The 70,910-nt window shown below is 37.9% G+C and overlaps 5 protein-coding genes across 8 annotated transcripts in view; 3 read left to right on the forward strand and 2 right to left on the reverse strand.

Annotated features, from left to right (window-relative positions):
- Positions 1-223: 223 nt before the first annotated feature.
- LOC121636286 (LIM domain and actin-binding protein 1-like) lies at positions 224-16,175 on the forward strand. Of its 2 annotated transcripts, XM_041979675.1 has the most exons (10): positions 224-369; positions 4,015-4,157; positions 6,020-6,065; positions 9,267-9,701; positions 11,774-11,822; positions 11,919-12,016; positions 12,931-13,009; positions 13,649-13,680; positions 13,871-14,004; positions 14,135-16,175. In XM_041979675.1, the coding sequence occupies exons 2-10, from the start codon at positions 4,036-4,038 to the stop codon at positions 15,219-15,221; spliced, it is 2,082 nt and encodes a 693-aa protein (XP_041835609.1). In that variant the 5' UTR covers positions 224-369; positions 4,015-4,035; the 3' UTR covers positions 15,222-16,175. The 2 variants fall into 2 exon arrangements, with proteins under 2 accessions (XP_041835609.1, XP_041835608.1); XM_041979674.1 differs by lacking the exons at positions 224-369; positions 4,015-4,157; positions 6,020-6,065 and adding an exon at positions 7,957-8,205.
- A 924-nt stretch (positions 16,176-17,099) lies between these two features.
- Positions 17,100-35,195, reverse strand: spryd3 (SPRY domain containing 3). The gene is made up of 11 exons (XM_041979676.1): positions 35,091-35,195; positions 33,716-33,868; positions 33,510-33,585; positions 28,849-28,973; positions 28,328-28,460; positions 28,028-28,219; positions 23,428-23,577; positions 21,834-21,891; positions 20,123-20,242; positions 19,913-20,037; positions 17,100-19,810 (listed from the first exon to the last, which is right to left on the reverse strand). Exons 2-11 carry the CDS (start codon positions 33,847-33,849, stop codon positions 19,676-19,678), a joined length of 1,248 nt encoding a protein of 415 aa, XP_041835610.1. The 5' UTR covers positions 33,850-33,868; positions 35,091-35,195; the 3' UTR covers positions 17,100-19,675.
- Positions 35,196-36,839: 1,644 nt separating this feature from the next.
- On the forward strand, positions 36,840-38,406 carry LOC121637111 (insulin-like growth factor-binding protein 3). Its single transcript, XM_041981039.1, has 5 exons — positions 36,840-37,222; positions 37,487-37,492; positions 37,702-37,730; positions 37,815-37,934; positions 38,047-38,406. The coding sequence occupies exons 1-5, from the start codon at positions 36,913-36,915 to the stop codon at positions 38,149-38,151; spliced, it is 570 nt and encodes a 189-aa protein (XP_041836973.1). The 5' UTR covers positions 36,840-36,912; the 3' UTR covers positions 38,152-38,406.
- Positions 38,407-42,039: 3,633 nt separating this feature from the next.
- Positions 42,040-49,010, forward strand: LOC121635169 (phosphatidylinositol 5-phosphate 4-kinase type-2 gamma-like). Its single transcript, XM_041978256.1, has 10 exons — positions 42,040-42,339; positions 42,445-42,542; positions 43,284-43,380; positions 43,877-44,026; positions 45,356-45,502; positions 45,836-45,874; positions 47,142-47,255; positions 47,333-47,582; positions 47,736-47,839; positions 47,953-49,010. The coding sequence occupies exons 1-10, from the start codon at positions 42,190-42,192 to the stop codon at positions 48,031-48,033; spliced, it is 1,230 nt and encodes a 409-aa protein (XP_041834190.1). The 5' UTR covers positions 42,040-42,189; the 3' UTR covers positions 48,034-49,010.
- Positions 49,011-52,689: 3,679 nt separating this feature from the next.
- LOC121636697 (arf-GAP with GTPase, ANK repeat and PH domain-containing protein 2-like) overlaps positions 52,690-70,910 on the reverse strand; it is a 27,011-nt gene continuing 8,790 nt past the window's right edge. For 2 of the 3 annotated variants that reach the window (XM_041980441.1, XM_041980439.1), the window contains exons 3-20: positions 66,806-66,864; positions 66,620-66,707; positions 66,353-66,438; positions 66,121-66,262; positions 65,899-66,033; positions 65,652-65,773; positions 65,312-65,470; positions 59,646-59,729; positions 59,269-59,373; positions 59,028-59,175; positions 57,921-58,037; positions 57,695-57,832; positions 57,388-57,447; positions 56,892-57,043; positions 55,895-55,985; positions 54,916-55,138; positions 54,435-54,738; positions 52,690-54,010 (exon numbers count right to left, since the gene is read on the reverse strand). In XM_041980441.1, the coding sequence (XP_041836375.1) occupies positions 53,729-54,010; positions 54,435-54,738; positions 54,916-55,138; positions 55,895-55,985; positions 56,892-57,043; positions 57,388-57,447; positions 57,695-57,832; positions 57,921-58,037; positions 59,028-59,175; positions 59,269-59,373; positions 59,646-59,729; positions 65,312-65,470; positions 65,652-65,773; positions 65,899-66,033; positions 66,121-66,262; positions 66,353-66,438; positions 66,620-66,707; positions 66,806-66,835 (2,466 nt within the window). In that variant the 5' untranslated portion in view covers positions 66,836-66,864 and the 3' untranslated portion in view covers positions 52,690-53,728. The remainder of the gene's footprint in view (positions 54,011-54,434; positions 54,739-54,915; positions 55,139-55,894; positions 55,986-56,891; positions 57,044-57,387; positions 57,448-57,694; positions 57,833-57,920; positions 58,038-59,027; positions 59,176-59,268; positions 59,374-59,645; positions 59,730-65,311; positions 65,471-65,651; positions 65,774-65,898; positions 66,034-66,120; positions 66,263-66,352; positions 66,439-66,619; positions 66,708-66,805; positions 66,865-70,910) is intronic. The other variant, XM_041980440.1, reaches the window with a different exon arrangement.

Consider the following 70,910-nt stretch of genomic DNA (forward strand, 5'->3'; position numbering starts at 1 on the left):
CTTTTTCCAATGAAAAGTGGGCAAACCCTGTCTGTTCTAAGGAAAAGTGGTGTGCGTGGGATAATGCAAGCACGCACGCGCGCACGCTTTCTCTCTCTCTCTCTCTCTCTCTCTCTCTCTCTCTCTCTCTCTCTCTCTCTCTCTCTCTCTCTCTCTCTTTCACACACACACACACACAAATGTACCAGGTAAGGGTAATGTAATGTCTAAGGTCATTGGTGCATAAAAATCACATGACCTAGCTACAGGACACCTTCGCGCTCTCTCCGCCTCCGTGCAGTCCGCACCGGGAGGTGACGCAGCGGCAGCAGAAGTGTCAGGTGTCCCGCAGGTTTCACAAAAGAAGCGACTCAACGGAAATCCCCACAGGTAGGGCAAAAAATTCGCAGCAAGGTTATGGAAACAGAAATAATTGATTTAATTAATGTCACATATGTTTTTAAACTCGAAGTGAGTGTTTGATTGATTGTGAATCAGAAGGAGTTGTTATAAACGCACGTGCGCACGCTCAGTTCTGTTCTCAGAGGACCCACTGCCTTCCAGGTAATCGGTGCCAGGTCTGTCCAGCTGCGCCGCTATCGTTCTCAGTCAGAAATTAACTTGTCTACGATTAAATTTATATCTGATTACAGCTTACATGTGTTATGTAAAGTAAAGGGTATACTTTTTATATTGTTTTTTTTTTTCTCCACGAGTCAGGTCATAAGCTACCAATTCCAAACGCCCACTGATAGACCTGTAATTAAAGTTCTTCAGAAGACATTTTGACCTCTGGGCTGGCTGCCAGTCTTCCAATAATGTTTCCCCATTGCATACCTCAGTACTGACTCCTCAGCTCAGGCCAAGTTCCCCTGAACAGCTGATATGGCTCTTATGTACTTGACATGGAATTTCACCATTTGCCATATATGTTCCATTTAATACTGATTCCTCTTTTTTCTTATGACTCACACTGTATCAAAGTGCGTTGCTTTCTCATATGGTAAGGTTTTGAGGACTAAATGATAGATCAGCATTTCACATACAATATGTATTAGCCAAACCTAAATTATAGCATTGAGATAATCAAATTATAAAAGTTTGTAGCCCATTTTTAATGCTTTTCCTAGTGTGTGACCGATTCCCAGCTTAAACAGTGTCGCCACTGGCGTTTAAAATTTGTAACCTATGATACTGCTGATTCAGCCAGTTCTTTTGTTGAGAGTTTGCACTCAGAGAAGTAATGGTGAGAATTGTGAGAATGAAAGCTATGACTCTTGCATGAAATCCAGAGCCACTTGTGAAATGTTATAGTACTTGGTGTCAGATTCATCAAAGATAACATTTAACGAGTGGCAGCAGCTTCTTACATGCTATACTGTGAAAACAGATGTATTTATTTAAATTTGTGGTTTCCAAAGTCATGCAGCAGTTAGTACCGTAACCTTTAAAGCTGTTTTTCCATAACTAAAAAGTATCCTGAAACCCACACAATGCTTTTTTCTGCTGTCTTTTAATGTGCAGATAGCAGCTGATCTTCTTGTAGCAAGAAGGACAGGTTTGATTCACAAGTCTTTTTAGCTTATTTAGCAAGTCTTTATGTTCTACTTGTTTTCGTCTGCGGCTGTGGATTCTTTTAGCCATGTAAGATTTAAACGCATGTAGAAGACTCTAAACTTGGTCAACCAGCGTAACCTCAGAGGACGTTTGACTTGTCCAGGGTGTGTCTCTTTCTTTGCATGTAAGAATGGATTATAGCCTCAGCATCCACCAAATAGCCCTACAGTTTATAAAAAGAAAGAAACTGAAATAAAACGACTTCTCAGCACACCTGTCTAATAACTTGCAGCTAACTGGTTGATAAAGTAAAAAAAAAACTGGTCTGTTGGGTCTAAACCCTTGTAGCAGTAATAAATGGCCTCAATGAACAAGCCTAGTTTAACTTCTGAGGAATGGATTGTCACAACACTGTTGTGTTTCAACTTATTTTGTTCTTTGAGTTTGGTTAATATTTATATCCACTATTATAGAAATCCCAGTTATATCCTAAGACAAAATGTAAGTAATAACAAGTCAATACATATTGTAATACATTAATAATGCAGTTTAACATTGTATTTATCTAAAATGCTCATATTTGAGATGAAGGGCATACTTGTATTTGGCTGTTATTGCAATGTTTTGAGCCAGCTGTTGAAGTTCAGTCCAAAGTCCTGATTCTTGTCACCAGGACTGCTTTGCGTCTGAGTGATGATGTAATCCTGTAGGTGTGCCTGATGGAAGAGGGCCAGATCTCAAGATGAGTGGCCATTACTGAACCATCCAGACAGGAGAGATATAGGTAATGCCCTGACAAGGACTGTCCTCTCAGACATGGCAAATTATTAGATGTTTAGTGCCCAGTAAAGAAGTGATTTGTGACAGTATATAACTAAATGGAAGGTGTGTTCTTATGATTGTTTTCATCCTCTATGAAACGTTGCCATTGGTGACTTTGGGTATATTATCGTTTACAAGGGACATTCTTGTTGATTTTAGTTTGCATTTCCAATTGTGCAGTCATGCGACACAAGTTGTCGTACGAGTTTGAACGTGTTGACTTGTCTGTTTGCACACGCAACTGTATGAGCACATATGTGTGAGTTCACTGTGTGGAATGTGTGTCAGGTGATGGAAGTGAAAGAAGATTTAAGTGACAGATAGCATGATATAAATTTGCAGATCAATGATCGCAGACAGAAGACAGATCCTTTACATGTGCCAACATGAGCCTGATGTCAAGATAAGTTTCAGACTTGTTTTTTTTTTCATTTCAACAAGGGATCTGTTGTCTGTGTAAATCTTGTATGACGTTTTTATGTTGGAGTTTCAATGTGGTGGACTAAAGGAACTTTTTCTGAGGAAAAACCGGCTGATAAACTAACAGATGCAGGCAAGAGGAGGGGGAGGTCATTAAACAAGAACTTGTTCTGGAAATCTTTTTTTTTTTGTTTGTTTTGATTTGCATATGATATAGGACAGTGTTCTCCAATTCCAGGCCTCAGGAGCCATTACCCTGCAGGTTTTTAATGTTTCCCTGCTCCAACACACCAGATTCAAAGGTAGTGGATCTCCTCAATTGTTTGTCCTGAGCTTGTTGGGGAACATCTAAAACCTGCAAAGCAGTAGCCTCCCTCCAAAAACCAGTAGCAGAGAACGTTGCCACAGGATCCAAGATCAAGAGAGGGCTTGTTTTTAGTCTGTTTACAAAAAAATTAAATAAATTACAATAAATAAACAAACAAATGAAATACAGCATGTGGAATATACACACTACTCACAGAGGTATATGGTCAACTTTAGGGTAAAACAGAAAAAGTTCATGCTACACTGATATTATATCATGAATGTTGGACATTTCAGTAGAATCATGCAACGGCAGTTCATCGCCAATAATTGAAATTGTTGGCTTATTGAGACAAAAGCCAACAACAGTGGTGGGTATACCACAGCATAAAATGTCAATGTCTCAATAACGTCTCATGTGTTAGGTCTCAACTTAGTCTGCTGATTTCAAAATGTGAACAGTAAAATTAAGAGGATTGTTTAAATACAAGCTGTTCAATTTGTAGTTCAGACTTTTCTTTTGGATTTTTTTAAGTGGTTAACCTTGTTAGAGAACAGCATGTTGCGCAATAAGAACTTACACTGAACAGTAGTAAATGTTATACTGCATCCTGACATCATACACAAAGCTGAATATCCCTAACTTTTTGTGAGCAGTCTATATGCTAGTGCAGATGTTTGATTTCGCTTTTTGTCTCTTTCTAAATAGAAGTATTTGGGAGCATTATAAATATCACCTGCTTACTTCAGCTATGTTGCCAGCTGATAACTGAATACTTCCATTTTGCCATGATGCTTCAGTTTGGTAGGGATAATTTGATTGCTGTAGATCAATCAACAGTACTGAAGTAAGTGTTTGGGGAAAAAGTGTATTTTCACTAAATCTCTTCTAATACATTTGTTTTAATACTGGACATGTTTGTGCTTTAGATCTGCAGGTAGCTGACAAAGATGGAAAGTGGTTCATTCAGTCGAAGGTCCTGGGTGACCCAGTCCTTGCGTATCACGGCCAAGGAGCTCTCGCTGGTTGGTGGGCGAGGGACATCCAATGCTATTGCAGATCGCTTCTCCAGGTGAGTAACAGCTGGTTTTCTGTAATGCGTGCTGTTAAATTTTAAAAGGACCTTAAATCCTGGTAGAAGTTTAAACAGATATTATTATATGAAACTGTAGAGGTTATGTAAATGTAATTTATATTGATACCATTCTGTATAGAGTGGTGCTTGAAAGTTTGTAAACTCTTTTACTATTGTCTGTATTTCTATGAAAACAAAACAAAGTATTTTCAGCTTTTCAAGCCCAAGTAGGAAAAGTTTGTGAATCACTTGGAATAGCACCAAACTGTCAAGGATGGGAGGTGGAGGTGAGGACCCAAATGCAGGCTGATGAGGCAGAAGGCAGAACTTGTAGCAGGGATTAAAGTTTTAATAACAAAAAACTAACCTTACAAAAACAAAACACAACGGAGGCAAGACTATGACATGGAGACTACAAAATAAGAAAGAAAACAGAAGTAAACATGACAAGACAAAAACCTAAACCAAAACCCACAGATCATGACACTAAACGTTAAGAGTTGGATATTTTTAATCAATCCAATAGGGCTCTATTAAATCTGAACACTTTATTAAGCATTGCATTAACAAAGGAGATTTTATAAAACCACTTAAAATAGTTGTGGATGTTCATCTAGTTAGAAAAGGTTGTCTCTGAACAGTTTAAAATGCCACCAATCCAAAGAGAAAAGTATGAGATAGATTGCAAAGGAGCAACTTCTAAGCAGCTAATTACCACTTTAAATTCACAAATGTAGACATTCATGACTCCACAATCAGGGGAACACATACCAACACTGGTATACATTCTTCAGCTCTGGTCCTTGAGGGCCTGCAAGGTTTTAGTTGTTTTACCTGCTTCAGCACAACTGATTTAAATAAAGCAGATCTCAGCAACTCGTTTTCAGCTTCTGCACAAACCTGTTAACGAGCCATTAATTTGGGGCGGGTGAGTGCAAGCAGGGAAACAGATCAATCTGCAGGACAGTGGACCTTGAGGAGCAGAGTTGAAGAACATGGGTGCATATAGACCAGGGCTATTCAATTCGGTCCTACGAGGGCCGCAATCCAGCAGGTTTTCTATGTATCCCTGCTTCAACACACCTGACTCAAATTAATTAGTCATTGTTCAGAACTTGATTGGCTGTTAGATCCATTTAATTTGAGTCAGGTGTGTTGAAGCACGGATACATGGAAAACCTGCTGGACTGCGGCCCTCATAGGACCGAATTGAATAGCTCTGATATAGACAGAAGAAGCCAAAATAACACATTTTGGTTTAAATAAGAAATTAAAAAACGAAAAGAGGCGAATGCTTCATTTCATCATAAAATCTTTATCCCATCTTCGGAGCATGGTGGAAGTAGTCTCATGGTCTGGACCTGTTGACAACTTGCCTTAATTATGAAACCAAGAATTAAGGATGATGTTGTGAAATCTGTCTGTGCACTAATTAATCAATTGATGAATTCTTTAATGTAAATAACTACTTGCAGGCAAGACAATATTGAATATTTTCCTTAAGAAATAACAAGAATGATATCCTTTTAATCTTCTTTATTGATTCTCTGACCACTTCTAGAATATTTTTAAATGATGATGTTTTAAGTTATTCTAATACATGTTTTTAAAACTGTCAACCACTTGTATGTTTTCCAGTTATAATGTAGAAAATGTATCATACATCAAATTCAGTAATATCTGTAGAAGCTGAAAGCTACTGTACAATGTGGACTATAATGTCAAGATGACTTGCTAAAAGAATTTTACTATTTCCTTTCATAGTTTATAATTTTAAACATCATCCAAAATACTAGAGAAAATTGAATGAGAAATGTAAGCATGTCACCAGAGGGCAGTGTCGTTTTCTTACCCTGCAGGTACCAGAAAGCTGCTGAAGAGTCAAGTGTAGAGAAGAAGAAAGGAGTAAGTATTTCTCTTAAAGATTTTAAATGAAGGTATGGGGGATACTTTTCATTTTCCAGTAACATTTGTTTAAAGATAACTGTAGCCTAAAGTTAATAAAACCAGTGTTCTGTTGGCCCTGAAGACAAATCCAGGTTAAGGGCTTTTACTCAGAGATAAATATTCCTAGTAGATTAATTAGTAATTTAAATATTTCTGTCTTGTTTTAAACCTCTCAACTCAAACTGCCTGATTAAATGAAGTGTGTATGTGCTGCATGTCTTTGTCAATTTGTTCAGTAGCTACGCTCACTGGTAAACTAATTAGGGCTTGTCGAGCTGAGGAATAAACACACACACACCCTGACTCACCACGCCAACTTGCTGTCTGGGCCAAATGTCTTGTCCTGGCTGACCTCTCATTGGCTACTTGTTGCGACAGGCACGTTATCAAAGCCATAATCCTGCTTCACTGTAATCCCCCTTGTAATGCTTATTGAGGTTCCAACTGCAGGTTAGCTGCTTTGTCAGTGTGAAAGACTGATAATAAAACCTGGACTGAGATCAAATGAGTAACCGATCAGCTAATGCCATGAGGAAACACAAGGTAATGTTGCTGCGGGTGTGTGTAACCTGGTGACTGTTTGTCAGCATGTGTGTTGTGTTTGCTAAGCTTGTTAGTGGCTTCAGCCTTTGTTTAATGACCACACTCATAATGACATTTACATTAGCCTGTCTCCCCGCTCCTATACAAACGTCATATGAATGTATATGAAGATGAATTTCCTGTGCGGCTTTTATGTAATTATAGTGAGAGGAGCTTAATTTATGCCAAACACTGCAAGTATAAGTTGTCATGTTTACTATTATATGTATGTATTAATCTTGTGGTCTGATCCATAGTAATTAATTTGTTCCCTGGTTTAAAATCTGGAAACCAGTCCTATGTAAAAATATGAAGTAGTGTCCGATACAGCTGGAATCAGAGGACGAGTTTAAGTATTTGTGAATATAATTTATGTTCTATTGTGCTTGGCCCTAGTTTGAATGAGCAGTGTGAAAGACCATCTGCTTGTGTGTGTGTGTCTGTGTGAGGGGTGCTGGGGAGGGGGAGCATTAGTGGCATGTGCATCAGAGGATTATCCCATTGAATAAATTGCATAATTAATGGCAGACATTAATTAAAGAAAATGGACTGTGAGCTCTGGTAACTTGTAATGCTCATCATCGTCTCACATTATGAGTGATTTTTATTAAATGTCCTCTCCCCTTTAACTACTGACAAGAGTTCCAAGTTATGTCAATTAGCTGCAGTGTTTGCTGAACAGGATCATTTGCTGCAAAACTGCTGATACTGAATGTTTCACAGAAATCAAAGTGATATCAATGCATATTGTAATTTGTAATTCCTAAATGTAATATATTAATAGTATAATTCCTCTCAGGGATTAATATTTGTATATTTTTAATTTAATCTGATAAGGGAATTGCCACAAATTTGACTAAATTTAGCTTGAGTTTGAATTTGCACATACTTAAAGAATAACACCTCAATTAGCAAATACTTTTAAATATCAGAAATGGTCATAAGTCAGTAGTTTCTGTGTAAAAATGTAGTCTTATTCTTGGTCATTGTTGGTCTAGCCTGTCATAGAGTTTGAAAAGAAGTTTGTTTCTTTTGACTTTTTAAAATTCTGTATTACACAGTGCTACTATTTAACCTACATCTAATAATTTTGATGTTTAACGCTTCTTGTTTTGCACCTTCAGTTTTGCTTGTGGGTCTATATTTTTGTGCAATATCTATAACACAGAATTCTGTTAAAATATTCTCTAGATAAAGTTTTTAGTGATATTATGCTCAGAAATCCTGTTAGTGAAGGCAACCTTTAGTCCACACAGTGAACAAAGAGTTAACTTTCCCCTGAATGTATCATTTCCTGCTCTGGTTTCCTGGGTATTCTGACTCTGTCTTCCACTTTCCTGGTGTTAAAGGGGTTGGACCAGCTCTCGCAAGTAGATTTAGTCTTGCTGCTATCATCAGGGAGAGCTCGACCTTTCGCTGTCTCTCACGCTTACAGGACGACCAACAGCAGGACTCGCTTTCCTCGCTGTCTCATTGTGGTTACATCTTGTTTGGCCATTTCATCGCATCTCCAAAGGTTTCTGTTTTTCTGTTTGCTTGAAAATGGGGAACAATCTTGTCACTATCCAGGTTTTTTTCCATTCACCCTAGACTTGCTTCACAAAGACAGTGTTTGTGCTTCTGTTTTTTTTTTCTCTTGGTAGCGTTATTCACTATTGTTTAAACCTTTTTCTATAAATTCTTATTTTCTTTGGCTCACTCTCTCCAAGTTTATTATCTATTTATCTACCATTTTGATAGTTTTATATTTAAGGTTGAGGTTGTAAAGTCTTTTGGTTGCTTATTGTGTTTTTTATGGTCAAATTTAATTAATTCTAATTTATGATTGTGTTAGATTAATAGTTTGGTCTTTTGAGAAGCAGTGGTTCTAATAAAAGTATATGGGTTTTTATTTGTTTGTCATTGCAGACCAGATTTTGGTCAGGAAGCTTTGACACAAAAACTCATCATCTATGATTTTAAAGTTGATTTTATTCTTGTGTCCACATTCTTTTTCTTCTACGTGTCTGTCTTCTAATATGTAATTAAGGAAGTTCGCTTTGGCAGCAGTGTGTTGTCTTCTGTTGATTTTGTTCCTCAGTTAACTTTTTTTCTGTAACTGAAGGTAACAAATGAGGGTGAACGGAGCCATCTTCAGTGTTTTTCTTTGGGAAAAGTGAAATTGTCATGGGGAAAGGAATGCAGCTGAAAAATCTGCTTGCATGCTCAGCCCTGTTATCGTTGTCATGAGCCAGACTTTAAGACTTCAGCAGTCATGGTATCTACTGCTGGACCAACTTTGAACAGCTGTTTGCCTAATCTATCAGTGAAGCCAAGTTCGGATTCAGGCATTTCCTTTTTTCCAGTGAACGGAACTGAGGTTAAAGCTCTCTGGAAATACTTGAATTTTATAACCATACATACTGTATGTGTGTGCATGGACTGAAGGGATTTTTTTTTTTTTTTACTTTTCATTGCCACTGTTTCAAATTTATTGTTATCATGAAAATTCCCTCTGGGATAAATAAAGTATTTTTTTTTATTTTATTTAATGTTAATTCAAATTTAGAATTCTTTTTTATCTTTTCTTCCTCATAGTCCTTTGAAGGTGCTCCTTCCTCCTTACGCTCTGGCACTCTGAATGCTCTGAAGAAACGCTGGGAGCAAGCAGGAAATCTAAATCAGGACAAGGCTTCTTCTGTTCCACCTCCAAGCCAGTCCAGCTTTCGCCGCAGGCCTCTTCCCCTGACCAGGCCTACTTCTGTCAGTGAGGACTGCCCTCCAGTTAAGAGTCCTGCCCCACTGACCGATCACAGAGATCAACCCACAGCCAGCCGAGTCCAGCAGTCGTCTGCAGCTCCAGAGGATAAAGACCAGAGAGGGATGGACAGGGATGAGCTGACACACAGCAGAAGAGCTGAAAAGCATGAAGAGCAGGTTCCAACCAGCCCCTGTGCCATATATGAAAAGCCCAGAGTGCCTCTGAACAACCTGAAGATGAAGTTTGAGAAGGGAGAAGACTCCATGACTAAGGTAAATTTGTTGCTCTTGCCTCAGTAATCATGCTATGGTGAACATTAAAAAAAAAAGACACAAGAAGAAGAAAGAAAAATCCAAAATCACTTTCTGTTTGTGGAGCATCCTCTTGATCATTTGATAGAATATACAAAGATCTCAGGTACTAGAATATCTTCATTCAAGCGTCAATTTTCTTAATTGTAAAGGAACTATCAATTTTTTCGCTTGCGTACAATTCCAACAAAAAGACCATTCATCCAGCAGTTGTTTGGTGAAATACTTCATTTATGCTGCACATCTTGTCTCTGTGAGCCCCTTGACAGCTGTGTTTTTTGTGCAGTTAGCCAAGTTTCTCAGAACACAGCTGTAAGTACAATGCTGATGGTGGGATTTAAAATGTGGAAGCTGGTCAGCCTTATAAAACTCCTCTTAAGTACAAGGTACAATATTTCTCTTTTCTAGCTTTAGACTGAGATCACTGTAGTGATATTTAAGTCTGGATACCACATCAGTCTTGGATGTTAAACTAAATTGGAACCAACTAATAAAATTATTTTGATTGTGGATTTTTTGTATAATTTGAACATAATTTTAACAGATGCTAAGAGTGTTTCCAGATGTGTAGGAATACGGTGCTTAGCATTAATATATAAAAGGTTTTTATATCACCTCATACTTCTACTCAGCTATATTCTCCGTTATTATCAGAAGAAGTCTTTTTTTTTTTTTTAGCCCGTGTTTAGTCATGTCCCTCCCCCCTCATCTATATCCTTCTTTGCTGTTCTTTCTCTGTCCCTTTCTCCATCTTAGCCCACAAGAAGCGCTCCAGTTCTCAGCTTCTGTAGCAGAGGAATGCAGGGACATTCCTGGCCAAGGCCTGTCTCATTCTTCATAAGTTCACCTTTAAGCAGCTACTGCCTTTATCTAACTTTCTTTAGCTGTGGTGTGCATGGCCCAGTCCTGGAATTCAATTTTTTTTTTTTTTTTTTCTGTTTCAAATCAGAGGAAAGTCTGACTTTATTTATACCCTCACACCTCGATGGGCTCTTTAGTTGTACAGTTTTGTAAGATTCTTTTTCTTTAAAAAGATTAAATTACTTCACCAGTGGGAAGAAGATTGGGGCGGGGGGGGGGTTTCTGGGTTGGATTGAGAGTTTTATATGATAGTCCGTCCTGTTTGAAAAGCTTGACCACTGCTCTGTAATGTTGAATAGTTTATGCACCATTGCCCTCGTCTAGTTTTATCTTTCAGTGTTTTATTCCTCCAGTTGGTGTCTCAGTTTACGTAGTCGATGAAAACTGTGGCGCTAAGGAACTTCTTGCAAAGCAGCCTATAGGAGTGGACTGTTTTAATGGGCCCAATCTCTCTTCCATTCATGTGTGTGCAGGATAACTGCTGAGGGAAACGCCTGGTTTATTCATTAGTGTTGGTGGCATGGAGAACATGGAGGCACCCACAACCACACAGCCTTCTCTCTCACTCTTTATGATACCAGGCTTCCTGAACATTGTGAGGTCATAAATGAATGACTAGGAAATAAATCAACTAACTTTTGCCTTGGTAATCTCTGTCAAACTCTCGATTTAAGGTGCTTATTTATTGAAGAGCACTCTGGACTTTACTGCAGTGTTGCTGAGACTGAATCTGTCAGATTTTTAGGAAGTGTGGTCCAAAGATATGCTCCTGAGGTCCCTGTATGATCAGACAAGGCAGAACATAGGGCCAGGATTTGGTTCCTAGTTTAGTTAGGAGTAAGAAGGGGTCCCTGAATAATTTAATTCAAACATGATCAACTGAAAATTCATCCTCAAACAGTGGATGTGTTGCATTAATTTATATAATATGTCAGTCAGGTTCTGGATATGAATTTCAGTGTAATGCTGACCTCTGGGTGATGCTTGACTCACATCAATATACCTTAATTCTGGACCGTGATATATGTAAACAGAATACCAGATACAGAAATTGATTTTAAGTCCTGCTCAAAGAGCAGAGAGGAAGAAAAAAACAGGGTTGGGCTGTACAGAAGTTGATGGCCTTGATTTCATAATCTGGCTCTCTGATTTCCGCCCTTTTACTCTTGCAGAATGGCAGGACAGTATTGCGCAGTACTTCATCAGAGGATCAACCAATCAGTAAGCAAATATATGCTGGTTTAGTTAAATACAGCAGCATCTAATGAATTACAACCACAGACAACAACTTTACTTAAGCCTTCTCTTCTGATTCAGGTCCGACTGTGTCAGACAGAGCGCTGGAGTCTTCATCTCTGAAGGAGAAGATGGCCAAATACCAGGCTGCTCTTCATAAAGAAGGGACCACCCGTTCTGTGAGTCCAGTAAACGATTCATTTAAAATGTTTTGATGCACTGACATTTAAAGGATAAGGAGGTGGAGCCCCACAATGTAGACTTGGAAGCAGAAACCAGATTTATTTTGTGTATATTGCAAATGGATGTATCAGAACTGAGGCAAAAGCTATCAGAGCTGGGAACCAGTTCGGGCCAATCTGGACTATATAGCAGTATCCATAAAATAAAAAGTGAGTGCTGGCAGGATGTCAGGTCCTTGGGAAGGGCATGAAAATACAGATTAGACTAGGGCAGGTTTATAGACATGGAGAACTTGGAGGTTATAATGTGATTAGTTTAGTCTAGAATGTGGAGATGAGTTAAGACTGAAGGGCACTATGAACATGAGCGTGCTTTGGAGATGGGAAGTAAGTGGTGTCAGATGTCAGCACAACAGAGCTGCATCTGTAGTTGGAAAAAAAAATGGAAAGAACCCTTGTTAGGATAGAGAGGAAGTATTTTACCTGCCAAATTTAACCTCCATATTTTGGTTAAAAATGTAAACAAAACAGAGAACAAATCATGAAGTGTAAGTCCTTTAACAAGTTACTTATTTACAGTTTTGGAATAATAATGAAGTCTTAAATAAAAGATTTAACCTTAGCCAAAATGCCATTTGAATTATTTCTATTAGAGATAACTGTGAATTGTATTTCTTTTTACTGTTGTACTAGTTTACATAAAAAGCTGAAAGACGACATAACAATTTGCATGAACCTCATTTAAATGATTGATATAAAAAGAAACATTTTATGACGTTTTTTAAACATTTAGTGTAATTTTTATTCATGCTTTATAGTTCTTTAAGTTCCACTTTCCCCCCTTTACAATAAAATCTGGGAAATCCAAAATGACCTATCTATAAATGTCTTAATTTCTGTGTTTCTTCCAGGGTCTGGCTTCAGAGATGCCTGCTCCAAAAACATCAGCTCCTGTACATGAGAAACGCACACCCAACGATGAGTGCAATGGTAAGTTTTTATCAGACATTAAAAAAATATAGTCAGTTAGTTTAGACAGTAAAAAAAAACATAATTATTTGCAATTTAAAATTCAAAAACTGATTTTTAAATGCACATTTACATGTTAGTCTGACCAAAATTGTACAAAATTGAAGCTTTTGAAAATGGACAACACACCAAGCTAATGTGGTTAATGCAGAACTCGAATAACTTCTGCATGTACTATGCTATACTCAAAAGAGCCTTGGCGTTCCACATAAACTCCAAAGTTCCATCTTTTTGTTTTTTTATTAATGGTTAAATGTGTCAAACTGTAACTAAAAAGCAGCCCACTAAGACTCATTGTCAACATAAGGTTAATTTAAGAGCTTTTCCAGATTGTTGCTCTATTTTAATAAACTCCTGATTTTATTATTGCAGCATCATCTAACAAAAATCCTCATTCAAATAAATGAAATGCATGGTCTGTGAATTCAACTGAACTTAACTGTATAATGTCTCACAGAGAAAGATAGAAGCAGCATCATGTTCTGAACATTTTCTTCTACACAGTCCACAGCATCTTGCATACGTCTGCCAATAACCTGAATATCTGACCGGAACTGATCGAGCAGCTGCAGAGTTAATCCGGTGTTTTTTCTGTTTCAGGGGGGAGCACAGAGCAGCTGAGGGCACCCAGGGTGAGTTGTACAGGCAGACAGTAGACCTACATGAGTATTTTTTAATTCATATATATGTGTGTGTATATATATATATATATATATATATATATATATATATATATATATATATATATATATATATAGTGTGTGTGTGTATAAACACTCTTTCAATCATTAAGAATTAAAGTGACTGCATACATTGTTGCAGATGTTTTGTCCACCAGTGAGGGAGACGTGCATTGCTTGTCTGAAGACAGTGTACCCACTGGAGAGACTTGTGGCTTATCAGCAAGTTTATCACAAAAGCTGCTTCCAATGTTTTCACTGCAGCACAAAGCTTAGGTAAGCCTCTACTTTGCGTATCTCTTTTACTCATACTAGAAGTAATTTTTCTATTTTCTTTGATGCAAAAAATAAAAATTGTTACAGAAGCCAGTCCTATGCTAAAGTAACATTACTGCTTTGTTTCTAGTCTGGGGAACTATGCTTCTCTGCATGGTAACATTTACTGCAAGGCCCATTTCAACCAGTTGTTCAAAACCAAAGGCAACTATGATGAAGGCTTCGGCCATCGTCCTCATAAAGAGCTGTGGGAACCACGAGCTGATGGAGATGAAAGTGAGGAAGTAGCAAAGCCAAAAGACCAGGAGCAACCAGCAATTGTTAAACCTCCAGTGGAAAGCATCTCTGACGTGCAACCAGCTGCAAATGAGGAAACATCTCCACAGGTTAAGGTGACAGACCTTGCTGCCTTATTGGAGACCCGTGTGCAGACTCATGGTAGCTCTGGAGAGAAACATCAGTCTTCAGACAAGCCAGCTGAGACTCGCAAGCTAAGGGTCGCTTGGCCTCCTCAGGCTAGCGATGGCCACAGTGGGACAGAAGCACTGAGTCCCGTCACAGAGGGGGCTCCTTCAAGCCGTCACCGTAGAGCCAAGTGGCCTCCAGAGGATGAGGTAGCATGTTCTTTCCAGAGCACAGAGCGGGCTGAACTAAAGAACCTGAGGAGGAGCGCATCTCTAAAGGAGCGCAGTCGGCCTTTTACAATTGCAGCTAAACCCAGTCCTGCAAGCAATCAGGGTCCCAGGGAACTTCGTCGCCCTCTTAAGTCACTTCTGGAGTGGAGAGCATCATTTGAAGAAAAAAATTCAACTGGAGAAGGACCCAAAGGAAGCAATGGAGAGGTCCAGCAGGAGAAACAGCAGAAAGAGGAGCAGAAGATGCCTAAAACACCAAGTGAAGATAAAGCAATCACAAGCAAGACCATCTTGGATAACTTGGAGAGTCCACCTGAGCAACAGAAGAGAAAATGTGAAAAAGCACAAAATGGAGATGGAGGAGACAAGATGGCCATGGAGGAGGGCTCTTTGAGAAGCCTTTCTCTTGACATGTCACCTTCCCCTTCTCCCTCTTTACAGCCAAAAGAGAACCACACCTCCCAGGTTGTTAGCTGGGAAGAAGACAAAGAGAGAAGTGTTGTTGAGGAGCTGAGTCCAGAGGATATAATCAAGAAGAACCGCTGTTATGATGATGAAGAGGAGGATGACTGTGAGGTTTAGCAGCACCTTACAATCTTACTGTCACATTCCTAAAACACGTAACTTCATTTTCTAAGTTTATAGATGATCATAAAATTTGCTTTTCTAACAGGTTTCTATATAAAAACAAATATCAATGGTTAAAGTGCAAATGTCTTGCTTTTTTTTCCCTCGTTTTTAGTTACGTTTTGTAAAATCTTCTTAAACCTTTGAATTGATTTTACTGGAAGATTGACCTTTTGATTGAATATTTGCTTCTTTGTACCTTAATCTTTGGATGACAGGCAGTTTTTTTTTGCCCTTTTCTATTATGCATAGGAGATATAAAAATCTATATTAATGTTTTTGGCTGGATATTAGCAAATTTCCAAACAACTTAGTAAAATCTTGTCCTCTCAGGAATGAAAAAAGGGTCCTTTTCTGTGGTTACCCCCACATGAAAATGCTTTTGTACTCTCCTGAAACTTACTACTTTTCAAATGTGCTAAACTTGGATATATTGAAAGTATTTAATATCTGCATTCTTTAAAAAAAGATGTTTGCCTGACTGTGTAAAGCATCATTGGTTCTTTATATAAACAAACACGTCAGTAAATTGGAACATCCTGAGGACTCTCTTGTTGTGTAAATATACACTCAGCACTGTAATGCCCAGGTCTAAAGGGATTACCTGGTGCATCCTGAATATGCCTTTATATATTATGAATTCCACTGTGGCATTATGTTCACAAAATCTGCAACCTTTGTAAAGGGATCTCTAAAAATGTAATCAACATTCCTACAATGAATAAGAAACCAAAGTTTCATTGTGATAATTTATATCATCTCCTGGGGCCTTCTGTGTCTGCCATTTGTAATACATTTTGTAATGTAATCAGTACTGTATATAAAACTCTTTTACTGTATTTTGTGGTATTGACTATATGTTTGCACATCATTTTTGTAGAACCAGTCTAATGAAAGAATTAAAATGCATCACTGAGGTCCTTCAAATACTTTTTCAATTTTTATAATTAACAGCAAATATGGGCGAAATTACCAGTTGATGAAGAACATCGTGGTTCAGGTTCCAAAACCTTCACATTGAATTCAATAAAATAAGAATATCCCAACTACAAAGCTGCCAGCTGTGCTTCGTTTGTGTACAGCCATTTTTTAATTTGTCCTCTTATTTATTTTTTACAATAGAATATTTTTTTTTAATTTCTACGGTAGTAAGGGTCACAACTCATAATAAGGTAAAGAAAAATCTAACTAATGGAATGCTAAATGTCTCCATTACGTCTACGAATTTGACAAAAATACAGTAGGAAATTTTGATAAAGCACTCCTTCAATTGAACCTGCTGTCAACACACACTTCTCAGTTGGGGATATTTAACTTTTTGTATGCCACATTGTACCTAAAATGCAATATAGCCTGTACAGGTAAACTTAATTTGACCTTGAATTTTTTTTATACAAATGTACAACTAATCAGTGTTATAGTAGTTTCTCACAACATGATTAACCACAAAAATTAAACTAAAAGAAGTGTTTGAACCATGACTGGACCATTAAATGTTCTGGTTCAATGACGGCTTGTATTCAAACAATCCTCTTCATCACATGGTTCACATTTTTACACCAAGACAACACCTACCACGTCTTTATTGACACATATACATTTTTAAGTTGTGGTACACCCACCACCGTTTTCTTTCAATAAATTCTAATTAAATGCCCTTCATTCATGCTATATCAATGTAGCATGAACTTTTGACTTTTTCTGTACATTACTAAGCTGAATGATAACTTGTGTGTTTCTGTGGACAGTCGTGTTTGCAATAAGACCTGCTTGGTCAACTTACGTGTTCTGGTTTAGTAACATCTTTAGGGGAGAAGATATGACAAAAAGAAGCAAGTTTAAATATTTATTAACATTTTTGGCATGATTGCTTAAAGTGTAGAGAGATAAGTCAAGATGAAAGAAAAACATACAAGGAAGGATGCATTTGCAGGCAGGATATGGATGTTGCAAAATGACAGCAGAAGACCTCGCTTACCTCATGAGATGTATAATCACCAAAACTATGACAGAAAACTGAAAAACCAACCATAAATACACATTCTACAGTACAGGCTGTGACTTTATGCCCAGTATGGTTCTTGGTACATAGCAGCAACTCGGCTTAAAATGAAGCAGAGTTTAACAAACAGGGGATATAGATAAATCTTCCAACATAGCTTGGAGTCCAACACGGATCCAGTCATGTTTCTTTTAATCTTCCAGATGGAACATTTTAAGTCCAATATGTATTTCCAAATGTTTTATTTTATAAAAGGTCCAGAGTGGACGTTTCACACTGAACTTTGCTTGTTATATCTTCTGTTAACAAGCAGTCCAGCTCTTTAAGACATCTGTATTCTCATTTAAAGTGTACTTATTACACTAACGTGCATTTTAGCATTTTGCATTATAGATGATAAAAAATAATATACAGTACAGGAAATAACAGTTACAAGCCTTTAAATGCAGTTGGCATTAGAACTTAACACCTACTGCCATATTCTTATAGATAACATAAAAAACTGCACAGAGAAAATCTGCTAGAAGTGATGAATGAACGCCTGATGCATAGAGCAGACCCATTAACTTTTACATTCTAGTAAAAGGTAGGGGGGATAAAATCTGGTGTCATTTTACTTTTACAAACCATCCACAAGTTTACTAAGATTTTTAGAGGGTCAGGGGGTTTGCAAATTTGTGAGAGTAAAAAATAGTGGTGAACATAAAATAAATTAATAGAATTAAGAAACAAAACAGTTTGTGGCAAACAATAACTGAATACACAAAAAATACACAAAATTACCTAACCACAGAGAAGGCCAATACTTCTGATCTTCAAATATACCTGAGAGCAGCAAGCAATCATTATAGTATGGCTTCAGTTTCAACATCCAGATCTTCAACCAAATATTCAAATATATATATGTATATATATTAAAAAAACACCCCCCCCCCACCCCAAAAAACAAACAAACAAAAAAAAAAAAAGTAAAAATCAGTAATTGTTTAGAATTTTTCAGGTTCATAGTTTGCATGTAATGTGTATGGAGAACAAAAATATCTCTATAATGGAAAACAATTTTAAAGCCCAGATAATAATCATAATAGCTCAGACTGTTACCTCAGTATTGAAGGTTTAAAGTTAGTTTTTTTTTCTTCCTTTGACATGATTTAAAAGGTGAATTCCATTAGAACTGGGAAGACAGAATTCCTTGTGATTTCAAACCAGATATTTAAGTAACGAAGTTGAACGGCCATTCATTCAAACCACAAAAACCACACAATTGCATTAAATGTGGTCAAAGCTTTAGTATTTTACAGCTCATTTGCACCTATTTAATTTGAGTCTAGTAAAATCATTTGCATTTATGGTATTGTCCAAACTGTTACAAACTAGTCTGAGAAAATCCCACTAACTTCACAACTTGGTAACTGGATTAGAATCAACTCGGGTGGTACATCGTTCCAAGCTTTAACATCTGACTTCTGAGTGTCAATGGAATGCAAATGGTTTGTGTCGCATCTTTTAGACTCACCCCACATATCTTGTGGTTATAACCTGCAGGTTTTGACAAATTAAATCACACCAGATCTAAAGCACAACTGTTTCACCTACATTTAAAATCAAACCTTCATTTGGATTTTTGCTTTTCATAACTGTTTATGGCAAATAAAAAGTAGCTGCCATAAAAATAATATTCATTTCAACAAATGATTAAGCTTAACCCCATAATTTCCCGTGTATGTGGCTGGAACCATTTCTGCAAAATATGCTTTGACAACTTTACGAAGTGACTTCATGTCAGCGAGCAGCCACGTTCACTGAACCACAGCAGTAAAGCAGACAGTTAAACTGACTTGGCCTCAGACTAAACTCGCTGTCCTTTGGAAGACTGAGCTTTCTCACCACTGAGTGTCAGTAATACACCATCAGTAGGAGTTCAGAGTGCAGAATGGCTGCAGGCTGTGAAAATTACACCAACATCAGCCGATTCATACAACTGCTGATGTAGAATAAGGTCCATTTGCTAGCTGAAGTCTGCTCTATTTGGATTTTTACATTCATTACTCAAATGAGACCTCTTTTTTGGCATTTTATTAACATATTTTGAGCAAAAAAAAAAAAAAAAAAAAAGTATTTTACCCTTAAAAGTCTTTGATTGGTTCAACCGATTCTTTACAGTATAAAATCATTCATAGTAAAGCACATTATTTAGGCACAAATGTAATATTAACATATTATGCTGATCAGTCTTAATAAAACATTTTGCCAGCATCTTAAGTGATTCTTACACCATGAAGGAGACATCATCCACCCCTAAAATAGAGCGACATTTTAGAGCTTGTTGACACGGAGGGATCATTTATTGCCTGATCTCCAAAATATACCAGAGCACAATCAATTGTCCTTGCTCTGATTTCACCAGTCAGCCACTGAGGGGGTGCAGGTCCACCCTGACTTTTTCTCCAGTGCTCATCATACCAATAGTGGGATAAAAACCTCCAACTGGTAAAGCCACTTCCTTCTTGCCCACCACCTTTCCATTTCGGGTGAAAAACACCTGTTCCAACACAACAGCAGAAAGGAGACAACATTAATATTAGTACTAATGGTCTAGGAGTTCCTGTCATATTGCCTTCTGTACATTGCAATAGAATCTTACCATGACCTTCCTCCCCTCTATATCCTCTCCCTCGTCCTCCTCGTCATCTTCGTTGTTTGCATACAATTCATTTTGAACCTCACTGGGCTTAGAAACCACACCAAGTTCCCAGTCATCTGCGTCATCTGAAACAGCCCGATCAGAAAGGTTAGGCACATGCTGAGATGCTAACTTTAAAAGAAAAAGCGGTAGCAGCATAAGAAAATTCACCTGCACCATCAAGGTTAAAGTCACGAGGAAACATGATACCGCAGCCCATAATGTCGCCTTCAAAGCAGCGGGGTCCAAACGGGTCCCCAACCCCGCTGCCGTTGAATAACTTTCCATCATCTGCAAACAACAAGAAGGCTGTTTAAAGCATTTTTCCATTAGTGTGAATACAAATGTCAGATGTGGTGATGTAAACATATCAAATGCATGCTGTCAGATATCAAATGAAGTGACAAAATGTCAGTAAAAAAAATGAGTTATATCTCAAATCTGAGGGAATTTAATCTTACAATACATAGTGGGAACACTGGACACAACAAGCTAATGCACCCTGGTTAGACATTTGAGAGAATCCTTAATAAGTAAACTGCTGTTCCAACAGCTGTTCTTGGCTACAGAAATGACCCCGAACCCCACTGTTGCCATCAACGCTTTGGGCAAATATGAACCAGAGTGAGAAAAAATGTGGATGAACTGCTGTGCAATAATGAGGACATCCCGGGTGTACTGCACCGCTAACTGTGAGGCCAAGTTCACACAACGTACAAGGAGATTTATTAGTCCCTCTTGGTTATTATTTACATCCTTCACGCTGCCAACCAGACAACCATATGATGTCATCTAGGGATGCTCCGATCAGATTTTTTTGTTGCCGATTCCGATACCAATTACCCATGAGTGCCGATCACTGCCGATCACCGATAATCACATGGATTGGCTGTAATTTTCTTATAAGCACTGTCGACTATTTGATGTGGAAAAAGGAACCATAAAATCCCCCTAATTTAGACAATAACATGTACATAGTACAATGCGCTATCTTTCAGTAATCAGTAGTACTATATTTTAACAGACTGAAAACACATTAAGGCTCTCATCAGGCTAAATAAGAAAGTAAAACAAATTCTTAATATTGCCAAAAAAAAAAAAAAAAAAAAAAAGCCAAGTAAAATAGGCGTCCTCCACCACTGAGAACGGTTGGTCGTCAAGGCCCATTAACTTAATTATTTTTGTGGTTATTTGCTTGACTGTCACGCTCATATGGACGAGTGTTGGTAATCGTTGGCTGCGTTAGCTGCGCTCTGGCTGCACCAGGTGTCTTCCTTTCATTCTGTGCAGTGAGCCTCGAAAATTCAGCGTACTCCGTCAAGTGTTTGTTCTTTAAATGCCGTATTAGATTCGTTGTATTGAAGGATTTTGACGTACTGCCCCCGCGAGGTACTTTTGCGTTGCACGTGTTGCAGGATGCAAACTTTACATCACTCTCACACACAGTGTAAAACTTCCACACGGCAGACATGTTTGCTTTGGATTTGCAACATTGCATATTGTGGAGGAAAGCAGGAGCTCCATGACACTGCACGCAGCGCTTCTGCAGGTTGCAGAGTATGAAATATAGGTGGTCAGATTTTGTGATCGGCAACAAAAGGCATTGATCGGCGAACACCGATCACATACTTTTTTACGGATATCGGCCGATAATGATCGGCGTCCGATCGATCGGAACACCACTAATGTCATCCACTCTGTCGCCACAACAAACCAAACTCTGCATCCAAGTGCTTTTTGTTCTCCCGTTGTGTAAGGGTTTTCCTATGCACTTTCATACATTTCAATATTGAGTAAGTGTTATAAAGTAATTAGCGTTTGGGTGTTATTAAAAGCTGTTCTTAAGGTTAAGGTCTAAAGATCATGACCAGACATGACTCACCTGCATGATAAGCTATAGATCCTCTGCTCCAACCCGGATGTCTATTTTTTGGGTAGTCCTAAAAATCAAAAGAGGAATTAGCTGATGATGAAAATAACATAAAAAATACTGTAATGACTTAAGTAATGAAATTGTTAGTAGTTCATGATTTCTGGAAGCATTTGCAACTCTCAAAACTTAATTTTCAATATGAAGCTTTAGTTAGTGAGGGGTTGTTTGGATCCATTTTCTGTGTCATGCATATGTAAGAGTGACGTGTTTAGTCTAATTTTTTATGCTCAAAACATCCATAAAAATCACCAGAGCACGAAGGTAATTTTGGGAACAGCAGCAGGTAGCAAAACTGGCCACTGGTAGAAGGACAACAATAGATGGTAAAAATTAAGAAACACAAAAGAATTAAAGAGATATGGTGTCCGATGTGCAGAACACAAGACTTTTCCCGTAAGGAACAAAAGGGAAAAGGAATGCACCATAAACAATTGTTCCTGTATCCAATATAAGCAACCACTGAGCAGACACTAACTGCTAATCATGTGAGGGTGAGAGAGAGGAGCCATTGTTTTGATGTTTTTTGTAGCAAGAGGTAATGCTTCCCATCAGCAGACTGATGTGCCTTGCAGGAGAAGTCAGAGAATGGAGCAAAACCTCAGGAATGGCTGTGTGATTGATTTATAATGCTCCATCAAACCGCAGACATACTGAGAAAAACAATTCCTGGAAAACAATCAGCAAAATGACAGAGCCCTATTCTCCACACCATCTGACCCAGGGGCACAACATGCCCACACAAAGTAAATAATAGAAGATGAGTCAGGGGGAGTTTAACGTCAAAGGTGTCTACAGCTATAATCCATCATTTGTCAGATTGTAAGAGCAATCCCAGCAGGCACAGCAGCAGCGTTACTCTGATAAGTGATGCTCAATCAATTAGAGCCCAATAAATGAGGAAAATTATGCAAGTTTAGAATAATATCAGATCATTTCATAACTCTTATCGAGATGATACAATAATTGCAATCTCAGCAATTACTGCAGCATTTTTTTATTTATATTAAATAGGATGTGCTCAGAGTTTATTTCATTTGACTGCAAACATTGAACAAGTCATGGCCCAACTTATTTCCAAAATAAATATCATCACTTCCCACCATTATTTAAGATTAAACGCCATGTAAAGAGACAAATTAAGTTTTTACAGTGAACTGCACAACCTGAAGAGCAAAACAGCAGAGCGATTTAAATGTTCTCAGTTTATCTCATCACTAAATTTCCCATTTTAAGCAGGAGTCCTCTAGTTTACATGGTAGATTAAGAAGTAAATGGAACAACCCGCTTTTGATGGAAAACCAGATGTGAGGGTAAAATGAGACAATATTTATTCAGTTGTTAGCTTTTCCTCTCTCAGTCATCCATCACTTAGACTGGAAACAGTGAGAACTGTTGCGGATATGAGGGAGACAGATGACGAGATGTTTGACGAGGGAAGAGGGGTTCTTTACCAAAGGTAAAGTGCATACAGTAAATCATGCTCTGTATCCATGTCAATGACACGTGATCATTATCGTGTTGACTAAACGGAGGAAGCTCTCACCCTGCGTGCCAGCCCCAGGGCAATGTAACATTTCTCTCCAGCATCTGTGATCTCCAGCTCATAGTAGTGGAAGCGAGTGTTGAGAGGTCGACGGGCCTGAGCCAAGCCCACGTCCACAATGCTCTTCCCTTTGCCAACGTACTCCAGCAGCTGAGGACAAGAGAGATATGAGATATAAATGACAAACAATGGAGAACACAGTGACTTAATGTGCCAATCCTTTTCCTCGTGTATTTTATTTTCATTATGGAACCTTGTTTTTATGTGATCATTTTACAATTAAGTTATTTCATTATTTTATCACTTAATTCTAGAGAACATTTGTAAATATTTTTTGAATCAGACAATAAAAATTGAAGTCACAAGTAAATAATCAACCTTTTGAGGGAAGCAATTATCCTCACTGACTGGCCACTTTATTAGTTATCAACACAAATAGCAAATCAGCCAGTTAAATGGCAGCAACCCAATGCATTCAGGCACGTAGACATGATGAAGATGACTTAAGTTCAAACTGAGTATCAGGATGGAAAAATAAAGAGAGTTTTATGTGACATTGGTTATTGTTGCTTGGCAGGTTGGTCAGAGTGTTTCAGAAACTGCTGATCTACTGGGATTTTCACCTACAACCATCTCTAGGGTTTACAAAGAATGGTCTGAATCTGAAAAATATCCAAAAAGCAGCAGTTATGTGGACCAAAAAGTCTTGTTGATGATATAAAGTAGATTATAGATGATGTAGATGATAGAAAGGCAACAGTACGTGAAATAACCACTGGTTACAACAAAGGTCTGCATAATACCATCTACTGTATGAACACATAACAAAACCTTGAAACAGATGAGCTACAGCAACAGAAGACCACACTGGGATGCCACTCCTGACAGCTAAGAACAGGAGGAAATGAAGACTACAATTCACACAGGCTCAACAAAATAGGACAAACAATCAATCAATCAATAAGTACGTAAGTAAGTAAAACTAGATAAAACATTGCCTGTGTTCAATAGTTCAGGCTGCTGGTGGTGTCATGATGTGGGAGATATTTTCTTGGCCTACTTTGGGCCCCTTAGAACCAAGTGAGCAGAAAAAAAAAAAAAAAAAAATTTGGAGGGTCCAAACTAATACTAGCAAGGTACACCTAATAAAGTGGCCAGTGAGAATATTCTTCTAGACAAATTAAATTAATTTATTTAGTACTTTTCTATTCTCATTTAACTTAAAGCCATTTTACACTACAAGCCACATTCACACATGCATCCATAAAACCCCTCTTGGTCTATGAAGTATTTAAGCAGTGCTGTTTCTCCATCATACACACTCATATACTGATTGGCCTGTTGAAGCCGGGCATCAAACCAGCCACCTTACAGTTGGCAGCTGACTGCTCTTCCTCTTGAATCACACCTACTGGTAAATTTTAGGCTTGTTAGGCTAGTTTATTTATCTAAATGGGATGCCATGGGTTGATGAATATCAGCACAGAATGCACGATGTAAACATGCTGGATTACAGGGAGACTGCTCATTTCCATCCATAGTCCAAAAGCAGAAATAAGAAAAAACATTACTCACTTAACTGACTTTATACTCCTTTGTAACTTGTATTAGTGTGAAATCATGTTTTAGCATATGTCATTATGTTACAACAGCACTTGTGGGACTGCTGTTTAATGAATTTTAAATTCAGTTTACACACACACACCACCACACATAGCCAGCCATCTCGGGGCAGTGTACAGAGAAAGTGACAAGTTTAAATTAAATACAGTTCAATTTTAACCCATGAAGACCTGATGCAATTCAAATCAAATGGATCCAAAAGCCTATCAAGTTCTGTACAGTGATTCATTAATTTGAATCAGGTGTGTTGGAGTAGGGAAAGATCTAAAACTTGCAGGATGAGGGCCGAGGTCCCCCAAGCACTGGGTTACATCAATATCCAGTTAGGCTCAGAAATATTTGGACAACAACACAATTTTCATGATTTGGGCTCTGCAGGCCACCACAGTGGATTTTAAATTAAAGTCATTAAATATAATTGAAGTGCAGACTTTCAGGTTTAATTCAAGGGGTTGAACAAAAATATCCTAGGAAATATTTAGAAATTGCTATTTTTATGTGAAATCGCCCCATTTCAGGAGCTAAAGTAATCGGACAACCAACATTACCCTAAGTAAAATGTTTATTTTTTATTCTTTGTTGAAAATCCTTTGCAGGTAATAACTGCATGAAGTCTGGAACCCAAGGAAATCACCAAACACTGGGTCTCCTCTGTGATCCATTGATTTCACCTTTACCGAAACTGTATTCAGTTGTTGCCCCTTTATGGGGCTTTCTGCCTTACATTTTATTCTAAACAAGTGAAATTAATGGTCAGTCGTGTTGAAATCTAATGACTCAGCCATGGCAAAATATTCCACTTCTTTACCTTAAAAAACTCCTGGGTTGTTTTCACAGAATGTTTTGGGTCATAGTTCATATTGTGACATTAAACCCAATCAGCTTCGCTGAATCCGAGCAGAAAGTAAATCCCTGTAACTTCAGATTTCATCCAGTTGCTTCAATCTGATGTCACGTCATTTAAACTCCAGTGACTGAGATCCGTGGGAGCCATGCATGCTTTCACCATCTAACTGCCTCTACCATGTTTTACAGACGATACGGTGTACTTTGGATCATGAGCTGTTCCAAACCTTCTCCATCATTCTGGTTTAGGTAAATTGTAGTTTCATCTGTCCAAAGAATGGAATCTCAGGGTTCTCTGAAACCTACGAGTTTGCCGCTTCATTATTTCAAGCAAAAAATTCCATGGAATTCCGCGTTCTGAGGACAACTGGAATGCACCTTAAGAATGGTCTGTTTCCCCAACCATTGAGAGCTTTGACAGCATGTTCTGGGTTCACAACAACAGCTTCCAAAAGTGAATGCCACACCAGGAATCAATTCCAGACCTTTTACCTGCCCGATTGGTGGTAGATTAATAAGGGGATTGCCATAAAGCCCATGACATTGCTTTAGAGTTAACTGTCCAATTACTTTTGGTCCCTTCAAAAAGAGGCAGCTACATATTAAAAAGCTGTAATTCTAAAGCCTTTCCTCCACTTTGGATGGGAATACCCTCAAATTAAAGCTGAGAGTCTGCACTTTAAACCCATATTGATTAGATAAGTGTATCTTAAATATGTTTTGGTAAACAGCTAAAATAACAAAACTTGTGTCAGCGTCCAAACATAAATGGACTTAACTGTAACTGTCAGGAAGTCTGTCGCAAACAGCATAAAGAGCTTAAGTAAAGAGCCTTTTTCATTTCCTGGATAGACTGTATTCTAATAACCACCATAATATACAATGCTAAAGCTTAGAAAGTATTTAATGGGCTAATAAGGCATGACATTACCCTCCCTTACTTCAATACATTACTGGAAACAGCTCAGTTGATCATAATCATGACTGGACTGCATTTCAGTGGAAGTGAAAACATGTTTGGATTTGCACTGCCACGACTACTGCCTGTAAATCAGGATATACACTGCAGATGAGCGTTACCCAAATGGTGATGCTACATGATAAAGAAATGCTTTTTTTATTGTGTTATTGAGTATTACTTGGTTGCAGTTTGTGGTGCCTGTGCTCACGCTGAACAGAGACGAACTTAAGGAATAAAGGATAAATAAGTGAATGACATGAAAGTTGCTCTTCAGTCCAGGATATGCGCTTATCAATAGCTGAGTCAGACACACACACTTCAGCAATGACGTCACAGGAAGTGGGTGGCAACTTCAACAGAGATGTCAAGTAGTTCCTCTGAAAAAGTATTTTTTATGTTAGCAATAAAATGTTGGTTTAGTTATACTTAAAGACAAATTATGGTTTACACATCCACCCAGTCGCGTGGCCTGTGGGTTGTGTATTTTGTCATCTTTGCAAGTCTGAAAGGATCTATTGGGTCCCTCTGCAGCTGACCCCATTGCATGCAGTCCAAACATTTGTAACCATGCCAACTGTGCATGTCAGTGGATCAACCTCCATTAAGAGAAACGTGTTAGACAAAGAAGACAAGACACAAATAAACAGGATGGATACTTGTTATGCAGAAAGAATCTGCAGGAGAATCAGTTATCATCATCTCTACAACTGTAGACTGATAACATGAACCAGATCAGCTACCTTTAGGCTTATAAAGACCCAGTAGGTGATATATGAAGGACTTCATCTACACTAGCACTCAAAGGTTTAGACACACTTTCCCACTGGATTTAATGGGAAAAATGTGTCCAAATTTTTGGCTAGTTTTGGATATGTGCAGTCAGATTCAGACATTTATCGACACCGAAATATGTCTTTGGAAATACCCCTATTCTACACCTTTTTTTCTTCCCCGAGAGGATGTTTGCAGATTTGGCCAGAAGCTAATGCAGCCCTACAGAGACAGGAAAGAAGCTAAAGAAGCCCGGCGAGCTCATTTCTTTCCAATTCCACACCACCTATTCTTCATAGGCAAACTGAGCTTTTAGCCACAGCCTACACTGACTGAGGAAGGAATTTTTCTAATTTACTCAGATCTATCTGGATTGACAAAAGCTGGTCAGAGACCTACCGTGCCAGTCACTTTGACGTCATGAAGACGGCTCCAGTACTCTTCATGGCTATCAACTATCATTTGTCCATCATCCTCCTCCACTCCTCCCCATTCAGCATTCAAGTCCAGAAGCACTTCTTCCCCTAGTGAGTGCATCCCTACTGCAGGGTAAAGAGCATCAGGAGAGCCTGGGATGTCAACACTGCCGACCTGAGGACACGTTCAAACACACACATGTAAGAACTGTGTAAAAGAAAATATTAACAAACATTTAAACTGCATTGGTGGAACAAACTATTTCTTTAGTTAAATGCTTACTTCATGCCCGTTCTTGGTAAAAAATACTGTTAACTGTCCATCGTCAGAGTCCAAAGATATCCCACAGCCGATTCTGTCACCTCTGCTGCATTTCGCACCAAACTGCTGCCCTACAGTGTTGCCATTATACAGCCTGCAGATAAGAAGGCAGGAGTGATACACCATGCCAAGGCTTATTCTGACATCTTGAACATAAACACAGTAAAAACAGTGTTAGAGAAAAACAAGAAGAAAGTAAAGAAAAGAAAAAAATTGGAAAAAAATCAACTATAGGAAAAAATAAATCATTAAAAGAAAAACTACATAACAAGCAGCTTAATTATTTCTTAAAAAAGAAGAAATAATCAAGATTTTAAAAACAAAAAAAGAAAGAAAGAAAGAAAGTTTTTCTAAAATCCACAAGATGTTAACCCTAAATTATGACAGAAAAGTATTAACCTATTACATCATCTCATCATGCACATAAAAAAAGAAAATAATAAAAAGAAAAGAAAAATGTAAAGAAAATAATATTCACATACTTGCCATCGTCGGCATGAAAAGCCACAGAATGTGGGAGCCAGCCTGGCTGATGGTCCAGTTTGTAGAACTGAGGCACCAAACCAACAGCAATCATCCCCCTTACTCCTGTATCGAGGATAGTCACCTGGAAAGATCACAGTCTCTATCATTGGCAGGAAACTTCAGACAACACGTCTCCCAAACTGGTTTGCCTCAAATTCAAGCTGGTAATCTAACCAAACTGGAATAGGTCTGTCCAGATTCTTTTAACAACACTGTAAACATTTTAGCATTTAGTCACAAACAAGAGTCTAATGTTCTTCTGAGTAATATATTTATTTTACTCTTCATCTGTTTAATCTTAAATTTAAAACATGCTTGTTGTAAAACTACACTGACCAACAAGTCATTAATCACTCAATATAATCACATCTGGAAGACGGAAAAAGAAAAGTACAAGTAGGTGCGGTGGGGCTGAGGGGCACAAATATGCCTCTAGACTTTGATAATAATCCATTTGCTGTCACAAATGTAAAAAGTGCAATTTACACAGAAATGAGCAGATTTAAATGTAGCCATATTTTAACAGTAAACAATACTTTATATTCCAACAGTCAAGACAGGCAGCTGTGCGAGTCAGTAATTAAGCACAACAGAGCTTTGAATGAAATGTTAATGCCTGCATAGTATCGAGTTCACAACGAATGCACTGACACGCACGGTGGCATCTCAGTTTATCATATTTTGCTAATTCAGAGCATAACCAAGCTCAAAATATCTTTAGTTTTGCAGATGTTAGCCATAAACCAAAGAAATGGAAAAAAGAAATGTGATGCAGGTTTTCAGAAATGCAACTCACAGCGGTGGACTATTGTACCTCCTAAATAGGATTTTATAAGTTTCACTGGAACAAAAATAGCATCCTTTGAAATGCCACTTAAGTGCAGCAAGTTAATTTACCTGAGATGATGATCCTTCAAGGTCCACCCCGTATTTCACGTGTAATAACATTTCATTTTGAGTTGGCACTGCTTCTCTTTTCACTTCATAAAATTTCCAGGCTAAGCTGAAACTATACAGCTTCTCTTTGTGGAACTTTGCATGATGATTCAAAATGAAAATCCTACGTAAAATAATTGGCCTTCACCATTGTTATCATAACTGAATACTGACCATATGACACCATCTCTAAGGAGCCTTACATGGACAACGCAATTGGAGCACTGCTGGCAAATCTAGAGTTGAAGGGAAAAGGAAACTTTTTTTGTTGTTTCTCGTGACCTAACCACTGCTCTCCTGGGAGGAACGTAAAAAGTTCAAGTTTCTTCATAACATGTAGATGAACCAGAAAAAAAAAATAAAAAAAAATCAGTGATCAGATCTGCATGCAGCACCCACTTAATCATTTACTGTCATATACACACACACGGTTTCCTTTCCTCCTCCTACGCGACTCCTACAAAGTTGAGTCACAAGGATGATACATACCCAACTTTAAAGATTGAGTTAATATTCAACTACGTTAGACCAGGCAGGATTTATTTGTCAGGCAAGTTTGAACATGGATTATTTCAAAAAAAGTCACTGGCATGAAACGGTTGTGAAGTACAGTATTTAGCCTTCAAAAGTGAGTAAAACGAGCCAAGAGCTGTAACTTGTCTGGAGACGTGAAATCACTAAGTCATAACTGAATCAGACTCTGAGTCAAAGGCACCACTAAACTGTACAGTATCTTTGTATGTAGCAACTGGTAATGCCTGTAAATATTGATCCTTCTTTTATTGTTCAAATTATGTGTAATGACATACAATCTAATGGATTTGAAGAGATTTTCTGGCTGGCATATTTAATACATATAGCAGCAAATAAGAATAATTTCTTGTCTTTGAAAAGGATATCACATATTAAACAATACTTTACAGCATTTTTGAATAGAATTAGTCATCTGAAAGCAGGGACACTGGCAAGAAAAGGCCGCCTGTTTTTGTAAACTAAGGTTTTCAACACTGGCAATGTTTAAGAGAGATAATCAACTCTTATAGTTTCGAGACTTAAAATATTTTTTCCAGTCTTGTTATAAGATTTCAGCTGAACAACTGGGAAACTCTTCTCTTATATTCTCCATATTGCAGCACAGCTTAGCACCTGAACATTTTTCATTTTTAACTCCAGACCCATGCTGTTGAAATATTTGTAGAATGTAGTCATCATTTTGGCAAAACAACTAAAACCTTCTCTGAAAAAGACAATGTATGTATGGCAGTATGATTCAAATAGTTAAATAACAAACATTTAGCATTTACAGTATCTCACATAAGCGAGTACACCCTTCACATTTTTGCAAATATTTTAATATATCTTTCCTTGAGAAAAGATATACTATACTACTACTATACTACTATTGAAATTAAACTTTGACATACAGAATATCAAAGTTTAGTTTGCATAGTTTGATATTCTGTATAACAAAGTTTAATTTATATAGTGTTATCTCATGAAAAGATATACTAAAATATTTGCAAAAATGTGACAGGTGCACTGACTTATGTGAGACACTGTAAGTCTCAATTAAAACCAAATGGTTGCTTAAATGTTTTTATATTTTTGTCATATCCCACAAACATACCAGAAGATAGTCTAACAACGATAAATTATGTAGTTCTGTAGATTTTCTTGATGGCATTTATGTTTTTTTTTTTTTTAACCATTTTAAAATACTGATGGCTGCCATGTATTTGGGGGTATACACTAACTTGGAATTCAATAAATGTCAAGTGAAAAGTTTATTTTATTTGAACAGTGCTGATGCAGAGTGTTGTGTCTGATCAGGCAGTGGGAAGAGAGTAGCACCCAAATAGGACTTTAATGGTGCCTTCACAGATATGCAAATTACGGCTACCATGTGAATCATAGCAGCCCTCCCATATCATTACAAATGCTGGCTTTGAACTGTCTACTAAAAACAAGCAGGTCCCCTCTCATCTTTAAACATGATGCATAACAAAATGTACAATTTCTCTTTGTCACTTTTTTTACCTCACACAAAATCAACCAACATGACTGGACCTGTGTGCAGCCTTACAAAAATCTATCAGTATGTAGCCCCCATGCAGATGATGGTACATATACTAATTTAGTTTGAATTGGAAGGGGCTAACAACAAATTAAATTAAAAGAAGAAAAAGAAGGTCCATTAATGTGAAAAATGAAGTACAGATGAGCTGCGATGATGAGAACAGACAATTGTTGCACTGCACCAACACTTCATTTTTTCCAACTCCACCATATAGCAATTTTTTCTCCACTGTCATCACAGAATGTATCCACAGACTCATCTTTCAATGAAATCTAAACAATGCTACATTTTATTTTATCCACAGTTGCAGGAATTTTTCTATCAATTCCGGCATAATACAGACTCTGACAGATTCACATATGTAAACCCAAGTGATAGCAGCAACATGCTAAAAATGTCAAGACATGTGTTCGCAAAGATATGTAAAGCACAAACACAGAGTACAGCACCGTGGAAAGACTTAGTCTGAAGGATGCAGGTAGTGTTTTATCAAACTACTTGCTTTATCCACGTCCTCCCACCTCATCGTAAATAACCTCTGTCTCAGAAAAAGCCAGTGTTGTGTCTGGATGTTGCTTGTATTTGTTTTTATACTTCACACTTTAACTTGTGGCTGTAGATATGAACAGTGTTTACTGACAATGGTTTTCAGAAGGATTTGAGTTCATGAAATTACTTTAAGAGATTACATCCAATTTTTAAAAACATGCTGGCTGAGGAGACGATGATGGCCATTTAGTACTCATTTTCTGCTTTCTCCATAACATTTAGAAATTTCTACTGTTGTTATGTTGTTTTTTTTTATTGTACACTGATAAATGCTAAGCTCAAAGAGGTTACTGCCCTGTTGTCTATCAACTAAATTAGCTGTGAGGTTAGTTTTTGTTGTTGTCTTTTGTTGTGTAAAATCTTACTGCAACTCTTCCCATCTTTTGTTGGTGCGGTCCCAGCCATTTTTAACAATGGTGCAGGCATCACATCCATTTATTATTGTTTCTATTTCTTTGGCTAATACAACAAAACTATTTTTACATGATGTTTCTGCATTTATTCTATTTTTCTACTTTTAATATTCCACCCTATTGTGTTTTTGTGTATTTTAGGGTATTTTGTGTACTTTACCGGGCTGCTATGGCAACTTAATTTAATTTCCCCTCGGGTATGAATCCACCCATCCATCCATCCTTTTTTGGACAAATTTAAAGTTAGCACACTCACACACTGAATTAAAAGAATATGTCTAAATGTATAGAGTGTAGAACTGAGATGATTAAAGTAGTTTTGAACAGTCAATTAAGACAGCTGTGCAGTGAAAGAAGTCCAGCTTATAACTACTAAAAAAATTTCCCCAAAATATGTAGAATTTATGCTAACAATGGTTATTTGTTTACATAAGAATGTTAAGATTTCTGCTTATCAATCATTTCCATCCTGTGAAAAACACAAAAAAGACCAGTTTGTGTTACTGAATCCAATGATAGCATTCAAGGAAATGTGCACTTTGGTGAACAAACAAACCAGTGAAGATAACAGAAAAAACAATCCTCTGCTAAAAAAAAAAAAAAAAAATCAGCAATAGATTGAGAGGAAGTGACCACTTCTTACTTCAAAATAGCGGTTCCTTTTTGACAACGGTCTGGCTGCCACGAAGCAGCCAACTTCATCTGCATTCCCACGATACCTGCATAGAGATCCAGAAGGACACTTATCACATCAGACTAAAGTGTGATTCAGTCTTTGTAGAAAGTATCAGATGACAAATCAGTGGCTTCACTTTAAGCTTACACAGTGAAATTGCTCATCGCTGTTACCTGAGTATGTCTCCATCTCTCAGCATCCTCTTGAGTCGCTCCCGATATCGCACTGCTCGTACTTCATTTTCTCGAATTTCTCGAATACGTCTCCTCCAGTTCAGAAAGCGATAATGAAGGTTTATGTCGTCCATGTCTGAAAACCATTACAATCTAGGACACAAAAAGTAAAAACAAGATAAAAAAAAAACACTTGGTATAAAGTATCATGTTTAATTTGATTTTACTCTGACATGCATCACTAGTAGAGATATCACAACAAATAATTACAAGATAATTATATTAGTGCAATGAAAACAATAAGCAGAAAGACAGACCATGAAGTGACAGCACTATCCCTCCTTATATTTGTTATAAGACAGCAAATATTGGTGACCACAACATAATCACCGCTGTTGCCTGGCAACAAGATAAAATCTGTGTTTGATCTTTAGGCCAAATCCTTCCTGTAAAAAGTTTGTGTATTTCCATTCCTACTAAATCCTACATTCCTAAGACAAGAAAGGGGTAGGACATTGATTTGACACTGCCAACGGGCTTGAACACAAGTCCAAAATTGTATTTGCACTTTTGATGGACAGGTGTCGTCCTCAGGTTTCTTGCACCCTGTATGAACTGAACCTATCAGATTAATCCAGACTTTCTCTCCATCCAATTGTACTGACACTCACAACACCATCATATGAGGTCAGCACAAAACAAAGTAAAATTAATTCATTTTAAGCTTAATTGAGAATTAATTGGCAAATGATTTTCTCATGTAATCGTTTAGTGCACATAAAATACCCCCAAAAAGTCAAAAGTACCCATGACAGACTCCAAACAGCCAAGGCATTATTAAATAGCTTAATCCCAAAAATGTTCACGTTACTCTAAATGACTAAACCGAAAAGGTAAAAAGAAAAGTATTAGTAGTACACTGCGTCCTTTGTCTTCTCAGAAGTAAAATAATGGCCTCAGCTGTATAATTTAACTTTTTCTGAAACTGAATGTTTCTGTTCTTTAAAGTAAAATAAAAAAATACTATGAAGGGAATTGTTGTTGGTTTTCCCCGGTATCGATTACTAACTTGAGTCAGATGTGGCTAAATACCAGGATGTAACAAGTCGTGTGTTTTGATAAAGTAAATGAGATTACGAGCAAATCGTTCATCTATTATATGCGTGTTAACTCGTTCAATTTACAAAATTACGAGCATTCCCCAAACACTGCTTTGCATTTCCCAAACTACAAGCAGGACTCGGTTGGCCGGCTAGCTGTTTTCAGCGGTACAACATAATCGAGCTGTGTGACGGATTATATCACGTAAACATTCATATATCTCGGGTTAACCCCACACTTTTCAAATCCGTTTTGTCTTAGACTAATTCCTTACTGTTTTATGACTTGTACCGCGTCGTCCTTCGGCTTTTCTTCCAATTTTATGGAGGTGAAGTCTGTCACTTTATGTCCAACCTGCGCTACCGGAAGTCCCGCCTCTTCGACCAATCACATCCTAGAACAAATACAGCGTCTTTAACCAGAGCAGTGCTGTGTCACTATACGTGTCACCATATGGGAGTGTGTATGGGGGCATTTTATTTTATTTTATTTTATTTATTTATTTTTTATTTTTTTATTTTTTTTCTAGTTCTTGGTTATGTTTGGGTCCCTGAAGCGGTACCCGTTTTGTCAGGTTTCATGTTACTGATATTCTGCAATTACAGACCACTGTTAAGAGTTTTGTAACCTGACTCCTAATTAATTTGTTTGTGACTCACAAATTGTGGAATTTACTGGGTGGGACTTTTTGCCCGGGGTTGTTAATGCCTTAGTCATCCTGCCTTCATTGGCACTCCTTCACAGAGTCAGTCATTTCCTCAGAGTCCTCAGCCCTAGTCTGAGATATAACAATGTGTATGGAAGCTGTTTTTTTCTTTTCTCTCTCTTTCTGTCTTCTTTTTGTTAACCCTGTCAAACTGTGTCCATGTCGAAACCATAATGAATAGGGTTGAAGTGACTCACTAATTTCACTGAGTACTTTTTATGTTGCTTTAAGAATCTAATGAAGTAACCTTTTTGTCTTCTGATATTGTTTTTATTGTAGTTTATATACAGACTATGTCTATAATGACACTGGTAAAAATAGTTTTTAAGGGCTAGGTTTATAGGGGTCTAAAGGTTTCTAACATGTTGCGCAGTTGTTACCTGAAGGTTTAATGTATTAATACTGACTATATTATTAGTTAACTTCAACACTTATTGTATTAGAAACATTGTAAGTTATCACACATTAATCATTTATTAACTTTCACAAAGCTGTCCACATATTATAATGTCTAAAAAATGCTCATAATGTACTATGGTCATGATTATAAATAGAACAATTTTAACTAGTTTAACTATTCTTTTTGATGAATTCATCATAGGATTATTATTTAGTGGCTTTACTTGGACAGATTAAAAAAATAAATTAAGTTTTACTAAATCAAACACCAGAAAGTGAAAGCTCTGAATCAGCCATAGCTCTCTGTAGCTGTATTAAAATCTAATTAACCTGCCATGCAATTTCCGTCTGATTTAAGTGTGTTCTTCTTTCCAGATAGGATCATTTCTGTATTTATTTAACCAGCAGCTACAGGAGCTATTTTAATCAGGTAAGCACAAGATCTAAAATTGTAAAGCTGGCATTCTCTGAATTTTAACTCTTCTTTCTTAGCTGGCATTTGATTGGTCACATTAAAGCATTACCTCCATAAATAAATAACAATCTAAGAAGGGGAAAGGCAAAGCAATGGAGCAGCAAACTGAGTGATCACCTGTGATTGATGTCGGTGAAGAAAACATTACCCTCCTCCAGGATGACGGACAACAGACATTATGAGCATGCGTGAGGCTGTGTATGTGTCAGAGTCATGTCAAATGGGGGTGTGCTCAGCTGTGTGGAAATGCGAGCTAACGCTAACATTCTCCATCACACACCCTCCCATACCTTTCCACACTGGCTTAGACTCTTTAAAAGCTGCTGCCAGTGGTGTCCCTACCCTTCATCTTCACTTTGTCTTGGCTGGAGTAAATGAAACCTACCCAACCATAGAGAGAGAATTTAGTCTGAGGATTTTTTTTAACACACAGAATTGAGAATATTTATAGCAAATATTTAAGAAGTCTTTACTAAGGCTTGATCCATTTGTCAACAAAAAAAATATCAGTGTAAAATGTTTCTGTATTTAAACATCTTGGTACTGCTCTTCCTGGAGGGAACCCTTTCAAGTCCACTGACCACACCACTGAGAGGATGCCCCACCTGTAAGGGAAAACAATCCCAGAGTCAGCCGTCTGGAGATTTAAATGCCACTACTCTGGCTCTTGGAGAGCCTTGTGGTGTCTACACTCTGAGCTGCTCTCAAGGTCTGCGATGTGAACCTCTGAAGGATGAACCGAGGCCCCTCCGTGCCCTGCTGGAGGGCAGAGGAGTCTGCAACAATTCCAGCAGTGCCACCCCGACTGAAGTGGTCCAAATTGTTGGTAAGAATTACACAAAGCTTTTTTGCTTTGAAAATGGTGTGAATAAATGAGTAATTTTGCATGTAGCAAGGGATTATTGCAGATTTAATTATCTTTTTTTGTCAAAATGATTATTTAGTTTGGCTATTTTCTTTTGACAGAATTGTAACCTTATGTGTACCTATCCTCCTGACTTAATGATGAAATATGAACTGAGACACAAGGTTGTTTTTGGGTGGGTTTGTTTTCATTGATGCTTAGTTGTATTATGTACAAATTTTGTAGAGACATGTATTTGTAGTTTATTTGTCTTCACCAAAAATTGGTTACCTTACAGTCCATCAACTTTTGTGTTATTGACCAAGAAAGATTAAAAAAAAAAAAACAGATTAAAAGTAGGAAAAGTTCTTAAAACGGTAAAATAGCTTAATGTTGACCAGTGTATATACATATTCCCTAAGGAAAGAACAATATAAATGTTTGTCTTTCTGTGATCACAGACCCAGCTCCCACTGAACATCCAGATGAGGTAAAAGTCCTCAATATGTACTTTAGTGACAGGAAACATAATGGACATTAACTCATGCTACACACTCTGTATCTCTTCTTAAAGGCTCCATGTCGGAAACTGCTAACTTCGCTCATTAAAGGTCTTGATGCCCATTTATTTAAGACCAATCATGACATCTACATGCCCAACTGTGACAAGCATGGTTTCTTCAGAAAGAAGCAGGTGAGTTTGCAAATTAAGAAAGTATTGATTACTAAAAAGGAGACCATCTAATAATGAGTAAAGCTGGAACTCAGATTCAAGTCCTGTCCATCTGCCTGTTCTGTTTGTGCAGTGTTGGTCATCTCGAGGTAAGCAGCGTGGGAAGTGTTGGTGTGTGGATGAGAATGGGATGCCTGTCTCTCCAAACACTAAACAGAGGGGCAGCCTGAGTTGTTGATGTGCATTTGGCAAACTGAAGCTTCACTACCAACATGAGACAGAGATGAAGGAAGATCAAACAGAGACTAAACGACATGGAGACAGCGTCTCGTAACTTGTTCTCCATCACAGAAAACTGTTTCACAAGCAGGTGAAATTTTGTCTCCTTGCGCCCTCTGCTGAACACATTCAAACTTTGTTGATTTCATTATTTCACATCTGCTTTATTAAATGTACAGTCATATATGAATTATGTATTGTGTGGATGCCTCAAGAAAATTCTAATAGCAGCTAATGGGGATCAATAACAAATGTCACATCACATTTATATTAACTTGCAGATATTTAAGTTATTTTAAATCCATAAATGTATCAAATCATCAACTATGTTTCAGGAAAAGTAGAATTTGAAAAAAAAAGTATTTGGTTTATGGTTGTTTAATTGTTTTGTGTGTTTTTGTGTAAAATATTTTATTTATTCATTCATTATTATTATTGCTGCATGGTGGTGTTTAGCACCGCAGCCTCACAGCAAGAAGGTTGCTGGTTCGAGTCTCCGCTGGGGGGGGACAGTGGCCTTTCTGCTTGGAGTTTGCATGTTCTCCGTGTGTATTTGTGGGTTCTCTCCGGGTACTATGGCTTCCTCCCACCATACAAAAACATGCATGTTAGGCTAATTGGTTAGTCTAAATTCTTCCTTAGAGTGAATGTGAGAGCTGTTTGTCTCACTGTGTTGACCCTGCGATGGACTGGCGACCTGTCCAGAGTGTACTCTGCCTCTCGCCTCCTACTTGCTGGGATAGGCACCCGTGACCCTGAATTGGACAAAGTGAAAAGAAAATGAATATTTATTATCAGTATTCTGTCTTTGTTTACTTTGACACTACTGTAACTGTGTTACTGTAACTGCTGCATATGACACCCACATTTATGTTTATGGCTGTTATTTTATTTTATTTTTTTAGATATGTCTATTTATGTTTATACTGATTGTATTGTTAGTGATTACCTAGAGCAACAGATAACTCCAGAGACATTTTTAGAAATCTTATAAACCTAAAAGTTTTGTTTTAAGATTGTTATTTCACAATACTTGTATTGATGGACAGTGTTCTCATGAGCGGTTGTAATAAATTTAAAATCTTTTTAAAATCTTTTTTTCTATCTTGTTTTATATATTTCCATTCATTCATTTCCTGAGATTGGATTGCTGAGACAAAAGGTTCAGGAGGGAAAGTGTCATCTTGAAAATGAAGTATTGTCAGACAGAGAATAAGCACATGCCAACATCCACTCTAATTTGAAAACTCTCAATGAGATTAGCTTGGCAGTTTATGAATTACCATAATGTAAAATAGAAAATACACCCTCTTTTAATTCTATGGTTTACATAGCCTATCAGAACATACAAAAAGTCATCTTCTCAGCTGGACTTGAAAAACAGCATGACAGTGTCTATTCAACTAAACTGAGTTATAATACAGAAGCTTTGGCTGAAAAAATTAAGTACACCTCATGATTCAGTGAACTTTCGAACCACCTTTGGTAACAATAACTCAAAATAATTGTTTTCTGAATAATTTTATCAGTCTCACATTATTGTGGAGCAATTTTGGCCCACTTTTCTTAACAATGTTGCTTCAGGTCATTGAGGTTTGTGGCCATTACAGCTGCTTCTGTGATGATTGACAACTGTCTTTATTCCTTCTATTTAAAGATGTACTCCAAATTGCTTGGAAATGTCTCATTTTATAGAAGAGCTCACATGTTGATGATTAATTAATCAAGTGTATTTGATTTGCACCTCCTGGCTGATGTTTACAATTTCAGGCATTTTTCTCAAGTCACTAAAGATAGCTGCTATTAAGCCACTCCTAAAGAAAAGGACTCTTGACACCTCTATAATGAACAACTATAGACCTGTCTCTAACCTCTGTTTTATTTCCAAGCTTATTGAGAAAGTTGTATTTCACCAGCTTAATGACTTTTTAAATGAAAGTGGAAATCTTGATAAATTTCAGTCCGGCTTCTGACCTCATCACAGCACTGAAACAGCTCTGGTCAAAGTGTTAAATGACATTAGGTTGAATCCTGATTCTGGTCAAGTTCTGTTGGATCTCAGAGCTGCGTTTGACACTGTAGATCACAGGATCCTGTTGCACAGGCTGGAAAACTGGGTTGGACTTTCTGGAGCAGTCCTTAAGTGGTTCAGGTCCTATTTAGAAGGCCGGAGTTATTTTGTTACGATCGGCAGCTATGAATCCAAGCGAGTGGCCATGACTTGTGGAGTCCCCCAGGGGTCAGTCCTTGGACCTCTTCTGTTCAACTTGTATATGTTCCCTTTGAGTCAAATATTACAGAACTATAGCATTAATTATCAAAGTTATGCAGATGATACACAACTTTATGTGTCTCTGTCACCAGATGACTGCAGTCCAATAGACTTAATGTGTCAGTGTCTGGAGCAAATAAACACCTGGATGAGGGAGAATTTCCTACAATTAAATGAAGACAAAACTGAGATTATTCTGTTTGGTAGCAAAGAGAAGAGGGTCAGCATTGGCAAACACCTGGAGACTCGGGCTCTTAAAATCACTGACCAAGTTCGTAACCTTGGAGTGTTGATAGACTCAGATCTGACTTTCAGCAGCCACATCAAAGCTGTCACTAAGAAGCTTTTTACCAGCTCAGCAACATCAACAGAATTAAAAGTTTAGTCTCCCAGAAAGACCAAGAGAAACTCATCCATGCATTCATCTCCAGTAGGCTGGATTACTGTAATGGTCTTTTAACAGGACTTCCTAAAAAGAGCATTAAACATCTGCAGCTCATCCAAAACGCTGCTGCTAGAGTTTTAACCAGGACTAAGAGATCTGAACACATCACACCAGTTTTGAAATCTTTACACTGGCTTCCAGTCAGTCACAGAATAGATTTTAAAACCCTTCTGATCGTTTACAAATCCCAGAATGGTTTAGGCCCAGAATACATCTGTGATATGTTCAGACAATATAAACCTAGCAGAGCTCTTAGATCCAAAGACTCTGGTCAACTAGTCCAAACCAGAGTCCAGACTAAACATGGAGAAGCAGCATTTAGCTGTTATGCTGCAAACAAGTGGAACAAACTGCCAAATGTAGACATTTTTAAATCCAGGTTAAAAACATTTCTTTTCTCAAGCGCCTATGTATGAAATCTGCATGTTAACTTTTTTTTTAACTTATCTTGCTTTTAATCATTTTAATGTAATTTATTATTTTATTGTGATTATGTGTTGATGCCTTTTACTATTTCTAAATATCTGTTACGCCTTTGTTTTATGTAAAGCACTTTGAATTGTCCTGTAAATGAAATGTGCTATACAAATAAATAAACTGCCTTGCAGCTTTTCACTTATTTTGCATTTTGGCTGAGTTAAAATGGAAATGTTTGACGAGAATATGTCATTAATCCAGGGTTTTATTAGTTTAATTTTAAGACTTGGTATTTACCAGATTCTTAAAAAAGGCAATTTTCTAAGGAATAATAATAATAATAATAATAATAATAATAATAATAATAATAATAATAAGAAGAAGAAGAAGAAGAAGAAGAAGAAGAAGACGAAAAATAAAATACAAAAATACAAAAAAAAAAAAAACGGATAAAATTCTGCTCTTTAGAAAAAAGAGAACGCCTAAATATTTGGTTTCCAGGACTATTAGCCGATACTTAATGATCTTTTGTGGCCTGTGTTTAGTTTGCTAATTATCCTGTCCTGTCATCGATAGGCTGTTTTAATATCACATTAAAACTACGTCACATTCACGAGATAAATGAAGATGGTTCTAGTTACTTTTTGATCAGACTGTCTGTAATACTAACTGTTGCCGGTGTTGTGAGGGGCTCTGCACCTTCTTCATTCACTGTCGTTGGACGCGCATCTACCAAAAGTCGCCGGAGCAGCGCGTGCAGAAACTCCACAAGGCGGACTTCAGCCTACTTTGCATACACAGGACGCCAGAGACAGCAACAAGCCTGCTCACTGACTGGAGCACGGACACCTGGGGAAGTGCGGATGTCTTCCCCTGGCGCCACTTCTAGCCCTCTGGGCAGTCTGAAACCCAAAAGGAAGACCAAGAAGAAGCACTTCGTGCAGCAGAAAGTGGAGGTTTTCCGAGCCAGTGACCCCGTGCTGAGCGTGCTTATGTGGGGAGTCAATCATTCGGTATAAATGTGACGATGTGTGCTGCACAGTTTTTAAAATGTCTGTTTATATGGGTCTGAGTGTAAAAAAATGTGCATTAACTATTTATCCATTGATCATGCGCAGATTAATGACCTGAGCCAGGTGCCTGTACCTGTCATGCTGCTCCCAGATGACTTCAAAGCCAGCACCAAGATCAAAGTCATCAACCACCTCTTCAACAAGTACTGTGCTCTGCTCTGTTTCTTTGTGGGAACCTTCATCCTGCTTCCTGTGAGCTGCACAGATTTGTGTGGCTCTCACAATTTATTTGCTTCTGCTTATAAAAAACAGCAGACACATTTTACAGAGCAATGCCTTTCTTCTCACAAACTACCACCACTATATCACTATTTGCAACAGCGGCTAAGTTTTCGTGTTTAAGGCTGTATAACTAAAGGTAGATGTGCAGCATCATTTCATCGCTGTGAGAAACATTAGCGACTGCGTAATACTAGTTATTTTAAAATGAAAATACAGACAAAACGAACTAAAGATAAATTAAACTATTCTAAAGATGTGGCAGGTTTAAGAGGATGTGAAATGTAATTATTCATGAAAGATGTAAAAGGCTGTGTCTGTCATAAGACTCAGTTTCTGTACAGATTGAGTAAGACCGAGTGGCTCTCAATAATCCTTTAATCCATTCAGGAATCCAGGTCGTGTAAAGACTTCATTAAGAGAGGTGGGAAGAACAATAAATATGTTTTTTCAAGCAGAAATACTGTTGCTTTGGGGTAGACTTCACTGCAGTGACAGTTGTTCTTTAATGGTTTTTGTTCTGAAAATGGTTAAACAGCATTTATTCTGAAAACATATCAGCCAAATGATTTCAGAAAAACATCACAAATACACTGTGAGGAATGCAACAGAGTAAACTAGTGCTCAGTTATTATTTTATTGACATATACTACTTTCTTCCTCAGAGAAAATCTTCCTGGACAGTTTAAATTCAAAGAGTACTGTCCACAGGTATTCAGAAACCTGCGGGAGCGCTTTGGCATTGAGGATCAAGATTACCAGGTATAAAAACATATACCAAAAAGGGAAAACAATTCTCATTCATTCAGCATTTCCCTTTTGTGGAGGCCCGACATTTTTTTTATTATTGATCTGCTTCCATCTACATTTGCATGTCTTTGTATCATATTTGCATGTGCCAGGTGGTGCACAGAGTCGTTCGACTGTGCACACAGCACACATTTGCTTAGTTCACAATTATAGGAGGACTGTTTTGGGTGTGAGCACTTTAAGGCTTATGCTGATAAAAGTCACGTTACTAAAGACCTGCAAGAAAACAAGAATTGGGTTAAAAAAACAACAAAACAAATTGTGCATTAACCTTTATATCCCAATGTGCTACAGCTGAATGAGCCTCCAAATATCTTGCTTAAATATGGTTCTTGTGAACGACTTTTAAATTTGAAAGCTATATATTCAGCTGAATGAGTGGAAACGTGTTAAAAGGTTTCACTGTTTTCATATGTTGCTTCGTGATGCGCTCCCGTCGCCCTCACAGGCTTCTCTGGCCCGCTGTTCTCCAATCAAAGACGAGGAGGGGAATTGTGTGGGACTGCTGCTGACATCGTATGACCGTACTTTAGTGGTAAAAGAAATTTCTGGTGAGGAGGTGGAGGAAATGCACAACATCCTCTGTGAGTATCATCAGGTAAGTCTGCAAAAAGCTGGATATTTTACCACTGCTGTTACCTGGCAGGAGGTTTATATACCACCCTTTAAGAAGGAATTATTTCTCATTTAAGTTTTATTTTTGTGTGTGTTTGTGTATTTAATCATATATTCAAGTACTCACATATTCTCTCCCATTTAATCTTTTTTTTTTAAAATTTTTTTAATAATAGAACAACATGTTCCATTTTTACATTAACCCTTGTTTCCATGGCAAAGACACTGCAGTCAGCATCAAAGTTAAGAGATGAATACTGGAATTTCAAACAGAGTGTATCCTTCAAATATAGTGTCGCATGCAGAGTCACAGGGTTTAAAGACCAAAACTATAGATAATAAATTATTGTAAAGGCAACAACAGTGTTATAAATAATAATTTGGCCAATTGCAAATACTTGATACCAATTCTTTTTGTTGTTTATTGTTCCTTTACTGCAGAGGAAGCAAAGAAATATGCTTTATAAAAAAATAAAGGATTTTGAACTATTTTGACCTGTCATCAAACTGTCCTTGAATGATTTTGGGGGAAATAGAAAATAAATAATATTATGTAGCTGTTTAACAAATTGTGCTAAGATGCAGTCAGTGAGAAAATGTGAAACCGTTGAAAGAGACGTGTATTAGATCAGTGGTTCCCATTTATTTTCCCTGAAGACCCCCTTCATACAACTAACAAACAGCCACAGATGCAAACAAAACATCTACATGATAAAAAAAATTAAGTGGATACACCAAAACATGTTTCTGCATGGACATAGCCTTTATTTGAACAATCACACTGGTTCTCTACAGTTAAAGTCTTTGGAGACCCCTGAGAGGGTTAGGGACCACAGGTTGGTAACCACTCCATTAGATAAACTGCATGCATCTTGTGTCTTCATGTATGCTCTCATGACTTATAAACAAACATGACTAATTAACCACTAGTGACCAAGCACGACTCAGAGTACCTTTAGGTTTTTTTGTTGTATGTATGTAAGTTTGTGTATGAGCAACAACTTTTCACACATAAATAATTATGCTTATTTAATTCGGTAGCAGCACACTTACTTCAAAAGAGTTTGCTTAAGAAGTCTGTGAAATATCACACGTTGATTATTTTGTAAAAGAGAGCTGCTTGACAACCCCTGTAGGATGAATTACACAGTTACATGTCAAGTTTTGTGCATTCATATTTAAATTACGTCTGAAGAACAAACTTCGGTCACAATGGAGGATCCTCGAGAAGGGCATTTTTCCCAGAGACGACAATGTTAGCTTTTACATGCCACTTCATGCTACAGTGATATTTCCTTTTGCTATCTTCCAGCATATTGTCACGTGCCATGGCAGCACACTGCTCCCTCAGTTTTTGGCCATGTACAGGGTGACGGTGGAGAGTGAGGACACCTACCTGTTAGTAATGAGGAACATGTTCAGCCACAGGCTGCACATACACAGGAAATATGACCTGAAGGTAAATCCTGCACGAGTCATGCATCTAAATGAGTAATCAGTAGTATTTTTTATATTACATGCAGTACTGACATTAATTTTGTTTACAATTTTCTTGTTCAAAATGCAGTAAAAGGAAAATAAGTGAATTAATACCTTGAGAAAACTTATGATCTACTAAACCAAACTGGTCCAACTGCCTCATGGTCATTCTTGTAACATGTATGACACTGACCTCTGGTGCTTGTGATTCATAAAAATAAACCAAAACAGCTTTCACTTTGCGTGCAAATGCAGTATTATTTCTGCTCTGCTTTGGCTAAACAGTAACAGTGTTGGTCTTTTCCTTCTTCAGGGCTCCCCGCTGTCTCGTGAAGCAAGTTTCAAAGAAAGGGTGAGACCAGATTAATGTACAAGCTGTAAGAAAGGCTTTTCATATAAGCTGTTTACTGAGAAGTTGCTGTCAGAACTGTTTTTTGGAAGAATCAGTTTAAGCATAAAATTAAAAAAAAAAATTTTAAGTGGCAAAATAACTTGCTAAGTGAAAAGATGATAAAGTGTATCTTGCAGGGGAAGCTTAATTCCCTTAATAGTTTTGTGTAGCAAAAGTGGTGAAGATCTACATGTAGGCTCAAGGCTCAGGAGTTGGCCATGTAAAGGACATAAATGTTTCTCATGATATAACTAAAGATGCTGCAGTGGCTGGAAGTCCGTACACATGAATCCAAAATGTAAGCAGAGCAATGAACCACACAGCATAAAACAAAGATCATGATCTGTTGAGGAACAAATGAAAACCTGGTGTAAGATACTGGGGGCAAGTGAGCACTGAAACAATGTAGGTGCTAGAATCTGAAAACATGGAATGAAAGCAGAATGTGAAGCTCAGCGCAGCGGGAGACGGGGCAAGCTCGACAGAAGAAATGAGGAGGTAAAAGAGAACATTTTTTCTCTTTTAAAAGACCAACCAGCAGGAAAAGCAGATGCTCACTCTCACTGGAAAATAATTTCAAAATGATTAATGCTCATCAACCTCATTCAACAGATTCAGTAAAAAAGTGAAACCTCAAACCCTCACCAGGGTGCCAAGGGAGTTGTTTCATTTGACGACATTCACAGATAGAATTAGTAAAGCGTCTTTTCGATACATGTAAATAGAAGATCTTGAGCCATGTCAGTGCAGCCATTGAAGCAGAACAGAAAGACAGGCTGTTGTTCTGCCTTCAAAACAAGAATTTAACTCTTCAAAATCTGCCTGAGAGCATAATGAAAGAAGTATTTTTCCTATGCATAATTGTTATCATTCGTGTATAAATCAAATATGATTTTTAGTTTCAGAAATGATTTTAAAGAAAAAATAAAAACCCTCAACAACAAGTTTTTTAAGTAACATCAAAGGCAAGCCTGTGCGGCCCGAAGCAGCCCTGACCTAGATAAAAATGATCTGGCTGAATGGGCGAAATCTGAATGACTGAAGCGCTGTGGGGACCTTTGATATTTCCATGTCTGATTTGGAAAACAAAATGTGGGGCAATATTGTTTGATTTTTAGGTCCCAGAAAATAGGATTGGTAATAATGCTTAAATAACGAAAAATACTAATGAATATTATGTTTTTTGAAGCTAAATGTACCAAAATGAAGCTTCCCTCTGTGTTTCCAGGTCAAAGAACTACCCACTTATAAAGACACAGACTTTAGGAATAACATGCAGAAGGTTTATGTGAGCGATGAGGAGAAGGAAAAAATAATGGACAAGCTAAACAGAGACATTGAGGTGAGGAAAAGTTGCTTTAAGTGGATGGAGTCACGATTTCCATGGCTGCTGTAGTATGACAGTGTGTGTCACTGCAGTTCCTTGTATGCATGAGGATCATGGACTACAGCCTGCTGCTGGGTATCCATGATGTTGAGCGTGCTGAGAGACAGGAGGAGGAGGAGGTGGAGTCGTCCTATGAGGAGGAGGAGGATGAAAATGGCCTGGCTGTAGCTATGTGCTCTACCTCACCTGAAGGTATTGCAGGCTACATGAACTCCTTCAAACCCATGGGTCCTGGGGAGTTTGACCCTTATGTGGATATGTATGCTATTCAGAGCGCTGTAGGTGAGTGCTGACAGCTGACTTCTCTCTGGTGGCTTTAAGTAGGTTATAAGAGCTCTGAGCTGTTATGCCTAAATGCCATCTAACACTGTGCTGTGTAAGAGATCATACCTGCATATCAATGTCACCCACCAAATGCTGTAAACACCCTTGTAGGTGCACCCCGGAGGGAGGTGTATTTTATGGGTCTGATTGACGTGCTGACGCAGTATGATACCAAGAAGAAAGCTGCTCACGCTGCCAGGGCTGTCAAACACGGGGTGAGAGATCAGTATTTCGTAAAAAGATGGAAACTCTTCACATCTCATTTCTTCCAATTGTCTGTTTTTATGTTCTGTTCATTATAAATCATGTTTCTGTGTGTGTTTTACAGGCAGGAGCAGAAATCTCTACAGTTCACCCTGAGCAGTACGCTAAACGTTTCAAAGACTTCATCACTAAGATCATTGCCTAGTTCAAGGAGTTATTGTCATTTAATAAGAATAATTTAACTGTGCAATACCAGCTTTGTTTAAAATCAACTTTAAGAAGCACTAAAGATGTACAAGTAAATAATCTGTGGCTTTACTCTTTATATAATTCTGCACTGTTAGATGACATTATTAAGTGAACACGTGGAAATGTGCTTTTGGGAACTAAATTTAGTTACCTTTCTTCTTTCTATTCATTTAAAGATGTGACACTGCTGTCTTTGAGAAGCAGCCAAGGATGAATATTAAGATCTACAAAGAAACCAAAATAAATAAATAAACGAATAAATTATTAGCCAAAGGTGGTGGTGATGAAAAACAATAAAACAAACTTCACTTCTATCCTTTTTTTTTGTTGCAGAATCCATTTACTCGTAACAGCTTGGAAGAGAGATTCATGACTTATTTTTAGATACTGATTTTCCTCTCCTTCATTTTCAACTTTCTAGAGATGTGCATCTAATTAGGTGCACGTGCAGGATTCAATTAGGAAGAAACAATCTCTGTCTCATGTTGAGCACCAATGTGAAATTATAAAGGCCCATGGCATGCTTTTTTTTAATTGTTGTCTAGATTATCTTAGAACAGTTTTAAGTGCCACTCACATCTAAAGAATAGTTGATTTAGTACTTAAGACTTTTATTCAGCAACCTGGCCACCGTCCCATCATCCTTTCTTGATTTTCTTGTCTGATTAAATTCTTCAGGAGTGCTAGAGAATTGGCGTACACACACATCAGCGAACTGACCAGACAGCCATTTCAAAAGCAGAGGTTGAAAGGAAGAAATGATTCACTGCTTCCTCACAGAGCATGGTATTTTGTTTAGACGTCACCTTGGAAATGTGTGTTTGTTGTGATGGGAAGCTGATTCTTTTCAGCTACCCAAAAACCTGCAATCTTGGATCAGTGGAAGCAGTTTAATTTTCTTGGCCAGAAACACAAGTCACAAATATATTTGTGTTTGTTTGCTATGCTTTACAGTTGACAGTTTTATTAAAAAAAGACCTAGTATGACATTAAAACAGCAAGGGTCTGTGTCTGTTGTATTAGATTTAGGTGTATGAACAGATTTTAGTGAAAACACAGTGGGTACACAATGAAAATGCATCTGAAGGAAATGATAGTATTTTCTATTAATACATTTGTTGACTGAGCAGCTATAAGTGTCTATTTGTTGCTTCTACAATTACTCATAAACATGGAGTTACTCACACAAGCAGCCATAGTTTGAAATCCCCCTCCTCCCCTTTTTTTTTCTTTTTGCAAAGAAAAGCCATTAGCGACTTACCCTCGGGTAACAATAAGGCTTTCTACAACCAACTTTACAATGACTGTAGATGTTGGCATTTTACCACTTTCTACAACAGGAGTATACAGAAAAATATTTAAAGATGACATGATCTGTAATGATGTACAACTGCAGATAAGGAGCACATTTACCAGAAAGCGACATTCTCTGTAATCTTTGTAGCGCTGTTCACCCTCATACTTTGGATCCGATACTAGTTTGAGCATACACACTGGATGTTGTTGGATGTAGCATATTTGTCAAGTTTTCTTTGTTTTACAAGTTGCAGCAACCTCCTGACCAGTTATGCACATTCACGAGTCACCACCCGCCTCTTTGCCTGCCCACAAGACAAGCTTTTATGAATTCATCCAATCAGAAAAAGCTCCTCAAATCCTCTCATTTTCAGGAGGAAACCTCCCCCAAGAGAAAGCTATTCCTCATTCTAAAGTAATTACAACCTATTTGGAGTTATGATGAGTGCAAAGCTAATCTAGAGATCCCCAAGATTAAGAATTAAATTAGCAGTAATGATCATGCCATGTTCATCTCAATGCTCCGTTTATCAGAGACTGTGTGCTCTGATTGGTCAGCTCATTGGCGTACAAGGCAGCTGCTCATTCACTGCTTAAGAATTGTTAAAACTAGCCAACAGGCAGGCATTATGCAAATGTGTTTTATGGCTATGCTGTAAAGGAAGAAAAGCCTGAAATTTTAGTTTTAATTTTTGTTTGGATGCAGTGTTTTCTGTGGGAAAATCTGATCTTTGGGGTAGACATTCAGCTTAGTAACTCTCCTATACAAAACATGTAGGATATAATATATGCTCATTTTTGTATGATCAAAGAGCATATGTAAATATTTCAGCTTATATCTATAGCCTATTAGTGCGCTAACTGATCACAACAGGAAGATCAGTAAAGTTGAGTAAAGGAAGGAATCATAGTGTTCTGTGTAACTCTAAGCTTCACTTCATTTTCCACGTTTCAACAAATCAGATTTCACTGTACATGTGATCCTTTAAAATGTATTCTCACTGGTGAAGCATTCATTTTTGTCCTTATATAGTTCCCTCTCCCATCCCAGTACTCCTGGCACACATTCCCGGGACTGCTTCTTAAAACCACCATTAAAATTTTACTTTAGTCTAACAGTCGAGTGGACAGTTGGAGGCAAAAGAGGGACAGGGACATGAGAAAAAAATGAGAGGAATTTACTTTGAGAGGTAATCCAATATTATTTGATCAAATGTGCCCATAACTTCTTTCAGAAGTAGGAAATTAGAAACTGAGTTTAACATATACCATTAAGTCTGTCATCTGATGTAGGTATCTTCTTTTACTTAAATCAGAGCTGAAATTGAAATTCATGTGAGCACAAAGCTGTCAGAGGTAGTTTGAATCTCTCAGAGGAAGCAATAAATAATAATAAACATTATTATAAACAATACAGCCATGTAATTTTTATTTTGTTGGACTTAAAACAGAACAAACAAAAAAGTATTATTTATAAAGTAACTGCTAATGCAGCGTTTCTTATTCATTCATTAGTCCTCTGCTCTTCAATAAAACCATTCAGAACAGCTGAGTCACCTACTGGAGGTGACCTTGTTGTTGCTGATAAGTAGTTCACAGTTGCCTTTGAGCTTTTTGTGCTTTAAAACATGTGAATTTTTTCATGCTTCTTTATGCTTTATAACTGAATAGATGCTGCAGACTACTGACAAACTGAAGGAAAATTCTAAATGAACCAATGAAGAGAAATGACAGATGCAAACCAGCCAAACAGTTTAGACACATGGAGGCATTAAGCAAATCAGTCATTCTCTTGAGCATGTTTAGAAGTGATGAGCAGGTTTAGTTAAAACTGATTTTTTTTTCTTTTAACATTAAAATGGAAAAATGTAAGTGTTTAACTGTCTCTAAGAGCTGGCTGTAATTTCTGAAGCACAGACAGCAGGAGCCTCAGGGACAGAAGGTGCTTGAGTGGCTGATGTTTTAATAGAAACATGATAGTTTCAATCTGTGGGAAACACATCAGTAAATCAGTTCAGAAACTGCACATCATCGTGCATATTTGATGACTTTTATGCCCATGCACTATGTAGGATATGCATAAAAACAGAATAGCAACTCTTGCTCAGATGACAGAGAATGGTGTAATATGAACACTGAAAATTTTACCTAGAGAAAAGCAAAAAGACTTTACTTTAAAAAGATACTTTAGAACGTATGAGCCTCATAAACAGAGGCTACAGCTGGTCCAAGTTCAAGTGCTGATGGTCTTTGCTGCATGTCACTTCCTCTCTCTCCATCCCTTTCCCAGTAATGTATAAAATAATAAAAAATCATTCAGTTTTTATTTATGTGAAAGCAGGATTTGTTGGCTGGTGTAGCTGATGTGTGGCTTATTTCTAACGGTTTTGTATCCAGCTGCAAAAACTGTGATTTTATTATGAGGCATATAGTTTGTCCATTAGTAAGATATAACTTTTCTCTTTGAGATATAATGAAAATTATAAATAAAATAAAAAGATTAAATCTTTAAATGTGTACCAGAGTGCAGCACTTAAGTAAATTTACTGTGTGAGCAGTAACAGCCAATAACAGAAGGATATTAGAGTAGGACTGGAGACACATTGGATAGTGCTCAATCACCATTAATGACTAAAAGAGTAAAAAAAATATATATTTGGAAGAATGAGATCTGTCACACATGCAGAGTTGTAGAGATGCATTCTGGCAGCTTTTTATTTTTTATTTTTTTACCTCTCTACCTTTAAAGTTACAGCAACTTATATTTCATGCTGGTGTATTTGTTATTTTTGTCTGTTTGTCATGAGAGAAACATTATTCACTAAATCTTTTGAGATCCCAGGAAACTGAAACCACCCCAGAGACAGTAATATGGTTTATAAATGACTTCATGGCTTCAACCTAGAAAGAAGTAGGTCATAGCTTGTCTAAGCTTTTAATAAGGGCCGATTTGAGGATTTCATATTTAAACGTTGGCCGGGTGTGAAACGGCAGGCGCTGGCTACTGAAAGGGCTACATCTCCCACAAATCCTCTGAACACCAGCCTATGTAATGTTTTCTAAACCTCTCAGGTGTAAATTGTATAATTTATTATGAGGTCAAAATGAGTCAAGTAAATCTGAACATACATAACTTTAAACAAAACATGGAAGGATGCTCTGAGATGAATTCCATGAGAATTGAGAAAAATGCTCAACCCCATGCATACAGTAATGCAAGAGTGTTGGCTTTAAAAACATATATTTAGGAAACATTTCTCTCTGTTGTATGTGCATTCTCAGCCACTAATAAATATTCAGGTTTATAGATGAGAAGTTTTCAGCAGTCAAAACATACTTTTAATCTCTTTTAGTCACATCAGGAATAAGATTAGTTGAAAACTGTATCATCTGGAAAACATGTTAGTATTTGAAATAATTAACTCATCTCTATCTGTCTACATTCAGTCAAAATCAAGTCATTTCACCTTTTCACTTGCATTTCTAGTATTACACTCTTCTTCATAATAAGCTACTGCTGGCATCATAATGCGCACATCCTGTACAGTATTTATGTCAGAAACACTGGTACAAACAGAACATAAAAATCTCAATTAATCCGATGCTTATCAAAGGAAAACTGAAGCAAAACTCTGTACAGTAAATCTCTGAACAGCAATGAGTAACCCTTTGAGTTTTGTACACACAACCACCTGTACAGATCATACATTAACAATCTGGAAAGTGAAGCACTTTGAAGTTTTTCTTAACATATCTCTTTACATTTATTTATTTATTTTTTAAACAGCCTCCTCCTCCCAGTCACCAATGCTTTTCACATCAACTTACACAAAACATAAATTATGCGCTGAATGACCAATGGGCTTAAAACTCACATTCATTGTCAGAAGGAATAACTGCTGCCATGTTTAATGTTAAGAATTCAATACATCCCTCTTTCAAATAGTAAACTTATTGCAGTTCGTTACTTCTGAGCTATAGCTGCTTAGATAAGCTGTTTGAGGCTGCAGGCGTAGTTCCATTCTTAAATGAGTGGAGAATAAAGTTGACTAATGACTGCACAATGAGTTATGGATCTGAAATAGGTCAGAACATTCCTACTAAATCTGAATGCACAGAAGTCATGTGTAGGCAGGAAAAAATCTGTTTTTGTTTTGGTGAAATCTTTCTAGCATTATGTCTTCACGAGTTTTCATCCCTGATACACATATATCCAAAACCTCATCTGGCTCCAGAAGGGCAGCATCCATCAAAATGTCTATCAGTCCTGCTGGCCTGTCTGCATGTCCAGGAAACTATGAGGGCAAAGCAACAAGCTCACGTACACACTCACATTATACCACACCACATTGCAATTATGACACTGCTCTTCTGGAGGTGCTGTAACTCAAGTTGGTGCTGCCGCTCTTGTGTGAGATCTTAAGTGTCGAGGCAACCGTCAGGCTTGGTGTCATGGCAACAGGGAAGCTGGATGTGGTTGCTGATGCAAAACCAACTGTCGTGGCGACAGAGGGGGGCGGTTCATTAGGGCATCCATGCTGCAGCAGGATGTCGACACACTCCTGGCTGCCAGCACTTTGAGCCAAAGCCAACGCTGTCTGCCCCTGAGCGTCTCGATACCGGACGTCACAGCCATACTTCAGACCGAAACAGAGAGGATAAAAAAGGATTAAACTGTGTAATTATTACATACTTCTCATTTTGAGGAAGGTTTATCATATGTGCTATTAAGGTCAACTTGGACATCAGATGTAATTTAGTGAGCCTTTTATACAGATCACATTCAGCAGTCTGCTGAGTCATCCATTTGAACTACTTTTGTTCTCTCATGAGCAAACGACTCAAGTTATCATTGTGTAATTTATGCATGAATACAACCCTTCGGCTAGTAGTGGAGTACTATTTTATAGTAATTTCATGCCTTGTTTATACCACAGGTGCAACACTATGTCTAGTTTCCAGCATCACAGCTCTTTGATTATATGAATATATTCAAATGTTTCACTGCTATTTAAAAAAAAAAAAAAGCTGTCTAGATCACAGAAGGAAAGAAACACACACCCAAACAAGAAGCTGCGTCATCACCACGTCGGCCTGCTGACAGGCAGCGTGCAGAGCAGAGCCAGGCAGCCGCAGTGCTAAGAGCGACCTGGAGGAGAGCGACAGGCTGAGAGGAGCATTGATGTCCTCCTTAGTACAGTGGGCCAAAAGAAGCAGCAGCTTGGGCAGATTGCGCTCCAGCACTGCCAACAGAAGACGGCATGATAGAGTGATGTCTGGGCCCTCGCCGGGGGTGGGAGGAGGCAACGGCGCCACAAACAGTTTCTGCTCATATTTGGCTCTGATCCACGACTCCCGCTCTTCTCTAGACATGCACAGGAAAACAGGAAAAAGCTGTTTTAATGAGTGAAAAACATTTACAGCTTCTTCTCTTTTACTTTGACAGAGTATTGAAACTTGTTAACAACACAATAAACATACTTATAGAACAAAACGTTTAATCAAAGCAGTGTGTTTCTCTTAAGGGCCACAAGATCTTTACCTTGTAGCATCAGGTGCTGGTTTACGGTGGCCCATTGTGCGTGCCTCCCATATACTGTTGACCATGTGGTTGCCGATGGCACTGAGAACCAGCGTGAGCTCTCTTGGAAGATCGTCAAGGGCCAGTGAGCGTACCCGTGAAAGGTGGGTCCCCAAGTTTCTGTGAATTCCTGAACACTCGATGCATATGAGAGCTCCTAGGTTCAGACTGGCCCATGTTGGATCTTGGAAAGAGACAGTACACACAGCAAACTGGGCTGGTACCTCACTTGATATCATTTGAATCATTATTAAGTGTATTAAACTGAGCAAAATTGTTTGAAAAATTGTTTGTATATTTAAAAATCTGGCAAAATGTTTGTTACTTTATTTGTAATTAATTTCACATCATTCTTACGCCAAATATTTTCCTTTTAAATGTAAATAAATCATTTCAAAGACTGGATTAAGACTGGAATTATAAAAATTAGTCTAAAACCTGAACTTTTGCAGTTCAAATAGATAAATAAAATAATTAAATACACAAATGCATACAAGTATAAATTATTTTAAAGATGTCTGCTGCATTCATGTGCATATTTTTTTAAATTTTGTCTGATCGCTGTAAGAAGACAGCAACATGTAACAACTATACTGCCATGTATATGACAAAAGCTGTTTTTATGTATTTGTATGTCTGTGTAAGCAAGATTTTACAAAAACTACCACAAAGTTTAATGAAACTTGGTGGAAAGATAGAACACACGAAAAAGAGAAGAACCAGTAACATTATGGTTTGAATCCAGATCACTTCTTCTCTTGAAAAGCTATAAAAGTCATTACAAATTCACAGAGAGCTTAGTTTTTACTTACCAGCAGGACAACACATGCAGAGCAGAAAAAAGCATTTATCTTCAAAACATGACAGACACATGAAGCCTGTACAGTAACACAGCATTATAGTCACTGAAGAGGTGAAGTTATTAAAGAGTTTTACTAACTGGGAGCGTCACAGTCCACACAGAAGTTGTTGCCCTTTGCATTGCGGATGGCCTGCAGTGCCACAGCTTCACTCTGGCTGTTCTTGCGATCCTGGGATACACAGACATGAAAAATTTCAATAAACTTTTCACCAATAAACCTCTTATTATTGCTGACAAAGATTTATTTCGATGTCCAAAATAAGACAAAAAACCAACATGTTTTTCTCATAAAATATATATATATATATATATATATATATATATTTTTTTTTTTTTACCATGGTCTGGGTGAATACTCAATACTCGATTTTCATTGGCTGGAGGGTGTCCATTAAAAAGTGATAATGGACACCTATTAAAGAAGTTCCGGTCAAATAGACTTATTGCTGTAAATTATTGCGCTGACTAAACGGTAGTTGGTAACCGTGGCAACAGAAACTCAGACATGGGGCTGCAGACACGCCCGATCAGGGCAGCCTGCAGGCTTATTGAACGATGTAGGAAACTATCTGTGGACTTTGACTGTTTGAAACAAAATGTCGCATCATCCTCTGGACACACACAAGCTGTAAGAGCTGCACCCGCCATCTGAAATGTTTGTGTCACGTAACATTCTGCGGCCGACTAGGCTGCAGGTTCTGTGTCAGAGCCGGTTACCTTGGGAACGCATCACAACGAAATAGTCCACTCAGCCACTTCTTGTGAAAAACTTATGATTTTACAGGTAAAAAACAACATTAACGCATTAATAATTTATTTAATTTTTTTATTTCTTTATTTTTTATTTCTCAATGGACGCTTTGCATTGGACGGTTCACACCTCCGAGTCGTCCATTAATTAATGTTAATAGCCACCTCGTCGGGCATTATCCCTATATATATATATATATATATATATATATATATATATTTATATAACAACTGACATAACAAAAAAGTTATTTAAATAACTGTAAGTAAATCTGATCTGTAAACTGTGCTGAGAGTGTTTTGTTTGCCTTCAGCTGTTTCTTGCCTTGTGTTTGCTGCTCTCACACAGTTGCAGACTGGCTAGGATCTGGCTCTCAATGGCTTGGACCCAGGAGTCCCTCTCCTCCACACTCTGGGCTTCAAAGTGCCATGTCTGGCCGGTACTGGACACAACGAGGAAGTCAAAATTGTCCTCGTCTGAAACAGAATGACATGTACAAAGATTTTTCACTAGGTGTTATTTTGACGTAAATAATTGTTATAGACAGTTTCATCCAACTTTTGTTTATTTTATTAACTAAAATGGTCTTTCTTTTTCCTTTTGCTTTCAGTATACCCAAGAAGACAAAATCACAACTTCAAAACATGTCCCAAATCTTGATTACTTAGTAAAATTTACAAAAAAAAAAGTTCAATTTTGCCACTCTACAGCAGAAATGTTAATGTGACAGAAACAATAGCAGTTTGGCAAGCATTCAGTTTGAAGAACATTGTGGATGTTGGGTATAAATACTAGATGGAATATTACTGTTTAGCATTACCTGTCTTGCTTACGTTTCTTAAGCTACCAAAACTTTTTAGTTTCCACATTTTGCGCTTAGCTGCATGGGAAAAGAGAAAATAACAGAGAAGAGACAAAGAGAGAAGAAAGTAGGAGAGGAGTTTATAAATGTTTTATATATGTTACATATATTCTTCTTGAATATTTCAATCTACTGTTAAGCTAATAATCATTTTAAAGTATTTACAATGAGACTGCAAGTGAATATTATTATTGCCTTTATTATGAAGGAACTGAGTAAATGCTGTTTATTTAAGCACATTTGAAGTTTTTAGTATTTACTATACCATCTGCTTGGCCCAAGGTTGAATCTCCTTTTTGATTCATGCTCTTCTTTCTGCGGTTCTTCTTCCTGTCTGTCAATGGGGATGCAGAACCTACATCTTTGGTAGAAGAAGAGCTGGAGACTCCCTCAACTGTAGAATCTAGCAACAAGAACATATGAAAACTTTTCAAACGATTCAAAACTAGAGTGAAGTCTGAATATATAAAATACTTCAGCTTACTCATCACCTTGAGCATTGCTGGATAGAGTAGAAGGAAACTGCTGCATACCTATGTTACTCCGCAAGAACAGCGCACCACCCAGTCCTTCCATCTCCTCCACTTGCAGCAAGCTACTCGCACTCACTGGAACAGCAGAAATGATAGTTACTATAAATTTAATATCTTAGCTAAACATTACATTTAGAAATTATTTACAAAACAGCAAAAGTGCAAATACATTGGAGAATGAAAAGGATTAATAGTTATGTTTGGTCTTTCCAGCTCAGTGATGCAGTTTTCTTTGGCACCCTCATTGCTGCCAAGATAATAGTGTGAGGATGCTTCTGTTTGGATTTTAAGTAAGCAGAGGTCACTTAGAAACAGATGGAGGTGATGAGGAGCATGTCGAGGTTGACAAATTTGCACAGCGTTCACATGACCTCCCACCAGAACCAAAATCCTGTGCAAGTGGTTGTCTATTACAGTGGGATGGTTTTGTTCAGGCCATATGGTACATTTTGTGAGGAGTTATGTGCACATTGTTTGCGACCTTGTATGGAAAAGACCTTCATAAAAACTTATTGTGTGTTATTATCTGACCTAGTAATGTAATTAGGAGGTCAAATTAACCCACAGTATGGTAAAAGACTCCAATGTGAAGACCATTGCTCATCAGTGCATCTCACACGTGATGCTGCATTTACTTAGGTTCCCAGACTTTACAAAGAACAGGCAGACAGACAAAAATCACTTTGATTGCTTTGAAAACCTGCAGCAAACTATAAGTAATATGACTTGACTTTTACATGCCCTACTCTCTCTTGCAAAGCTTTAAAAAGCCTTTTTTTTTCTTGCAGAAAATTCTTTTGATTTTTAGTGTAGAGAAAGAGCTAGAAGATAGGCCTTAGATCAAAATGCTGTACTGTAAGCTATGATGTATCTTTAACTTCAGTGTTTTCATGGCCACATATATCAGTGTGTTGCCATTCATTTATGTTTGTTTATTCCTATATAGAAAGAAAACAAGTCAGTCTTTTTGTAGTTTAATATTATAGGGCCTGGCTCAGCTACTGCAGAATTCAAAATGTAGAATTCCCAACATCCCGTCAGTTCAATGTACAGTTCAGTCATTACCCTCAGGTCCTAGCACATCTTTAACCCGCCCATTGAGCCCAGCTGGGGGGCCACATGTCGGCACAGCACGAGGAGGTCGCTTTCCTGGCACCTTCACCGTCACTCGCAGCAGGTCCATCTCCTTCCCCGGGGCATTCAGCATGTACTCCTGCCAAACCAAACACCAGCCCCTGCCATCAAACATCATTCGTGCTTTCGGCAGCTTAATGCTTCACAGCATTGTGTCAACACACTGACTCACATTGACACTGGAGTGATAGGACAGTATGCCATCGTTGGACAGCGTGACATACTTCTTCTTCCACTCTTTGTTGAGCGAGTTCCCACTCCGCTTCAGCAAGATGCCCTGATGGAGATAACGAAAACCAAAGAGTGAGAATTTATTGCAGATGCCTCGTGTGTTCGTTTCACACATTTCAGTGGCATAATGACGGCTGGCTGCCAAAAACACCCACCATCTATTCATCAAGCCAGTATGAGTGATCGCAGAACTTCATCATTCCACATGATGAAACTGGCTTCACACATTTTGAAGTATATGTTGGTGCGATGTCCTCAGCTGAGGGTCATCAGATCCACCATATCTGTTTCTGTATCAAGTGCAAATCTGTGTCATACCTGCTTAATGGGAATGTAGCGTCCACTTCCAAAATCACCCTTATAGTCTGCACTCCGTCTGTTTGAGTCACTGCCTCTCCGGCCCTGGAATAAAGAAAGGCAGGAATGGAGTGATAAGGTAAGATTATTATTTATAATCAGAATTAAATTCTACGTCCTTAAAATTCCAAAAATGGCACCACAGTATTGGTATTCTGTTGAAGTAGTTCATTCATTCATTCATTCATTCATTTTTATACCACTTAGTCCAATTCAGGTTGCGGAAGAGCTGGTGCCTATCCCAGCAATTAGCAGGCGAGAGGCAGGGTACACCCTGGACAGGTCGCCAGTCCATTGCAGGGCCAACACAGAGAGACAAACGACTACTCATGCTCACATTCATTCCTAGAGAGAATTTAGAGTGATCAGTTAACCTAACATGCATGTCTTTGGACAGTGGGAGGAAGCCAGAGTACCCGGAGAGAACCCACGCATACACAGAGAACATGCAAACTCCACACAGAAAGGCCACTGTTTGAACCTCCTGCCAGCTGAGGCTCCAACCAGCGGCCTTCATGCTTGTGAGGCCGCAGTACTATCAACCACACTACCGTGCAATAACAATAATAACAATGAATAATTTTACACAAAAATACAAAACAATTAAACAACCATAAACCAAATACTTTTCTTGCTGTGAGGCTGCGGTGCTATCCACCACACCACCGTGCAGCCCTTCATATCATTTATGTTGTTTTTCCTAAAATTTATTTGATATGGCTCAGTGGGTAGAGTGGTCGTCCTGTAACACAAGGGTACTGGTTCGATCCCGGCCTGGAGAACTCATGTCAAGGTGTCCCTGAGCAAGACACCAAACTCCTACTTGCTCCTGATGGGGTTGTGGTTAGCGCCTTGCATGGTAGCTTCCGCCATCAGTGTGTGAATGGGTGAATGTGACGTATATGTAAAGTGCTTTGGATAAAAGAGCCATATATAGTGCTACAGTTCTTAATGAAACAGCACCCCCTCATTTTAGTTTTATGAATAAATGTCTAAATGGGAGGAAAGGGGGAGGAGAAGCTGCCTTATTTAAAGATTCATTCCAGTGTAAAGAGATTTCATTTGCTGATTTTACTTCTTTTGAATCTCTTAGTTTTATTTTAATGGGCATTCCTATTTCCAATCATCTACAGACGTCCAGGACACTGTGTAAATTTTATTGATGAATTTTCTGAATTATTGTCGATTATCTCTACTGATTTTAACCATTTCATCTTAACTGGGGATTTTAACATTCACATAGATAACATGACGGATGGTAAAGTCAAGGAATTTTCTTCCATATTGAACATGTTTGGTTTGTCGCAGCATATAAAAGAACCGACCCACATTCGAGGTCACATTCTGGACCTGGTTATTTCAAAGGGTGTTAATATTTCTTCTGTTGTGGTCACTGACTTGGCCTTGTCTGACCATTTTTGTATTTTGTTTGGTTTACTGATCACTCAGAATGTCCAACCAACCTGCTCCTCATTTAGGAAGAGGTACATTAATCAAAGAACAAGTGTTAAGTTTGTGGAGGCCATAGCTATGTTACCATCAACCAGTGCAGAGTCAGTTGATGGACTCCTGGATCATTTCAATCTGAAAATCTTGAATGTAATGGATGCTGTTGCATCGATAAGAATCAAGAGCACTTTGAGCAAACAGAAAACACCATGGAGAAACACCACTGTGGTAACCAGCCTAAAAAGAGAATGCAGAAAAACTGAGCGGAAATGGCGGAAAAATGAACTTCAAATTCACTATGAGCTGTACAAACAAAGCCTGCGTAACTATAACAATGAGCTGTGCAAGGCCAGAGAGCTGCATTTATCTGAAATGAAAATGAATGAAATCAGGAATGTCAACAATTCTTGCACTGTGTTTGCTATGATTGAAAAACTTACAAATCCTCCTCTACAGATGAGATCAGAGCTCCTTTCCACTGAGAAATGCAACCGATTTGCCAACTTTTTTAGCCAAAAAATTAAAACAGTTAGGCAAAATATTAATTCCACACAGTCACACAAGAAAGCTAGTCTGTCTAAAACCCGGAAATAATTCTGATGTTATGTCGCAATTTAATATGATTGATTTAAAAATCCTACAAGAAACAGTTTGGCATTTGAAATCAACAACATGCACTCTGGACATGTTACCATCCGACTTTTTAAAAACAGTTTTTACCTCAGTAGAAAGTGATCTCCTACTGATTATTAACAGCTCACTGGCATCAGGTATTTTTCCTAAGTCACTAAAGATAGCTGCTATTAAGCCACTCCTAAAGAAAAGGACTCTTGACACCTCTATAATGAACAACTATAGACCTGTCTCTAACCTCTCTTTTATTTCCAAGATAATTGAAAAAGTTGTATTTCACCAGCTTCATGACTTTTTAAATGAAAGTGGAAATCTTGATAAATTTCAGTCCGGCTTCCGACCTCATCACAGCACTGAAACAGCTCTGGTCAAATTGTTAAATGACATTAGGTTGAATACTGATTCTGGTCAAGTATCAGTCCTGGTTCTGTTGGATCTCAGAGCTGCGTTTGACACTGTAGATCACAGAATCCTGTTGCACAGGCTGGAAAAGTGGGTTGGACTTTCTGGAGCGGTCCTTAACTGGTTCAGGTCCTATTTAGAAGGCCAGAGTTATTTTGTTACGATCGGCAGCTATGAATCTGAGCAAGTGGCCATGACTTGTGGAGTCCCCCAGGGGTCAGTGCTTGGACCTCTTCTGTTCAACTTGTATATGTTCCCTCTGGGTCAAATATTACAGAACTATAGCATTAATTATCAAAGTTATGCAGATGATACACAACTTTATGTGTCTCTGTCACCAGATGACTGCAGTCCAATAGACTTATTGTGTCAGTGTCTGGAGCAAATAAACACCTGGATGAGGGAGAATTTCCTACAATTAAATGAAGACAAAACTGAGATTATTCTGTTTGGTAGCAAAGAGAAGAGGGTCAGCATTGGCAAACACCTGGAGACTTGGGCTCTTAAAATCACTGACCAAGTTCGTAACCTTGCAGTGTTGGTAGACTCAGACCTGACTTTCAGCAGTCACATCAAAGCTGTCACTAAGAGGCTTTTTACCAGCTCAGAAACATCAACAGAATTAAAAGTTTAGTCTCCCAGAAAGACCAAGAGAAACTCATCCATGCATTCATCTCAAGTAGGCTGGATTACTGTAATGGTCTTTTAACAGGACTTCCTAAAAAGAGCATTAAACATCTGCAGCTCATCCAAAACGCTGCTGCTAGAGTTTTAACCAGGACTAAGAGATCTGAACACATCACACCAGTTTTAAAATCTTTACACTGGCTTCCAGTCAGTCACACAATAGATTTTAAAACCCTTCTGATTGTTTACAAATCCCAGAATGGTTTAGGCCCAGAATACATCTGTGATATGTTCACAGAATATAAACCTAGCAGAGCTCTTAGATCCAAAGACTCTGGTCAACTAGTCCAGACCAGAGTCCAGACTAAACATGGAGAAGCAGCATTTAGCTGTTATGCTGCAAACAAGTGGAACAAACTGCCAAATGTAGACATTTTTAAATCCAGGTTAAAAACATTTCTTTTCTCATGCGTCTATGCATGAAATCTGCACAGAAACTTTTTAACTTATCTTGCTTTTAATCATTTTAATGTAATTTATTATTTTATTGTGATTATGTGTTGATGCCTTTTACTATTTCTAAATATCTATAATGCCTTTGTTTTATGTAAAGCACTTTGAATTGTCCTGTAAATGAAATGTGCTATACAAATAAACTGCCTTGCCTTGCCTATATATACAGACCATTTACCAAAAAGCACTTTGAATTGTCCTGTAAATGAAATGTGCTATACAAATAAACTGCCTTGCCTTGCCTATATGTACAGACCATTTACCAATAAACATGGCTAATTGAAGAGGCCACATCACAGATGGAGGGAAGGATCAAATCAAAGAAAAAGAAGGAGGAAGTTTAAATCATTTCTTACTTCGATAGCTGGGGGAAATTTTACATCATTAGCAAATGGCCAGTCACAGAATGTTGATGAAGACACAGCAGGGATATCAGAAATGCACAGTAATGTGTTTCTTTGTGTTTCACTGCAGGTGAATGTATATATATATATATATATATATATATATATATATATATATATATATATATATATATATATACACATGTATATATATGGGCCATAATGCAGGATTGCTGAAACGAAGTGAGCCCCTCCCGCTCTCTCTCTCTGTCTCTCTGTGTCTCTCTCTCATCGTGTTCCCTCCATTGCGGAGCTGCGGGCCCCTCCCACATCATTCTTGCTGTCACCTGACTGCCGCTGGGTCTCTCGCCTCTCTGTCTCATCCTCTCTGATGGAGCTACCAAACCAAACCAAACCGTTTCTATCAAAGATAACTTGTTGTTTCAGGCTTTTATAAAAGTTAACTTTAGAGCTGGCCAGTCAGGTTATTACCAGGCTGGTAAACGTTGACTGTGCAGTTTCTTACCTTACTCTACGTTGACTTTACTAGTTCCAGCTTCACTGTTATCACTTTTTAGTTATTCATTTTTTTATTTGTTTGTTTAGAAAATCTATAAGACCTCTATTTTCTTCTTATCTTTTCTTCCCTTTTCTGAGCTTCGGACCTGGGCTGACATTCATGGTAATCTCTCTGAATATTTCAACCAGTTCTTTCTCTCTGCTAGACTGCCAACCTTTTTTTAATGGCCTTTTTTTTTAACGTTAGCCTATAATGCTGCTTATTTCACTTTTAGGATCAGTGAAGTATTACTTTATTCATTTCAAAGGAAAGTATCTATTGACTATAAAGGCTGCCACTGGATCAGATCATTACATGAGCTGACCCATAAATTTACCATTGCAGTTTGCTCTTATCATGCTCAGCACCAGACACAGCAGGCAGCTGTTTTTATTTAAACAAACAAAAAAAAGGATCTGATAAACTCACTAACAGGCTACATGCCCAGCATGAAATGACATTCTCACAAAATGATAAAATTACATGTAAAAACACGCTGCATTTAGAAGCAAAAAGGCCAGAAATCTATCAGAGTAGATGATACAGACCAAAACAGAGTTAAAGTTAAAGTGAATATCTGAGCTACATTCCTTAGCTTGGCCCAAACATGAATTTAAATAAATGCTAATCTGAACAATTTGCTGGATTTATGGGTTGGCCATGAATGCAAAATACCATTTACTGCACAAAACTCTGTAAGTAACAGCGTAATAATAATAAAAAAAAAATAGAGTAACTAAATGAGTATAAAACAAATATTGGTTAAACTCACAAATTTTGCAATATACTGTATATTTTCCATCCATCCATCAATCCATTTTATATACCACCTAGGTCACGAGGAAGCTGGAGCCTATTCCTACAATTAAGAGGCAAGAAGCAGGGTACACCCTATCGCAGAGCCAGCACAGAGAAACAAACAACCACTCACACTCTCTTCTTAGGGAGAATTTAGACCAATTAACCTAACATGCTTGTCTTTGGACAGTGGGAGGAAACCGGAATAGCAATAAAAACAAGTAATAACAACAAGGATGAAGAATAAATTAAGAAAATGTAAAAAGGTGTTAGTGCAGAGCTGGAGTTTGCAGTAGACTTACAGCAAATCTGGGGGTGCGCCTTCGGACGCTGCGGGCTGATCCGGTTGCAGCACTGTCCTGTTTCTCCCCTCTCAATGTTCTGCCAATCTCTTTATGGCAGATCACAGGAGTGGAAGGAAGTGAAGAGGAGTAATCACTGCTCTGACCACCATTACTGGCCTACAGAGAGGAGAGAGCCGGAGCAGAAGAGGGAGAGAGGGTGATGGTGTGATAACAGAGCAGCAGGAGCAGATAAGTCTGGTACAACAGAATGTTGAAAACTAGAAAACCTAAAATACTCTCAGTAACAGAAGATAAATGGAACAATGGATAGCGTGAAGCAGGTGGTCTGAAGTTTTACCTGCCCTGGAAAGATACCCGACACTGGGGTGGAGCCTCCAGAGTGACTGGGTGAGTTGGGAAGAGATTTGCAAGAAGCCAGTAAAGCAGCTTGCTTCTTGGCTGCCATGATCTTCTGAGCAGCTTTGAAGAACAACAACAACAACAAAAAATTGCATTTACCTTAAAAAATACACATAATTCAGATTTGTGCATCATCTGCAGCACTATCCTTCATTTTATCATATGGCTATGACAGGGACACTCACCATCATTGAAGACCCTGTTGACATTGAGACCATATGTCGCACAGGTTTCATAATATGTGCAGCGTCGCACATCTGAGCAGAGCTGTCTGGCCTTGGCATCATCTATTACCCTTGGATTGGTGCTGCTGATCTTATCTATAAAAAACACAAACCACTTAACTACAAAACAAGTTCCTGTATGCAAACATTTGAATAGAAGCGCATGTTGGGTGTGAGTCTTACCCTGAGTGCCAACAACTACAAAGGGTATCTCAGTGACAGGCCGATGCATAGCAAGCTGGTGATAGATTTTGTAAACATCCTGGAAACTGGCATCATTTTCCAAGCTAAAGACTAAAATGACAGCATCTACCCAGCTTGCAAACTAAAGAAAAAGAAGAAGGAAAATAGCATTTAAAATGAATAAGAAAAGACTTAGAATAATTTTAGCTGTTTATCTCAGTCTCAATCCCACCTGGGCCCCTGGGAGCTCTGTCTCTTCTCTTATAACAAGCAGGTGACTCTGTCCATCCACCAGCACATCCTTGATGTACTGACGTCCTGTTAAACATGACAGTTTAGAAATCCCAGGTAAAACTAACCAGTATGGTCCTACATCAACTACATAGAGTGTATCCATTAATGATTATACACATGCATGAAAAGTGAAAATGTCTGCACTGAGAGGATCACCGAAAAACACAATAAGAAACTGCAGGAAATGAGGAGAAGTTAAACAAACCCTCTGCATTCTCAAGTGGCAAGTAGCTTCCTGTTAAGTGTCTGTGGACAAGTGCAGACTTCCCACTGCAGAGACCTCCCAAGACACCCTAAAAATGAAGCAAACAGACACAAACACATGCATCATTTATTCAGCAATAAATCCAACTCAGAGGTTGTTAGCCCTTATGTATGTCCTGTTGCTTACCAGGTGAAGTTCTTGCACAGTTTGACTCATTGTCCATTCTTGACTGCTGGTGCATGCAGCTGAAGAAAAACAGAGACAGCAATAGGAAAAAAAAGAAAGGGAGATTCATTAATGACAGAAAAAAGTAGAAAAGAAGCACAGGACATCTACAAAATGATGGATGAGTAGCTTCATTGATTGCAAGAGGCTGGACACAAACCAATAATGGGACAATGTAGGAGTTACTGGAAGTTGTACTTTGTACTGCTGTACTTGCCCACATCCTTTTCTAAACAGTAAACATACAGATCAAATTACAGCTGATCTACTAATCTCACTGAAAGGAGTATGGCAAGAAATGTCAAACTAGAATTATCGCTTCAGGGTCTAAAAATTTTGTGTTGTCACAGAACCTTGATGTTTGATCCTGTTATCAGTTCCAAAATGGACATTTTTGGCAGATGTAATCAATAACCCTCAAGGCTTTCCTGATATAGCACTTTCACAAGAACAGTATAGATGAGAAGTCAAGAGAGAGAGATGAGAAGATTTTGACGCTTGAGCACTAAAGTCTGAGTTCATTTTTGAGTCCATATGAATGTTTGTGGCAGATAGTTTACAGATAAATAAACTTAAAAGACTCTGCTGCTGGGGGGGGGGGTCAAACAGGGAGCTTCAAATTTAAGCTAAGCTAACCAAAATTCTGTAAAATGGGCAAAGATAAAACTAAAACTAAAGTTCTTGGCAGAGAAAACTCTCTCCCAGATGTTATATAGAGGTATTGCTGATGGCCTGTTTGTCTGTGGACTCAGCACAACAAGGAGTCAGAGGGTCTAAATGTCCCTCAAGGTTCAGGGAGGCTGCAATTCCCTGCACCATGAGTTGCAAAAAAGAAAAAAGTCAGTACAAATGTGTATATTTGCATGTGTTAAAGAGCATGCAAAATATCAGTCTGCATTAATGATATTAAGCCCACCACTTTTTTTTTTTTACCCATATCATTTAAAAAAGTTGTTTTTTTTCTTTTTTTCCTCATTGAAGACTGAAAGCAAAGGGAATTATAAAGTTGTGGAAAAACATTATTGCAGTTTGCTTCATTTGGGGAATTTTATATAAGTAGCTGTCAGCTGAAACAAGACTTTGTTGCTTGGTGCTCTGTTGTATCCAGAGGAAATAAAAACTGACTCAAAAGGATACTCTGCGCCAGGAATTTGAAGAATCTAAATACAATTTCAGCACAGTGGTTGCTCATTTAGCAAGTGCATGGAGATGTCAAAATAGATGTTATTTTTAGATGTTTTTATGTTTGTCGCTGTCTTTATAAGAGTGCACCATCTGAGCAATCTTGTAGCAGAGTTTGTAGAATAATTGTCTAAAAAAAGAAATCGACAAAAAACGCAGAGTTACTGCATGCTCATTTTTCTTCTTAGAAAAATCTTCAGGGCTGACCCACAGAGCAAATGTGTTTTAAAGATGAGCTTCAAAAGATCAGTAGAGAGATTTGAGTTAGATTTATATGGAACTTCGCTGGGCTAAGGCCAATATCCACCTCACCAGGGATGAGCTTATTCCTCTGTCAGGTCTTTATAGCCTTTAAATTACATCAATAACCACATATTAACTGGGTTATAAAACAACCTAAATGCTTTCTTTTAATTTAAGAAGTGTTCAGTGTTTCTACATTGAAAAAAATGTTTCATAAATTCTTTTGCAATTGACGTTTTACTTTTGTTACATTATTATTTATTTACCAAATGGCTGAAATGAGCAAATGAGCCATGTGTGTGCTAGATAAATGACTCTCTGAGATGTTATGAAAATAAATTAAGGTCTGATATATGTCTAAATTGTTTACCGTGTTTAGTACAACTCCATTTTATGGTGTAATTTTAGCACTCAGCACAATAAGTAGATGCTCTATCACATCTGATGATAACAGACAAAAATGCAGAGAGAAAATTATGTGACAAAACAGTCACATTGAGCCACAGTTAAAGAGCAACTCTTAAGATTTATCATAGTGCCTTTTTTTTATTACTGTCGCATACTCTTTAATTCAGTTCCGAGGTTGCAGACATTTCTATTCTAATTTCTGCAAAATATAAATCATGACTCACTTACTCAGATTTTTAGCTTTAACTATTTTCTTTAAAGAACAAAAAGATTAATCTAGGAACATATGATGAATTACACTCAATGGTTTTAGGGTATGGGAGTGTCAGAGTCTTTAACCAAAATGTAGAAAAATACAGATTTACCCAGTGGTGACAAGAAACAGAAACATTATTCCACAAAACTAAATCTTAACCTGTTTTTATTAAGCTCTCTACACTGCTATCAGTATTGATTTACACCTCTTAAAATGATACTGCTTTAACCTTTTTAAAGCCATTTTAATGATTTTTCTCAGTTTTTTTTTTCTGGACCTGTTGTCTTGCTCTACATCCTCTTTCGAACTCCCCTGAGTTTATTTTCTTTTTTATTTGTCAGGGACGACGTACAAAAACATACACAGGGTAACTGTAGTCCCTACAGTTGGATTCAAGTGAGGCAACAAGTTAACTTTCTTCATCATTTTTCTTCTGTGTTCTCTGTCTGGACTGTAATCATGCTGGAATATCCTCCCTCTGTCGAGCCTCTGAAAACTCTGGGTAAAGGTGCTAGCATGTGTTTTTGTTATATGCATTGCACTCACACAGAGGGTGCCATGTTAAATTGTTGTCCCCCCTGGAGATACTGTGGATCTTTTTCACTCTCATGCAGCCCCTTATAAACACACTCACACTAACACACTTCAGCGGCACAACAATATAGTACACCTAGTTAGAGTTAGGCTTGATATGCTGGACAAATCTCCATTTAGCTACTTTTAACCTTTAAGCAGCATAAGGTGGGATTCAGGTGGACATGATGCTTTAACATTCAGAGGTGGGTGAACTTCATACTCAGACATGTTGCAACAAGTTAGTCACCGGATCAGGTAAATAAGTAGTTAGGTTATTTTAATGATGCCTCCATTGCTGTTTTAAAAAATTAAACTTTTCTCAAGCACAAACTTTCCCTTCAATGACCCACTATGCACGATGTCACCCTATTCAAAGCAAATCCTGCTTAAATGTTACTCCCACTGATTCAGCTTTTACAGATACTTAAAATTCCATCCATAACCCCTGTCCTAAATCTGAAGCATTAGTCCATCTTTTTTTAATATTTTTTTTATGTAATTGGCTAATTTTGGTAGCAGAGTGCTGTCTGTGGCGTCGGACACTGAGACTCTGATTAGTTGCTGTGGCTGATTAATAATTATGGCTTTATGTCTTGCGAGTGCTGCTGCAGCTCAGCCTCCACTGATTTTACTTTATCCCAAACAGTCTTTGTAATGTCTAATAATCAGACATTTAACTTCCTCTAGTGAGTCTTTTCCATGTGGAATCATAGTGCAAAAACCAGTACAAATGTGTATGGGCTCACAGACCATTTTAGAAGCACATTGATAGATTTAGATTAATGGGAAATCACTGGGGTAGCAACATTTTTTCAGACATCATACACATCTGTAAATAAGCTGACGTTGACAAAAACACTCAAACACAAGCACATTCTGCATGAACATCATGAAAGAGCTTACACTGATGTAGAAACCATTTCACCAGAGACGACACAGATACAGTTTGTGTAGACACACTGCAAAGCTGTCGGGTCACGATGTGCTGGGCGGAGCTGTGGCACCAGCCTGGCTCTCTGGGGGGATACGGACTCCAACTTTAACCCCCACCTCTCTCCCTTATCCCCATCTTTGGGCAATCCCCACATCCAGATCGCCTCCATCAAGAGCGTCACACCACAGACCAAACAGCATCTCTCACGGCTTGCTGTTGCTATGGCAACTCCATTTTCCAGAAGCCTCCAGCTCGGGTCTCTATACAATAAATGGTCTCTCATGGATACAGCGATTTGTGTGAGAAGAATCAAGACACGATGTCCATCTGTGCACACATGACGCTGTGTCACATTTTGTCAGCGGCAACCAGTAATTTCCGAATTAAATCAGATCCATCATTAGATTGCTGACATTACAGACCATCATCACGGGCTCGTAACATAACCCTGGCTATGCTGCTCACAA

Source organism: Melanotaenia boesemani, chromosome 3 (genome assembly GCF_017639745.1).
Source record: "Melanotaenia boesemani isolate fMelBoe1 chromosome 3, fMelBoe1.pri, whole genome shotgun sequence".
NCBI classification, from domain to species: Eukaryota; Metazoa; Chordata; class Actinopteri; order Atheriniformes; family Melanotaeniidae; genus Melanotaenia; species Melanotaenia boesemani.

Bases quoted from the DNA above. Each gene is read 5' to 3' on its own strand.
- LOC121636286 (XM_041979674.1), top strand. From the start codon at position 7,972: ATGTATCATTTCCTGCTCTGGTTTCCTGGGTATTCTGACTCTGTCTTC. The intron at 11,823-11,918 runs GTAAGCAAATAT...CTTCTGATTCAG, and splicing joins ATCAGAGGATCAACCAATCA to GTCCGACTGTGTCAGACAGA. The intron at 13,681-13,870 runs GTGAGTTGTACA...ACATTGTTGCAG, and splicing joins AGCAGCTGAGGGCACCCAGG to ATGTTTTGTCCACCAGTGAG.
- LOC121635169 (XM_041978256.1), top strand. From the start codon at position 42,190: ATGTCTTCCCCTGGCGCCACTTCTAGCCCTCTGGGCAGTCTGAAACCC. The intron at 44,027-45,355 runs GTAAGTCTGCAA...GCTATCTTCCAG, and splicing joins TCCTCTGTGAGTATCATCAG to CATATTGTCACGTGCCATGG. The intron at 47,256-47,332 runs GTGAGGAAAAGT...GTGTCACTGCAG, and splicing joins AGCTAAACAGAGACATTGAG to TTCCTTGTATGCATGAGGAT.
- spryd3 (XM_041979676.1), bottom strand. From the start codon at position 33,849: ATGGACGACATAAACCTTCATTATCGCTTTCTGAACTGGAGGAGACGT. The intron at 33,586-33,715 runs GTAACAGCGATG...ATCTCTATGCAG, and splicing joins AGAGATGGAGACATACTCAG to GTATCGTGGGAATGCAGATG. The intron at 19,811-19,912 runs GTAAGATTCTAT...GTGTTGGAACAG, and splicing joins TAGAGGGGAGGAAGGTCATG to GTGTTTTTCACCCGAAATGG.
- LOC121637111 (XM_041981039.1), top strand. From the start codon at position 36,913: ATGTTTCTGTATTTAAACATCTTGGTACTGCTCTTCCTGGAGGGAACC. The intron at 37,731-37,814 runs GTAAAAGTCCTC...CTCTTCTTAAAG, and splicing joins CCACTGAACATCCAGATGAG to GCTCCATGTCGGAAACTGCT. The intron at 37,935-38,046 runs GTGAGTTTGCAA...CTGTTTGTGCAG, and splicing joins GTTTCTTCAGAAAGAAGCAG to TGTTGGTCATCTCGAGGTAA.